This window comes from Ochlerotatus camptorhynchus, unplaced genomic scaffold (genome assembly GCF_037179485.1).
Source record: "Ochlerotatus camptorhynchus isolate MF236.1 unplaced genomic scaffold, CSIRO-AGI_Acam_v1.1 ptg000295l, whole genome shotgun sequence".
In the NCBI taxonomy this organism is placed as follows: Eukaryota; Metazoa; Arthropoda; class Insecta; order Diptera; family Culicidae; genus Ochlerotatus; species Ochlerotatus camptorhynchus.
This window is the reverse complement of record NW_027040784.1, coordinates 1-67,500: the sequence shown is the minus strand read 5'-3', so window position 1 is coordinate 67,500 and position 67,500 is coordinate 1. Positions and strand designations below refer to the sequence as shown.

General features: G+C 39.7%; 2 protein-coding genes across 4 annotated transcripts; one reads left to right on the top strand and one right to left on the bottom strand.

Moving 5' to 3' along the window:
- Positions 1-28,048: 28,048 nt before the first annotated feature.
- Positions 28,049-37,306, bottom strand: Pp2C1 (protein phosphatase 2C). The gene is made up of 3 exons (XM_065228606.1): positions 36,920-37,306; positions 35,985-36,447; positions 28,049-32,427 (listed from the first exon to the last, which is right to left on the bottom strand). The coding sequence occupies exons 1-3, from the start codon at positions 37,215-37,217 to the stop codon at positions 30,420-30,422; spliced, it is 2,769 nt and encodes a 922-aa protein (XP_065084678.1). The 5' UTR covers positions 37,218-37,306; the 3' UTR covers positions 28,049-30,419.
- A 17,076-nt stretch (positions 37,307-54,382) lies between these two features.
- On the top strand, positions 54,383-62,429 carry LOC135706927 (mucin-2-like). Of its 3 annotated transcripts, none has more exons than XM_065228610.1 (10): positions 54,383-54,398; positions 54,479-54,630; positions 54,697-55,158; positions 55,213-55,467; positions 55,528-55,782; positions 59,951-61,019; positions 61,155-61,304; positions 61,590-61,651; positions 61,721-61,977; positions 62,048-62,428. In XM_065228610.1, the coding sequence occupies exons 2-10, from the start codon at positions 54,613-54,615 to the stop codon at positions 62,280-62,282; spliced, it is 2,763 nt and encodes a 920-aa protein (XP_065084682.1). In that variant the 5' UTR covers positions 54,383-54,398; positions 54,479-54,612; the 3' UTR covers positions 62,283-62,428. The 3 variants fall into 3 exon arrangements, with proteins under 3 accessions (XP_065084682.1, XP_065084683.1, XP_065084681.1); XM_065228611.1 differs by lacking the exon at positions 54,383-54,398 and having other exon boundaries at positions 54,407-54,630; positions 59,951-60,270; positions 60,391-61,019; positions 62,048-62,429; XM_065228609.1 differs by lacking the exon at positions 54,383-54,398 and having other exon boundaries at positions 54,407-54,630.
- Positions 62,430-67,500: the final 5,071 nt, after the last annotated feature.

Here is a 67,500-nt window from a genome sequence, read left to right as displayed (position 1 = left end):
TCACAAATCAGTGGCGACTAGCATGTATACGACAATCGAGCCAACGTGGAAGATTTCCATCCTGGGTGACTACTTGACCGGCGCCCAGGACGACGAGTAAACGCGCATGCCATGCAAATTTGAATTTGTTCCATATTACCATAGTAACCTGTACAGAGATGGATTGCTCTTTTGAGACTTTTTCATATATAATGCTTACGTTAAGTCCTATTGAATTTCCGTTGAACAAATCTTAAAATCGATAAGGGGTGTCCCACATCAAATTACATCACGGAAAAACGCTGTAAAAAACTACCCATTGGGTATTTTCTCTTGAAGGTTTGGGTAAAAGTAGTTTAGAGTGTATTTCTATCGTTGTCAGTTTTTCGAAAGTTGGAAAAAATGGCGTCGCCCAAAAAGCAACGTCGCGAATTGATTTTGCGCAAGCACCTGGAAAATCCTTAACTCTCATCGGGACATCAGAAAACAACTCCCTGCAGTCAACGGTGAGTCGTTAGATAAAACGTTACTACGAAACTCTGATCATCAAACGGAAGGAGAAATGCGGTCAGAATGGATCACAAGCGTGTCGAGAAAGCGTTTAAGCGGAATCCCAGTGCTTCGGTAAGGGATGTGGCCAAAAATTCGAATCTGTCCAAGTCTTTCGTTCAATTAATATTTATATAGACAGACTACCTTACCGATCATGGTTAAACATAGTTTATAATCCCTCCTAAACTTTAACTGAAATGGAGTTTGTTTACTTAAATGAACCATGCCCATTTTGTTATGGCAAGTTTGCTATAAGAAATGCTCCTCGTGTTTATTAGCGAAATTCACATCAAAGGCTGATTAATTACGTAGGTAATCAGTTTGGCACGGCCTTTGTGACCAGCATACATATACCTACCGGACGTATGAAACAGGTCAAAAACTGTCCAAATCCGCCCATGAAAAAATTTGTTTTGGATTTCTGTATGGCAAAATAGTGAACTTTTCGTGAACATTAACGGTAAAGAACTCACCAACACTGGGAGACCGTGAGTTCCTGCCCACCTGTCATTTTCCATCTCGCCCGAGGCCGAGATGTTTTTAAGACAGGTGGGCAGGAACTCACGGTCTCCCAGTGTTGGTGAGTTCTTTGCCGTTAATGTTCACGAAAAGTTCACTTTTTTGCCATACAGAAATTCAAAACAAATTTTTTATCTGCGGATTTGGACTGTTTTTGACCTGATTCGTACGACCGAAAGGTGTACGCTGGTCAGAAATGCCGTGCCAAACTGATTTCCTACGCAATTAATCAACCTTTGATGTGAATTTCGCTAATAAACACGAGGAGCATTTCTTATAGCAAACTTGCCATAACAAAATGGGCATGGTTCATTTAAGTAAACAAACTCCATTTCAGTTAAAGTTTAGGAGGGATTATAAACTATGTTTAACCATGATCGGTAAGGTAGTCTGTCTGTCTATATAAATATTAATTGAATGAAAGACTTGGACAGATTCGAATTTTTGGCCACATCCCTTACCGAAGCACTGGGAGCATTTCTTATAGCAAACTTGCCATAACAAAATGGACATGGTTCATTTAAGTAAACAAACTAACACTTCTTCCGACTGTGGCACCTCTCTTACTCTCCTGGGCCCGAGGCTGCCGAAAGTACACAGTTCAAAAAAGTAGTGTAAATTTCTGTTCAGTATGATGCACATAAATGGAGCGTCACATATCATATAAGTTTACATTATATATCATGTAAAGTTCTGACACATTTCATGCAATGTAGCAAATATTATATTTTGAATTTCGCTAATAAACACGAGGAGAATTTCTCATAGCAAAACTTGCCATAACAAAATGGGCAGTGCATTTTAGTAAACAAACTAATACTTCTTCCTTGTGTGTCACCTTTCATTCAGCTCCTAGAGCCTCGGGTTCCTCTTCGGCTGTGTACAGCTGTTGGAAATATTGGAGCATGTGTTGCTCTATGCCATCAGACCGATTTAGAGTTTCCCCTCTCTCGTTCTTCAGCTGAGTTATCGTCGTGCGTTTCCTCCGTCTTTCACCGAGTTGGAAACTAGAGAGTGCTTCTCCCGCGATATAGGTTTCGTTGATGTGCATAAACATTTTGGTGAAGTTTCGTTGCAGCGTCAACATGTGTCCCAACCAAAAATATCCATTAGTAACGTCCCAATAACGCGTTCATCTAGATAACATTGATAAATAGCAGACTTTTAACGATGGGCCCAAATTAGGGACATGTAGGCCGACCAGTGTTGGAAAAGTTCGCGATATTTCATGAAGTTCACCAAGGGAAAAGTTCGCGAGTCATAGTGAGTTTTTGCGAACTTTTCCATCACTGAATCCGACATTACCTACATTTCCCCTATATTGGGACAATATGAGCGTTAAATAAATGCGCCTCAAAAATAATTCAAGTGAACAAAAAAGATTGTTTTAGAAATCAAATTAATTTGATGGAATCATCTTAATTTTACAGAAAATAGATCTCAATAAATAAATTCAGACCAATGCACACGGGAAATCAGTTCGGATCTCTAATTTAGCCATTATTGTATTGAAATTTCTTGGATTTTATTCCAAGGCTAATGGGATTTTCATAATGACAATATGGTGACAGAGGACAGCAGGCAAGAAAAACCCCAAGCGCAATTTCTTAAAATGTCTAATGCTTACTTTTTTTTTTTGCTTTATTAGAGAGATTTTCCCTAATGCTAACATTGGATGGAAGCAGAACAGAAAAGCACAATGCATGATTTGATTTCGAGCACTAGGGTTTTTGATCTTATTTCCGTCCTACTAAGCCAGCCCACTGGCAGGCGCGTAGGCAACATGTTATACCGTGACAACGGGCCCAGCACAGCAAAATAAACGATTTGAGCCCGGGACATGCTGCCTACTGTCAAACGCTGCTGTTGGTATAGGCCTTGTCATTGGCCTGTACTAAGCACAACCCGCGCTTTACCTCTCTTTTCTGAACGAGCTTAAACAAAAAATGGAATATTTCTGTCAAAAATGACTTCTAAATTTATTCACCTTTCCATACGTACTGTTGGATTTGATAAAGAGTTACAAATTGTTGAGATATTGTTTAAAATCTGATACTGCTTCTCAGTGTTGGCAAAATCAGAAATCAATTGATATTTTTCCGCTCTCATGCGCTCGAAATATCACGCGTGATATTGGAACAAAATATTATGCTTGATATTGATTTTACAAGCTCCTTTGATATTGCGAGACTATTCACAACGTGCAAAAATCAAGCTGATAGTTGACTCGACACAAAAATGATTCCGTTGCACATTGTTTTCTTAGAAAGAGATAGTATAGTTTTGTTCACGCCCAAACGCGAACGATAGTCAGTGACCGTCGTAAGCCCCACCCATTTGTTAAATTTCTCTCAACCAACGAACGAGCAAGGCGAAACCAGAAGATGAAGAAGAAGCATTACGATAGTATATAAGCAGCGAAGCTAGTGGCATTAGTATTAGTATGGTTTTAGTTGTCAAATGTATACAACAAGAGAAAATAAATAAGTAAAACTATCTTAGTTTTTTTACAACATCCTCTGATCCGGCATTGTGTTCAACTGAGGAGGAGCAGTACACCGTTTTTAAATACAGTCCACCGCTGGTTGAGTGCTTGCTGTCGACGGGCTTGCGGAATCCCAACCGTCCTTATCAGGGCAAGAAGAGTTTTGTGTTATCCCAAGCGCCTGAGCAGAACACTCATTTTACGAAGACTTCCTGTTTGAGCGGCACCCTTTCCCTTTCCTGTCTTGTCAGGACACGATTAGTTTTGCCGCAAGAGAACTAGGAAGTCCCACCATTCCCTTCATTGGAGTCTGGTACGGCTCCGACATTGGTCCTTCGAGCCGGATCAGAGCAACGTTGTGCGGAGAAACCTACGAGAAGTTTCTGGAGGATGTTGGAAGAAAGCTAGTAGTGAGTAGTGAGAATTGGATAAGTAAAGTGGACAATAAATAAAAAAGATACATTTAAGTGAAAAAGTGAAAGAAAGTGTGTTGTGAAAAGTGAAACGTCATAATGCCTATCGACCACACGCCTAAGAAGCAGTGCTGAGATTTGTCATTGTCATTGACAGACTTTTGCGCGATATTGACAAAATTGTTTTTCACATAGTCAATGATAGACTTGATCCTCAAAAAAATCTTTGTCATAATCTCATTCATTTTTTCGTCAATGACAAAGATTCACCTGGTAACAGAAAGTGTAATTTCTTGCATTCTGAGACACATTATTGTTATCCAAGCGGTTCAGGACGTAGATGCTTATTCACTTTAATGGCTCCATGTAATTGTTTTGCTCAAGCCATTCAATTTCATTTCAAATTTAGCTAATAAACAAATCAGCACATGTTCGTCAGTGACAAAAATGCTACTGACAATTGACATGGTTTGCCTTGACGATGACTGTTAGCTCAAACGAGTGACCAAAGCAGAATTTTGAGTATCACCGTGTATTGTCGAAATTTTGCAGCACTGCTAAGAAGCCCACTGCGGACGCCGAGAAGTTGCAGATGTTTATTCACCAACGTGGTCAAATTAAAGGCAAAGTGACTAAAATAACCAACAACCTTGAAAAGGCTGAAGATGACCCATCGCAAATCAGTGCATCGTTACTCAAAGTGTATGGCAAAAAGTTAGAAATGCATTACACCGAGTACACTGAAGCCCACCGTGAAGTGATTGCCATAACTCCACCGGCAAAAATGGAAGAGCAAGACGACAAGCTAGACGAATTCGACGTTCTGCACACGGAAGCGCTCGATCGCCTAGAGCGTCTGATGGAGTATTTTGCCAAGCCTGCTCCTGTGGTTGCTATTCCTAGTGGAGCAGCCCAAGTAGTCGTGCAGCATCATCCCCTCAAAGCACCGATACCTTCTTTCGATGGTCGTGTGGAGAATTGACCCAAATTCAAAGCCATGTTTGAGGATTTGGTCGTGAAAAGTGGTGATTCCGATGCCGTCAAGCTGCATTATCTTGACAAATCTTTGGTGGGTGACGCAGCTGGTCTCATCAATGCCAAGATGATTCAAGACAACAATTTCCATCAAGTATGGAGACAGCTGAGAGAACAGTTCGAAAACAAGCGTGTCATAGTGGACACCCACGTCGATGGATTGATCCAGTTGAAACCGATGATGAAGAGCAACTTCAAGGATCTGTTGGAGTTAACGAAATCATGTGAGCGTCACGTCGCAGGACTGGAGTACCAGGGTCTGGCAGTGGACGAACTATCCGGGGTCATCATTACGAAGCTATTAACCTCCCGTTTGGACGATCACACCCTACAGCTGTGGGAACGTAAGCAAAAACATGGTGAGTTACCCAAGTACGAGGATACGTTGGTGTTCTTAAAAGGTGAGTGCCAAATTCTTGAGCGTTTCCAACATTCTCGTCATCCTGTTGTGGCGAAAGAGCCTCAGTCCAAACATTCCAATGCAAAACCTGTGTATCAGAAGGCACACACTGTCACGTCCTCTAATTCTTCGAGTCAATGTAAATTTTGTGGTGAAAACCACCGCCATTTTGAGTGTCCCATTTTTACCAAATTGCCTATCGCAGAGCGCATAAACAAGGTGAAGCAATAGAGAATTTGTTTCAACTGCCTCGGACTTGGCCACTGTGCCAAGGATTGTTCTTCCAAGCGTAATTGTTCGAAATGTCACAAGCGACATCACACCCTCCTGCACGAAGAATCCTTCACGAAAACCCTTGAGACCGAAACCCTCCCTGAAAAGGACTCTTCCCAGGACGCTGCTGAAGTCAAAACAGTTCCCAAAATCGTTCCGTCAACAAGTGCCAACACATCCTGTTCCTGCAACCATTCTCAAACCGCGAAGACCGTGATGCTGCTAACTGCTATCGTGAATCTTGAGAGTGCTGATGGTCAGTTAGTTCCTTGCCGGGCAATGATGGATAGTGGCTCCCAAGTATGTTTTTTGTCCGAGACGATCGCCAACCGTTTGAAGATTTCCCGTGAGCCAGTGAACGTGCCAGTTACCGGAATAGGCGGAGCAAAGATCTACGCAAGAGAGAAACTGACAGTGACGATCCAGTCCAGGTGTTCCAATTTCTCCACTGATATGGAATGCCTTGTGGTACCAAGGGTAACCGGTACCATCCCTTCCGTTAAAATAGATGTTTCATCGTGGCCAATTCCTACCGGAGTTCAATTGGCAGATCCTACATTCCACGTGCCTGATAAAATCGACATGCTAATCGGCGCTTCAAAGTTTTTCACGTTGCTGAAGTCTGGTCAGATTCACCTAGCCGATGGTCTTCCTGAGCTCCATGAAACCCATCTCGGTTGGGTCTTCGCTGGAGAGATCAACAACGATGCTGCTGATACCGTAGTGGCCCACCCTGTTTCGCTTGATTCCCTAAGTGAGACGATAAGTCGGTTCTGGGAAGTTGAGGATATTTCACATTCAGTGAAGGAGGAAACAGAGTTAAATATGTGCGAAGAGATTTTCCGTTCAACACATCGTCGGACGTCAACTGGACGTTACATGGTTTCACTCCCCTTCCGAGAAGATATTGCATTGCTTGAGGACAACCGATCCGTTGCACTTCGTCGTTTCCTAATGCTCGAGAGACGGTTCAAGAAGGATCCCACGCTGAAGAAACTGTACTCTGAGTTTATTGCTGAGTACGAAGCATTGGGTCATTGCCATGAAGTCGATGAAGCAAACGATGTTCCTTCTCAAGGTCGTTATTATTTACCACACCACGCAGTGTTACGGCCAACCAGTTCGACGACGAAGCTAAGAGTGGTGTTCGACGCTTCGGCCAAGCCTAGCCCGTCAGCCAAGTCTCTAAACGAGGTACTTCAAGTCGGAGGCGTTGTTCAGAGTGATTTGTTAAGCATTCTTCTTCGTTTTCGCATACCCGTCGTAGTATTCACCGCTGATGTATGTATGTATGTAAGGTAGCCACCATCCCTTCGAAGATCTTGTCTTGTATGCAGCTCCACTTAATAGCAAGATCAATTTGAGCTACCGATCTGAATTCACAATATCGCTGTATGAAGGGCCAAAAACGGTGGGGTGGACCCGTAAGCAGAGGCACTTACGCGAAATCCACGGGAATTTAAGAATCTCCTTCCAACGATACGATCCAACAAATCGAATAACGCAATTCGCAATACTTATTAAGCTTCCTACAGGATGGTTTGTTAAGAAGGGCGCGTCAATCTCCATGAAACTGTTGGAGTAGAATTCACACCATCACAATCGAATCGGTAGGATAAAGAAAATGATAGTGTTTATTCCCTCCTAGACTCCGGTTGTCATACCACTCCAATCGTCCAGTTCCAGGTCAAATGATACCCTGATGCTCCCTCCCAACCCAGTATTTATTTATATATATAGTAAACATATGTAATGGAGAAATGAAATATATCAGAACATTAAAATACGTAATAATGAAAATACATTTATATGGATAAAAAAAAACTGGTATTCCGCAATGAAAATAATAATTATTCTACATACAATATGATGCAGCTCTATGTCTCCTCAGCTCCCAATAAGGAAGAAGTAACCCTGAAATTTCCAGGTTATATTATGCAAATAAATATTTTTAGCTAGAATGATACTTGATATGTTTGTGTTGTGTTATGTTGTGGAAGATCTTGGGATTAAACCCATGATGTTCTGCTCATTAAGCAAAACCGATCCCTCTAAGGTTATCGAGCATCTCAAAACCAAAACACTAGATGGCAAAACATGATTAAGCCCTCACCTGGTATGTAATGAACAACAGAAATACGCGATAATTCATATATTTTCAGCATATGATGCAATATCACAACTGTTGATAAAAGGAACGGATCCCATCTTATTTAAAACCTGGATGACCTGAAATGTGTGTAACCGGGTTAATACTTATTTAAATGTAAATGAAAATGCGTTATAATGCCATGTAAAAAGATACAATAAACACAAGATTTTTACAAAACAGATAATGAACGATTCAGATTTCTTTTCAAGCTGACACTATGCTTCCCTGGAGCCGCTCATAATAGCTAACATTAAGAATTAAGTATAATAAAATGTAATTTACAATAATATTAAATGATGTAAAGTCAATAATGAAAGATATGTAGTACTATAAACACTATACAAATAGGATAACCAATAGCTAGCTTAGCTTAGATTGACTGCACTCCGTGATTGATCAGAATCAGTGAAATTGTACAATGAATCAACTGAATGGGGCTGGGAGTGACCGTCCATTCTCATTGTACAAGTTTCAGTGACTCTATATGTTGTAGATCAATAACGGCGCCGGCCACGTCCTTGCAATCAGGTGGGAGTAGGGAAGGAATATTAGAGTGACCTTTGTTGTTTGTGGGCCGTGTTTACCTCTGCACCCCAACGAAAGACACAGAAAAGGAGATTTTGTTAGTAAGTTGGGTTCGTTGGATCAGGATTCACCTTGATAAGTGATGCGACCATGGTTTTAAATGAATCAGTGTTATCATGCATTATACTTGGATTTGCCCGAAGCCAAAACCAAATGGTGTTTCATTGGGCCTTATTACGGGTGTCACTACACAGTGATAAGCAAGTGATACTCAGAATAAGAGCCGTGATTACCGTACAAATCAAATGGGAATCACTTCACCGTGACGACAAGTGACAACTTTTCACCGTGATGTGACATCCGTAATAAGCCCCATTATAATATAAATCTGAAGACGTTCCATCATCGAAATGCTGAAAATGAACTTAGAGCATGAGCATGAGCAAAATTGATCACCCGCGACTGCCAACACCAAAGAGCTGAAAACCAATTCAAACAAATCAAATCAACAGACAAAACCAGGGTGAAAGCTGTAAGAGTGAATCATTACAGTATAAATCTAGTGATGTTCCGTCATCAAAGAGCTGGAAGAAAACTGAAATAATTAAAATCAATAGATCCAGTCTGAATGAAGGCTGCAAAAAGAGAATAATTATACAGCAATGACCCCATTTTGTCAGCTGGCAAAGTATGTGTATCCTAAACATTCATCTTGAAGGAGGAAGGTATGAAATTACAATTATGTGGAATTATTGAAAAATAACAGTTTGATGCGCGGAGAGATTGACAGGATCGGGTCATAACTGTAATGTGAATATTAGGAAGATTTATCATCATCAAACTATTCTTGAATTGACCTGGAAGAATGCTTGTGAATAATTGTTATACAGATAAATTAAATTGATAAACTAAATGGTTCAAACAACAACTCCGGCCTGTAAAAAAGCTGAAAATAGGGAATCTTTACAATGTGGATCCCCGACGGTCTTCTACTCAGTAAGCAAAAGCGGCAGCCACCAGGCTAGTCGAGCTGCTCAATTTAAATATTGAAACCTTATTTTGTGAAGTTCTTAAGAATACCAATTGAAACACAATGTAAACAAATAAAAGTTAAGAGTCTCATCCGAATCAAATGATTCCAAACGATACGCATTCATAGAAATTAAGTTTAAATAGACAAAAGTAGAAAAATGGAACAATCTCACCAAATCAGTCCAACTGAATCCCTTGCAAGCAGCTATGTCACGCTTGGTGTAGTAGCTCCGATCATAGACCCGCCCTACGGGGATCAATCCTCTGGTCGAATGTAGTCGATTGCTCCATGACGCGAACACGAAGCGACCGCTCACAAAATCATACAACGCGTAAACAAACTGAAATCAAAAACTATCACACGCGACGCCACAAATTTCTGTACCGGGAGCACAAGCGAAGAAAAAAAAACAAACAACGCAGATAGCGACACTTCTTCTGATGCCTGCAAACATGATGCATCACGTTTTCTTTTTCGATTCCAAAACTTCTCGGAAAGCGAGAAAACCACCAATCACACACGTATAACCGTCCGGGAGGCAGAGTGCCAGCGCTAATCTGGCAAAATTAGCGAACGCACGCACAAAACAGAAATAAACTTATACACAACCGTATCCGAACAGGTTCGAAGCTGAACTCGTCGTAGTATTCACCGCTGATATAGCAAAAATGTATCGGCAGATATTGATAGCTTTGGGCCATACTCAATTCCAACGGATTTTTTGGCGGATGGAACCCAACCAACGACTACGAGTTCTGGAGCTGCTAACCGTAACGTACGGAACAGCTTCGGCGCCTTTCCTTGCCACCAGATGCCTGGTTCAGTTGTGCAACGACGAAGGTAACCGATTTCCTCTTGCGTCCAAGATTCTCATTGAAGACTGTTATGTCGATGACATCCTCTCTGGAGCTGACAGTGTAGAAGAAGCTGTAGAAGCACAGCGCCAGCTGCAAGAATTACTCCAACTTGGTGGTTTTCCTATCCACAAGTGGAGCTCAAACTGTCCGGAATTACTGAATCAAATCCCTGAGGAAAATCGAGAGAAGTTAGTGCGCTTGGATTATACTACCACAAGCGAAGTAATCAAGACCTTGGGGCTAACCTGGAGCCCACATTCTGATGAATTCATGTTCGTAACGAAGATTCCAGCCGAAGTGCCTGAAACATACACCAAGCGAAAGGTATTTTCGGAAATTGGGAGGCTATTTGATCCATTGGGTTTAGTCTCTCCCGTCGTTGTGGTAGCAAAGATCTTGATGCAGAAATTGTGGACCGCTGGTTTTTCTTGGGACGAAAATCTTGAAGGAGAACTTCTGCTTTCTTGGTTGAAGTTTCGCGATGCTCTGCCGCAAATGTGTGAGATGAAAATTCCTCGACGTGTCATTCTTTCAAACACCGTTGCTATGGAAATCCACGGGTTTTCTGATGCCTCGATTTCTGCGTACGGTGCAATTGTGTATGTGAGGAATGTTTTTCCTGATGGCAGAGCCGAGTTGCGACTCTTGTGTAGCAAATCAAAGGTCGCCCCAATAGCTGAATTGAGCATTCCTCGGAAGGAGTTGTTAGCGGCCCGACTGTTGTCCCGATTGGTTGTGAAGGTGATTGATTCGATGAAGATGAAATTTGACGATGTTACTCTCTGGTCTGACAGCCAAATAGTACTGGCTTGGCTACGCAAGCCATTAAGCTCACTCCAAGTATTTGTACGGAACCGAGTTGCTGAGATCATCACTGAAACCAAAGGCTACACCTGGAAATATGTCCCTACCAAGGAGAACCCAGCGGATATTGTGTCAAGAGGATCGCTGCCCAAAGTCTTGATATCCAATGAATTGTGGTGGAAGGGTCCCTTTTTCCTACGATCCGCAAACTACGAAACTGAACAACCAAATCAGCTATCGGATGAAAAATTGCCGGAATTGAAATTGACAGCCTTCGTTTCTGCAGCCGCATACAATGCTGATAATCTTCCCGTTTTTGCCAAGTTCAGCTCCTTTCGGAAGCTGCAGAGAGTGATCGCATATGTACGGCGTTTTATCTCAAACTGTAAAATCAAGGACTCGAGTCTTCGTAACTTGAAGTGTCACCTCACAGTTCCTGAATTACGAGGATCGATGGATGTAATCATCAAGGTAGTTCAACATGAAATTTTAGGAGACGAAATAAGCCGTATCGAGAACAAGGAGCCATGTAAAAGAATTGCTTCTCTGAATCCTGTGTACCAGGATGGACTGCTGAGAGTAGGTGGAAGATTGACGAATTCGCCTATATTGACCATGACTAAACATCCGTATATATTGCCGAATCATCCCATTGTCGATCTTCTGATAAGAGCGTACCATCTCGAGAATATGCACGTTGGACCGTCAAGTTTGCTCGTGATAATTCGAGGCAGATTTTGGTTAACAGGAGGTAGATCTGCAGTAAGGAAAATTACGAGGAATTGCGTCACTTGTTTTCATATCAGACCAACGAAGGCAAGTCAGCTAATGGGAAATTTGCCTTCTTGCCGTGTGACTCCTGCTAACCCGTTTGAAGTGACTGGTGTGGATTATGCGGGCCCCGTGTTTGTAAAACAAGGACGACGAAAGCCAATTGTGGAGAAAGCGTATATAGCCGTATTTGTGTGCATGGTAACACGAGCTGTGCACTTGGAATTAGTGTCGGATATGACCACAGATGCGTTCATTGGCGCATTACAACGATTTACGAGCAGAAGGGGACTGCCTCGAGAATTGCACTCTGATAACGGCTCCAACTTCCGAGGAGCAAAGGCGGAACTCAACGAGCTGTACAAACTGTTTCGGTCTCAATCAGCCGTTGGAAAAATCGAGGGTTTTTGTCAACCGAAGGAAATCGCTTGGTTTTTTATTCCACCTGAGGCACCAAACTTTGGTGGTATCTGGGAGGCCGCCGTTAAAAGTGCCAAATACCATTTGAAACGCACCTTGAAGGACACTCATTTGACATTTGAGGAATACGTGACAGTTCTGACACAGGTTGAGGCTATATTGAATTCCCGGCCGCTCTATGCTACCTCACCTGATCCTGATGATCCCGAGGTACTCACTCCTGGTCATTTTTTGATCGGGCGTCCGCTTACTGCCATCACGGAGCCGAGTTACCAAGACATTTCTGTCAATCGTCTTGGCCGTTGGCAATTTTTGCAAAGACTACGGGAAAACTTTTGGAGAAAGTGGAAAAATGATTACCTGCAAACCTTACAACAACGAACCAAGGACCAAATCAAGAAACACAATTTGCAGCCAGGAATGATTGTGCTCCTAGAAGAACAGAATTTGCCACCCATGAACTGGAAACTGGGAAGGATTGTTCGAACCTATCCAGGATCAGATGAATTAGTTCGTACGGTCGACGTTAAGGTTGGTAGCACTGTTTACAAGCGTCCAGCAACAAGGATTGCAGTGCTTCCTATCAAGGACAATAAACAATTGTTGGGTCATCGTTCCGAGAATACTTCTCAGCTCGGGGGAGAATGTTCACGCCCAAACGCGAACGATAGTCAGTGACCGTCGTAAGCCCCACCCATTTGTTAAATTTCTCTCAACCAACGAACGAGCAAGGCGAAGATGAAGAAGAAGCATTACGATAGTATATAAGCAGCGAAGCTAGTGGCATTAGTATTAGTATGGTTTTAGTTGTCAAATGTATACAACAAGAGAAAATAAATAAGTAAAACTATCCTAGTTTTTTTACAACATCCTCTGATCCGGCATTGTGTTCAACTGAGGAGGAGCAGTACACCGTTTTTAAATACAGTCCACCGCTGGTTGAGTGCTTGCTGTCGACGGGCTTGCGGAATCCCAACCGTCCTTATCAGGGCAAGAAGAGTTTTGTGTTATCCCAAGCGCCTGAGCAGAACACTCATTTTACGAAGACTTCCTGTTTGAGCGGCACCCTTTCCCTTTCCTGTCTTGTCAGGACACGATTAGTTTTGCCGCAAGAGAACTAGGAAGTCCCACCATTCCCTTCATTGGAGTCTGGTACGGCTCCGACAAGTTTGCTATCTCTTTTTACTCCTCACCGATGGCAGACACGAAGTGACTGCTGCCAGCCGTTATGGAAGTTTCGACTGCATTCGGGTGTAAAGCAAAAATCATGGAACTCAATCTCACCACAGCTTGTTGAGATTTGCAGCTGGTGAGTTTTGTTAGCTTGATATTCCAAGCTGCGATATCACAGCTTGCAAAATCAACCGCAGTTGTTTGCTTGTTGATTTTTGTCTACGAAAATCAAGCGTGATCTTGGGCGTTGATGAGATTTGATTTTTGATATTTTCCCAACACTGCTGCTTCTTGATTCTAAATTCGTTCTACGAGTTTCAATTCCGTCCAAACGCATTGAAACGCCATTAGATTTTCTTCGTCCTACGGATAAACGTAGAAAAAGGGGATTCAGTAGGAGCGCTTCTTTTGTTTTGAGAACAATGAGCGTAAATATTCATACAATGCGCTCTAACAGGATTTATGTTGTAGCTAATGAACTAACGCATCGGAACAAACCTATTATTGATTTGTGCACGGTAAAATCATTGATATTATTGATCTTTTCTGATCGATAGAACGGAAATGGGCGATTACGACGAAGTAGTGCTCTACCCTACTTTCTTTTTACAAGAGCAATTCATTTTTTTTTACTGGAGGGTAAATGTATATTCCTATTCTACGGGTGCAACCGATAAATTTTACAAACATTTGGAAAAGTTTTGAATGGTACATGAAACTTTATGAAAAGTTATGCGTGATTTCAACTTTTTTTTGTCCTAGAACTGTCACCATTCCATGTATTTCGACCAAGATTCGACAGTGTCACCCCATGAAAAAAAGGAAAGAAAATTGTCAATGCTGATTGTTGAATTGTTGTGACCATCCACGACTGTAAATCTGATAAGAGACGCAAGTTGGCATAGGCGAGGACATAGGTATCATCCTCCGACTCCAGATAATTATATATTTCTTCTTCATGAGTCATGTTTGGTGTAGCAATGTGTCCATTCGAAGTGAAGATGGTTCAGAATGGTGAGGAGGCACACTCTTTACAGGTTCCCTTATGGCATCCGCAGAAAATGCAGTGGCATTTTTTTTGTTGGTTGGAGTTATTCACGAAGGTTTGCAGGTGACTGTAGCAAATAAACGGGCTCATGCTAAAAATTTTGTTGATTTTCTTTGCGCTCCGCTTGGAAGTACCGGATAGTTTTGATTCTTTCTATGTTGTAAAAATAAACCGCCCATTTACACTTCTGACAAGTTGCAACTGAATGATTATAATTGTTTTTAAATAACTGTTTCATGGCCAACTAGTTTTATTGCGCTTACTTATATAGCAATAAAAGTATTTATTTTTGGGTTTTATAAGGGCAATTCATATTGCTTTTTTTATACTTCAAGGCAATCATAAAATCTTTCATACGTGAAAATAGCATAAGCATCAGTTGGTTTTTTTATTAGCTATATAGGGGTTTTGTAGATAGCTATGAGAATGTTCCATGACTTGCATTGAATATGACCGTCATAAAGCTGTAGGTAATGGTTGCAGCTGCAATAAAACCTTTGTAAATTTTGAATTTAGCCAAGCAGCTCTAGATTTGTTACTTGGGAGCACACGTGAGTGCCGACGGTACGTAGATGATCGCAGAGTCCAGCACTGACGTAGATGCGATCCAGCCGGGAAGTCGAATTTGCTGTAATGAACGTGTGGCCAGGTATGCGGGGACACAATTTTTCCCACTCTTTGCGCAGCTGCAGTTGTTGCACTGTTGATTTTAGGGCTGGGCTACCATTAAAACTTGTGGCATCGCATTGACGTAGTACACAGTTAAAGTCTCCTGCAAGAATCACATTCGAAGTGTTGTGGCGGAGGTAATAAGCGACGGTATTATTGAGAAAACGTTTTCTCTCAGCGCTGTATTGGGTCCCACTTGGTGCGTAGATGCTAGCAATTGTGGTGTTGTTTATGCGGAGAGTTACCAGTCGACCGACCGTCCAGGCTCTTCTCAACATGGGAGAAGTGGATGTACTCTTTCAGAGCGATCAACATTACATATAATGTTGTACCCAGGGAGCAAAAGTTGGTTATTCTCCACCTCCTGGAGAAAAACGATATCAATATCTAGAGTGCGGATAAAAGTCCGGAGAGCGTCAAGTTTGGTCTCGTTGGAGATTGTGTTAATATTTATTGTAGAGGTTTTTTTACAGCCATTTTAACACTCTTGGGTCGTGACTTGTCCGGGGGTGAGATTTGAACTCGTGACTTTGGCGTGAGAGGTATGGATGTTAACCACTAAGCCGGGGTCGCCCCCTTGTAGCGGTATTGTAACTGGCGTGCTCCATTGTTTACAAATGAGGGTTTTCAACTAACGCAACAACGTCATTTTTTTGGCAAGAGGACGTTTGGATCGCCTACTGTTGTTTGATGAGATAGGCTCGTCGGTCTCGTTTCCATCGTTGCGTGAATTCTCTCCCGCTTTCGCTTGAGACGATGGTGTTGTCTCAGATCGTAGAGCTTGCTGTGGCTTTCTGAAGGTAAGAATTTGTCGGGTGGATTATTGGAGCGGCAGGCATTTCAGCAATCGGTTGCTCAGTCGGTTTTAGTGGTATTGTTACATTGGATATTATTTTTTTAGGCGGTTCGACCTGGTCCCAAAGGACGTTGAACTTCCCGGGTTTTGATTGTACAGGGTTGTTCATCTTTGCAGCAGCCGCTTGTTTGGCAACGTTTGCATATAACGGCTTTGTCTGATCAGCGGCCAGTTTCTGAATTAGAAGTTTTTTTTTTTATTTTTGATACATGAGGAGCTCATTGCAGTGACGGCATGTTTGTTGTTGGCCAGTGTATGCAACGGCTGTTGATTCTCCCTTGATGGTGACGTCAGAGGGGATATTCTTCTTCACCACCATGCGTGCAACACGGACACCTGTGCCAATGTTGTCAAACATATATTTCGAGTCCCACATCACTTCTCGAATTGACAGAACATCACCCTATTCTGATAGAAAATGTGTAATCTCGTGGTCTGCTACGTCTTCCGATAGATCGTACAGTTTTACCAAAGATGAATACTAAGATGAAACTGTCGGAAGAAAAACTTTTTATTTTAGTGTCCTCTTTCACGGTCCCTTTTATCCAATGAATACCCCCCGTATTCAAGGTTATTTTATGGTTTTGCTGCCCCCTCGGCAGAGATGAAATTTTGCGCTCATTTTTATCAAATCAATCAAACCAAAATGAGAGATGTCCCATTTTTTAATTACTCGATTAACAACTAATCGATTATTTTTTGTTCGCTGTGCTGCCATTTTTCTACCAATGAGAGTGCAGCACATGTTTGAAACGATCGGTGATAATCCTCTGGAGATGTTAATGCTTATATCGGCATGATATAACCGATTACAAATATTTTACTTTTCGGTTCGTTAATCGATTAATCGATTATTCGAATAACAATCGGTCATCACTAGATGAATGTGAAACGTCATTTCAAATATAAGGACCGTACATAAATAATGATACAATTTGAAAGGGACCGGGGCTAATCACAAATTACGTCTTCACGGTAACTGAAATAAACACGAGTGTTCACCGGTTGGTTTTACGTCGACACCTCCGTCCTCCATCCATATTCGAAGAATGTAACTAATGTTGTCCATGACCGAGATGGAAAATGACAGGTGGGCAGGAACTCACGGTCTCCCAGTGTTGGTGAGTTCTTTGCCGGTAATGTTCACGAAAAGTTCACTATTTTGCCACACAGAAACCCAAAATAAAAAAAATTATGGGCGGTTTTGGACAGTTTTTGACCTGTTTTATACGACCGGTAGGTTTTTTTTTTTTTTTAAATCTTTATTTTAGAGATTTTTAGCCTGAGGCTAGTTCATCTCTTCGACCGGTAGGTGTATGCTGGTCACAAATGCCAAACTGATTTCCTACGCAATTAATCAACCTTTGATGTGAATTTCGCTAATAAACACGAGGAGAATTTCTTATAGCAAAACTTGCCATAACAAAATGGGCAGTTCATTTTAGTAAACAAACTAATACTTCTTCCTTGTGTGTCATCTTTCATTCAGCTCCTAGGTCCATGACGATTTCGTGCTTGCCGTTATGTTCATCGACAACTCTCTGTGCCACGGCGAGATCACTACCCTTGACGAAAGCGCAGCCGTGAGTTCTGCTGCACTTAATCCGCTTGACTTCTTCTCGTTTCACACCGAGTTGGTTACCACACGCTATTTCAAAACTACCCAACTACATTGACACCAATCCGATCGACGTTGTCCATTTGTCAACTTGTCACTCCGAACACAGTTTACCCATTTTTGGGTAGGTTCAGTTTTGACGGATCTGGGTGGATCCTACCCAAATTTGGGTAGTTTTGAAATAGCGTGCAATGAAGAGATGAAGCTCTTCATACGTTGGTTTTTAGGCACCTTCGCATAATCGATGCGAAAAGTGTTTTAGCGCCGATTCATGACGAAGCCGGTACCGTGTTGATGAAAAAGAACAAACACGATAGGCCCGACGGTGCCTGTGTAACTACTTCGAACGAGAGAATAAAAAAAAACTTTAGAAAAATAATCTGTGTTCGACTTCCGCTGTCAAGCTCTAGCGAGAACGCGTCTGTTGTGCTCGGAAGTTGAGCGCTAACTTTCCCATTTCACTTGCACATGGAGCATAAGGTTAGCTTTTTCTAAGGCCTTAAGGTTGTTGACTTGAAGTGAACTAAATAAAAATCAATGGAAATCCCGTTGCGTGTATCGCCAGGACGGGATTTAATTTTCATTTTGATTACTTGGACTGGCACAACTCCAAGTAATTTTGCCAGAGCATCTTTGATCTGATCCAGGAATTCACCACTGGCCAGACTTTTCATGACAACCTTGAACGCGCATTTTATGAACGAAAAAAACGTATTTAGCGTTGATACCTCAAGAAACTTTGGAATATTTCAAGAACCATACATCCTATAAAAAGTAATACATATAGCATGAATCAGGACTAATTATTTGACTTATTTGACAGCCTCTGTAAATTTCAGCTCATTTGGCAGGAAAATAATAGACGCATCAAATACGCTAATTTTCGATCGATTTTTTTTTTGAAAATATGTTGGCTGGATGAAGATTAACTTAAATGTGTAATGTTTTAATTTTCTCGAACCTCTTAACGGAATCCCTTCATGGAGAGCTTTTTGAGTGTGTTGATTTATTTCCTTTTAATTCCGTTATAATTGATTATCTTTTGACATATAAGTGTGGTGTGGTGTTGAGTACTTGTTACTGGTGAAGTATACAAGTAGTAGACGAAATACGCGTATCTGTCAAAAGGTAAGCAATTATAACGGAATTTAAAGGAAATAAATCAACACACTCAAAAAGCTCTTCATAAAATTTGTGATTTAATTTTCATGAAAAGGCAATCCACTTCCTTACAATCTAGTCTCAGACGTCATTTCGATAGGTGACTCCTTTTAGTGCTGTGATTTATTGAAAAATATCGAATACGCCCATTCGAAAAAGTAGGCCTGAGTCAAAACGGTCAAATTCCTGCTCAAAAATGATTCATTGTTCCTAGCGACCAAAGAGCTGGAATTAGAGCGTAACATCTTTGGTAAACAATGACTTCTTTTGATGATTTATAGAAAGCTACGGCTCGCAAACGCAAATCAACAACACCATCGGGTAGAGGAAGACTTCCCCTCCCCGTCGGTTATATTGGTTTGCGTGGGCGTGCCTTGAGTTCCTAGAAATCATCGATAGAAGTCATTGTTTACAAAGGCTGTTACGCCCTAATTCCAGCTCTATCTAGAACTGGAACTGGCTCAACGTTTTCAATGTTTTTTGATTGTATAATATGGTAGGTACTTGGTGCCTGTTGACTTCCGGTTCAGTAAAAAGTTTCCGAAGCCTTTATGCACATAAAACATTTACATAATCAGTTATTATGTCTATTACAAAATCAATACATGATTCTGGCATACCAATTTTTTCCGTTTTTGCCTGGAACTGCTCCATATGTAACTCGTTATTGTTGTCAAAAAAGGAACAAGAGATTCGACCCAACGATATAGTTCAGCCCAATAGCTACTTTTGAGTAAAATGCATATTCTCAAATTTACGTGAATTAAACTTAATTTTGGGTAGAATATACTTAAGAGTAGGTAATTTTTTTTGCTGGTGTTAAATGGAAACTACTATATGCGATTTACTCAAATTTGGGTTATTGGGCTGAACCCCGGAATTGAGGGAAAAGTACTTAATTTTGGGTAGTTTTTCATCTCCGTGTACCTACAACGCTTTACTGTTCATTACTCAGCTACGGGAACAGCTTTGTTGAAGCCAGCTGCTTTCAAGATGGTTACACTGAGGCAAATAAACTTAAGAATTAGGCATAAGGCTCGACTTATGAACGACACATATGAATTTCATAAGCGTGACTTATGAATAGTTTTCGTCTAACATGAGGTAACTCTTATACGCCTATAACCATTTAATTTTTTCAAGCGTTGAAAGGCGAGTGGTCAACACACATACTTCGATATCTCAACGTCCATTGTTCGGTTCCAGTCTGCTCCGTTTTATTATTTTTTGTCATCATTTTTTCATAAGGCAAATCAGTGAACTTCATACTGATTTTAGTGGCTAAAATTCATGAACGAATATGTTCTAGGTGATCATGGCTTTCAAGTACCGAACAAAATTCCATACACACTGCTCAGTTTTTTGTTATGATGAATTTTGAAATAAGGGGCTGTTCATAAACTACGTAGACAGTTTTTTAATCCTTGAACCCCTCCCCCCCCATACGTAGAAAATTGCCCATACATTTTTTTTTAAATTTGTATGGGCCGTGGATAACATCTGAATAGCTAAAGAAGCATTGGATGAAATAAATTTTAAATAATACTTCATAAGTTGTCTGAAGACATGTTCTAAATTGGTTAGACGATGATTAATAGAATAATCAATTACTATTATATCATCTATACATAAAAATGCACATTCCGGAGGCAAACCACTCAAGGCTATAGTCATCATTCTCTGGAAACTATTTGGTGATATATTCAAACCAAACGATAAACTATTAAATTCAAAATGTCCCGATGATGTGAAAAAAGCTGTGAACCTCTTGGAATTATCATCGAGTTCAATTTGATGAAAACCCGATGCCAAATCGAGTGTTGAAAAATATTTAGGCCCTCCAAGTTGATCTAAAATTTCATTAATTCTTGGAAGAGGAAATTTGCCAGCAATAACTTTCTTGTTTAGTTGTCTAAACTCAACAACTAAACGGCATTTTTTTATCTCCTGGTTGCCAAAGTTTCTGAGTTCTATTGTTAGTAGAATCAATGTTGAAATTGAAAATGTTGCGATTTTCTAATGGTACGCAGTGATTTGAAAATTTGTTGTTCAACTTTACTTTACAACTCGTTTGTTGTATTTATAAATGTGACTATTGTTTTACTGGAATTTACTATTGTGTTCGCACAGAATACACATGACATCAATTCTCTAGACGGAAAAAGATAATCGCCTTGATTTAAATTCAAGTCAACTTGTCTAAAAACTTCACATCTCTAGATCAGAGTTGTGACGAGCAGAATGTATCGGTTTCGGATACCAAAATGATGGGGGAAGCAATGAAGCAATTGTCTTCTGTTGCTGACTCTATCACTGGTATACGAAACAACGTTGCTGCTCAGATAGACAACGCGTTGAGAATTGGCATGGAAAAAATGCAACAAAATTTGAACGATTCTTTATGTTGCTTTGAAAAATTAATTAGTGAGGAATGGAATACGATGACTAGTTCATGTTTTGAAATTAGTACGGAAATTTTTTTAGCTGCAACGAATGGTGCATCTAGAACGGTTCATTCTGAATCGGACCGAAATCCCAGACGCAAAAAACGAAAATTTCAAAATAGTGACAACGATTCGATTGATGATGTTTTTCAAGAAAATGCGAGTTTTGCGGATGTTGTAAAAAGATCTAGTCATGCAAGTAAAAGTAAAAATATTAGTAACAGTAACAGTAACAGTAATAGTAACAAACAGAGTAATCGTAAGACTCGTCCGGTCATTGTGATCAAACCAAAAGAGTCCAAACAAGCTTGCGAAGATACTCGTAAGTTTTTGAAAACTCAGTTGGATCCAAAAACACACAAAATCAGTAATTTTAGGAATGGTAAAGATGGCTCTATTATTGTTGAGTGTGCAACAGGAGCTAATCTAAATGATGTAAAAACTGGTATTGAAAGCAATCTGGGTGAAAAATATAATGCTGTTGTTTCCACTTCGGTGCCAAGATTGAAAATAGTGGGCATGAGCGATCAGTTTTCCTCCGATGTCTTCATTGACTACTTAAAAAATCAAAATGAAGACATCGCTATAAATGATGTTAAAGTAGTGAACATGTTTGAAAATCCACGCTTCACTTATAACAAGTTTAGTGTTGTAATTGAAGTCGATGTCGATACCTATAAATGTTTGTTATGTGCGAAAAAAGTAAATGTAGGGTTTGATCGGTGCTCGATAGTTCCCGCGATTAATGTGTTGAGATGCTTCAAATGTGGAGAATTTGGGCACAAATGCAAAAATTGTGATAGATGCTCTAGGTGCAACCAACAACACAAAACGTCAGAGTGTACGTCAACTGTATTGAAATGTATTAATTGTTTGAAAACGAATAAAGAACGAAAAATTAACTTGGACGTCAACCATGCCGCATTTAGCTCGGAATGTTTGCTCTATCCAGCTTTCCATGCTCGTTAATGGCGGCCTGTTTGTATGAATAAATGTATCCTTCACTGTGATTTTTGACACTATCTGGATGTTCGGATTTTGATCCCTCCCTTTCTCTCTCCCAGGAACAGAAGAAAATGGAACAACATACGCCCTCCAGTTAGTGTCAAAAAGCACAGTGAAGCATACATTTATTCATACAAACAGGCCGCCATTACCGAGCATGGAAAGCTGGATAAAAGACTTTTTGATCAGAAGAAAAGCAGCTTGCGTTTCAATAAATAGCAGCCAAGTTCCAGGAATGTGAATCAATTCGATTTTTTATACTTGAATATTGCGGCGTTGTCAACAAACTACGTAGCATTACGTCAGATAGTTGAGGAAAAACGTCCTCTTTTAGTTTTATTATCTGAAACTCATACTGTAGAAACTGAAGCTTTTGATCAGTATAGTATTCCGGGATTTATTATTGCTGCTTGTTTATCACATTCTAGACACACTGGCGGTGTTGCTATTTATGTCAAAGAATCAGTTCAATTCAACCTTCGTACCAACGAAGTAATTGATGGCAACTGGTTCTTGGGCATTACAGTTGTACGTGGCATGAAGATGGGTAATTATGGTGTTTTGTATCATTCTCCCAGTTCTAGTGACCAACGTTTTGTTGAAGTTTAAGACAACTGGCTCGAGACATTCCTTGATTCTAGTAAATTAAATATATTGGCTGGTGATTTTAATATTAATTGGCTTGATAACCATAATTCGAATCATTTGAAGCGTTTAGCTGAGTTTTTAATTTTTAAACGGTAAATGAGTATACGCGTATTTCCAGGCACAGTAGAACTTTAATTGACCACGTTTATTCCAATTTTGATTCCATTTGTTCAGTTACGGATACTGATTTGAAAATAACCGATCATGAGACCTTAGTGATTAATGTCTTAGACCATGTTAACGATAACGATAATTTTGTAAAATTGAAGTGCTTGAGGAAATATTCGAAGCAAGCTGTTTCGAATCTTGTTGAGAGAAGCCTGGATTTTCCATTCGCGGCCGGTAACTTAGATGAATCTACAGCTGTTCTTAATAACGCTTTGAAAACGTGTACCAATTAACTAGTTGAGCAAAAGTTTGTTTCTTTGAAAAACTCAAACAGCCGGTACAATTTGGATCTTTTGCGTCTTAAACGGAAAAGGGACAAATGGTACAAAAAGTTTTGTAGATCAAATAATGACACTCATTGGAATAGGTACACAATCGCGCGTAATAAGTATTCACAATCGATAAAGAAAACTCGTTGTGAATATGTTCAAAGGAAGATTGATCAGCATCAAAACAACAGCAAAGAGTTATGGAAAATTTTGAAATCTTTATTAAACCCTAGTAATTGCAAACCGCGGTCCATAACTTTTAATGGCACATTAGAACAGTCAGAACAAGTAATTGCAGCTAAGTTTAATGATTATTTCGTAGACAGTGTTTCATTGATTAATCAATCTATTGAATTGGTCGATGAACCTGACGAAATAAAACAGCCAGTTAATAGTAGTTGTAGATTTGAAGTTTTTCACCCAATTACATTAGATGAACTTAGAGTTATTTGTTTTTCATTAGGAAAATCGGCTGGAGTAGATAATGTTAATGCTAGAGTTATTCAAGATTGCTTTCATGTCATTGGCCACATCTTGCTGGACCTTATTAATGAATCATTACAAACTGGACATGGACTATTCAAAAAGTTGCTAGAACGATTAAAGCCGAAGAGTTTCGTCCCATCAACATGTTGCACACATTAGAGAAAATTTTAGAACTTGTTGTTAAAGGCCAGCTGTTGGAGTATTTAAATAGTAATAGTTTGTTGATACCAGAACAATCGGGATATCGGGAAGGTCATTCTTGTGAAACCGCGTTGAATTTGGTTTTAGCGAAGTAGAAACATAGCTTGGAGTGTAAAGATACGATTGTTGCTGTTTTTTTTTATCTTAAACGCGCTTTTGAAACAATTTCTAGGCCCTTATTATTAAGATCAATCAAGCGCTTTGGAATAACGAGTACTGCATATAAATGGTTTGAAAGCTATTTGTCTGACAGAACTCAACGGACTGTTTTTAATGATTCTGTTTCCAGTCCCGTGGGGAATAACCTTGGAGTGCCCCAGGGAAGTGTATTAGGGCCTCTGTTATTTATTATGTATATTAATGACTTGCGACGTGTTTTACGATTTTGCGACATTAATCTTTTTACAGATGATACTGTGTTATTCATTGCAACTAAGGATATAGATGATGCCGTTTTACACTTGAATGAAGATTTGCGTTCTCTAAGTAGATAGTTGAAATATAAGCAGTTAAAATTGAATACAAGTAAAACTAAATTTATGGTAGTTTCGCAGAATCGAGTAAATGAGAACGTCTCTGTTGTAATTGATGATGAGACTATTGATCGCGTTCGGGAGATTAAATATCTTGGCGTGATTATTGATGACACACTTAAGTTCAACTCTCACATTGACAATGTCATCAAGAAAATTGCCAAGAAGTATGGAATTTTATGTCGACTGAAAAACGATTTAACTATTGCCAGTAAAATACAGCTATACAAATCAATCATCTCTCCTCATCTTGACTTTAGTCCTTCCATTTTATTTCTGGCCAATGCACAGTGGTCCAGAATGCAGATGTAGGTGGAATGATATGTTTTGAGCCTGAAATTGAAACTTTAGACTAAAAGTCTCTTCTACAAAGTTGTTCCTTATAGTTAGGCCCTCATTTTTATGACAATGAATTCTAGGGTGGCTCACAGAATTTAAAAGACACTGCATTTCACACGTTAAAACTGTCTTTTGAACAGTTATTCAATGATTTTTTTTTATGAATTGACAAATTATGTATCTTGACGAAGTTATGTCTAACGGATTATTTTATATGGGTAGCTGTCATAACGACTTTTTAATAATTATTGTAGCACTGCAAAAACTATTTCTGTTCGCCACGAGGGTGATGATGGATTTTTAATATTTGATTTAATAGTAGATTAATTAAAAAAAATGTAGTCTACAAAGGTTTGAGCCTCATTGATAATAGGGGAAATGTAGGTAATGTCGGCCTAAGTGTCCCTAATTTTTGCCCATACATAAATTCAGCAATCGGCTAAATTTTCAATAGCAACCAAAAATATCTATTAGTACCATCCCAATGACGCGTTCATCTAGATACAATTGATAAATAGCAGATTTTTAGCGATGAGCCCAATCTTAGGTCCATAGGCCAACATTAGAAACATTTCCCCTACATTGATACTTCCTTGAAACTTTCCTCTACTACTTGAAATTTGTGATTAATTATCGAGTCATTTGATAATATTATTTTAGTTATTGTTGATCCAAGCGTTTGGGTCGGATGATTATTGTTTATTCCAGTTAATAAACATTTTTCGTTAAGTGGGACTATTTCATTTGGATTGAGATTTGATAATTTTATAACTGAAAGTTCCTCACCTATGTCGATTACCCAAGAGCGTAAAGTGACTATAATTATAGTCACTTTACGCTCTTGGGTTATTTGTGACTTGTCCGGGGTGAGATTTGAACTCGTGACTTTGGCGTGTGAGGTATAACCATAGAGGTAACTCTAAGACCAGAAGGTCCCGAAGAAATGTGCTCAACTTTTTGGCTCAGCTCTGGTACTCTCTTCGGTCCTAAGCTAATCGATTCACCCCTCGAAACATAGGAAAAACCAATAACCCCTCATTTTACCTGTCAAACTTTCATAGCGAATCCAAACAAACATTGCGTAGAACTAGAATTTCGACTAGAATGGGATACGTTAATCGTTTGCTTGGGACCAATAGGCTAGTCAAGTAGTGAGCCAATTTAAAATCGTTAGTTTCGTATTGATTGTTGGTATAACTGGGTTAGCGCAATGTGGAAATAGGATACTTTTTGCATGTTCTACAGTTCTGGCTCCAAGCGGTGTTTTTTTTTCGCCAGGAAGGCAGCTCCCACACCTGGATCGACCCATCAACTCATGAACCGGGGACCAAAGGCTTTACTTCCCTTACTTATGCCTCAGAACATCCCGGCGGCGCCGACTGGGATTCAACCCAGGCCTGCTGAGGTGAGAGGTAATCACGCTTACCACTACACCTCAAGCGCTGTTGTACCACTAAGTGTTGAAGTTTATCACTAAGTCTTGAAGTTTATTGCTTTGTATGGATAATTGGAACTGTCCGTAGATACGGGCTAATATGTTGTAACGATTTCAAGTGTTGCTGTGATTTCTCAGTTCACACTGGATGACAAATCTAGGATGGATCCATGGAGTTGATGTTCTGATGGGAAGTTGGATTTAACGAATGTGTTAAAAAATGTACGATGCGTGGGAAAATTTGCTTACAGTCCTAAGTAACATTGATTGATTCTCTTCGTCGACGGTCGACGGCACATAACGGTTTATTGTTGTGTTTGTCGTATTAGATTCTAGATAAAAGCTTCTTTTATCGATCTGCTTACTGAAAATGCCTGAGAATGTCTTAACATGGCCGTGAGGATACAAAAAGAAAGTCGATGAAGAGAATCTGTCAATGTTACTTAGGACCAAGTGCAATGTTCAGCTTGATTTGTTGAAAGACTATTGATAAATGACAGTGAGTAGACGGCACCACCCACCGCGCAAATCGGGGATTCCTGTATTGTTGTCTTACAACAAGTTTCAACAAAAACAAAAAAGCAGGTACGGGGACAACTCTATTATTTACGTACATTCACAACCAATACCAATAGCATCATTTATCATCATTTTCAACGGCGCCGGTGGTGTAGTGGTAAGCGTGATTACCTCTCAACCCAGCAGGCCTGGGTTCAATCCCAGTCGGCGCCGCCGGGATGTTCTGAGGCATAACATCTCTGATCACGCCTTCCTTCGGATGGGAAGTAAAGCCGTTGGTCCCCGGTTCATGAGTTGATGGGTCGATAGGTAGGGTCCAGGTGTGGGAGCGACGGAAAAAACAAACCAAAGGAAAAAAAATTATCATTTACTATAATGTGCAAGTTAAGGGAAATTTTTTAAAATATATTATACAGTGAGGTAGATGTAGTTTAGAATTTGTTCGGTAAAATAGCTAAATTGAAACAAAGCTCAATAGTAAAATAATTAGAATATCTAGGGAGGTAACCAAAATTAATCAACTTGCCAACATAGGCTATCACATTTATTTTTGTGGCACTCTTTAAATGATATTAAGCATTTTTTCTCGGTTCGGTTGTCTCGCACGGCTCTCGGAATTCGCGCGGTTTTCGTAGCTTACATAATTTAGATATTTCGTTCGAAACGGATTTGCTTATTCAATCGGTTTACTACGCGGATGTATCTACGTCACAGCATTTTTTCCATAACTATCTTGAAACAATACATACGGAATCCAGTGTTCTGATTCAAAGCAGACCAGAACTCTCAGTAACGAATTCTAAATAAATCATTCAAATTTTAAACTATTTCCAGCTTACACATTCCATATAATTTTGTAGCATCGTGGCCATCTCAATCCAAAAAAACATCCAACCACCTACCTCAATCTAATCATTATCCCTTCCCATGGCGATCATGTAGCCTGCATGTGGCGAGTCAGCCATTACCCCTCCTTTACTATCGGCCTTGGATTGACTTGCGCCCCACCCTGCGCTGCATAATGAAAAAATGAAATGAAGTTAAGAGAAAAACTATAAAATATATTATACAGTGAGCGGTAGATGGCAACCTATTCTGAACCAAAGGGAAAGTTAGCAGGTTGTTTAGATATCCAATTATTTTGTTGGTTTCAAACCGCGTGTATCTCCCTGGTTCCATAATTGTGGGGTGATTGCATACCAAACCTGGACATTGTACAGAATTTTCGAGAACAAGAAAGTAACACAACAGCTTATTTTTTTTTTAAATAGGCTTTATTTTCTCTCAAAAATATACACTAAATTGTCTAGTTTTAAATATAATATTAAATTATCTGCACGTTTTCAACTTTTGTTTTCGAAAGTTTCACAATCTACGCAAATCTATTTCTTTTTCTGCGGTCAAAGCTAAATTATAAAGCGCACCTAAAAAACACACTTCCTAATCTATCCATAAACTCATAACAGTCCCATTTGAATAGGAAATCAAGTAAAGATATGACTGTTATGCTTTTATGGACAATAATGCCCTACCTACTAACTCTTTCACACTGTTGTAAAATGTAAATTAAATTATGTAAGATTACACAGATCTACATTTATGCTACTTACGCCACATACTATAAACTCGATTTTTACGACATATATATATTCTCAACAAGATAGTGCAGTTTGATATTGTAATGTAGTAATATAAACATCAATGACGCGAAATAGTCATTACAATCGTTTTCCTTCAGGCACTTTTCAATGTTCACTTATGTACAAGGTTGCAAATACTCATTTCAGCTAAAATAATGTTTTTCGGTATAATAAAACCAAAAGATGGTATGATGGCATGTTTAACTTGTAACTTACAAGAAGAGGTTACAAAGTATGCGTTTGAAACATAAAACCTGTAAATTTTGCTTTCTATGAGTCACAATCAGCGATTTTCTTATCGCTGAGTGAGTGAGTGAGTGAGTGAGTGAGTTTGTGAAAAATCGCTGATTGTGACTCTCATGAAGTGAAATAAACAGGTTTAATATGTCAAACACATTCTTTGCAACCTCTTCTTGTATCCTACCAATTCAAAATTTGATCATGGCATCTAATTATTTCATAATTTAGAAGAACATTGTTTAAGCTGAAATGAGTATTTGCAACCTTGCTTATGTACACTTTGATCGAAAATGTTTTCTATGCATACTTATATACATAACCTGTAACCTATTTTTTTTTTTTATCCTGGAATATACCAATAATAGTCCTGATTGCAGCAAATAGTAATTTTCAAACACGATCAAACAATAATAGTACCTATTATCGGGATTGAGTAGTGAACCCAGGACAGACGATAAATTTCGGTCGCGGTTCACTAAAATTAATATATTATTCATGAATCCAATGTGTATTCAACTAACAAAAGTTCAACAACTAACTTGACAAAGAAATTATAACTGCGGTTTTTCAAAACACGGTTTAGGTTAAATGTTCTAATTTCTTCGTCACGCTGGTTCTTGAACATTTATCAGTAAATGATGAAAAAATCTCACATTTAACTGAACCGCGATAAAAACTGTCCGGTGCAGCCTCGGTTCCCTACCCAAGTCTGCCTATTATTAGGGTACGAATTATTTACAACACTTCAAACTAATCCTGCACTGCTAGGTAGTTTTCTGTACAAAAACACGTTGTCACAAACTTCCACCAATAAATATAAACTGTGGGTGCAATTTGGGTAACAATTAAAATTAGGCGAGCATATGCGATCAACCAGAAGTTCCCTGCCATTAAGTCGTTATTTTCAATGGTTGCTTTAAATAGTTGGGTTGTTAACCAGAGGTTATGAGGTTAGAATGGAACCTTTGCTAAATGTAGAGAACTGAGAGTACTGGATGTATTGATAACAATTCTATGTGATTAAAACCCACACATGTTTGGGTTGGACATTTTTCGACTTCCCTGGGCATATAGTACCTATAACTGTGCTTACCAAACAAGGCTCCTTTCTTCATTAAATATTCGAAGAAGGAAATATTTTCACAAATAGTGCCTTACAATAAATTCTATGCGAAAGAACGAGCAGCAATTTCTCAAAAGAAGAAATTCCACGGATTCTAAAAATGTTGGGACTTATTTTTTTTTTATCTTTTTTAATGACTGTTTTTGGAAAATGGTCATTAAATTTAGCAATAATTAATGCAGTGGAAATAAATTTACCAATCTAAGGATCGTACTCCATGAAAAGTTAACAACACTGGCAATAGCAACAACAACAACAACAATGTTAGTCATGGGTTTCGTAAAAATCGGAAATCATCCAAACTTTTATGTAAGTTGTCAGAAGATGTATCCAAGAATGGTGGCTTTGAAGCTTTCGAACCAAAACATTTTAAACCTGAGGCACTATCCTGTTAAACATTTCGTGGATAGAGGACGGTCTTCCTTATTTCCCCTAACTAAAAGTCAATTTTACAGTTCCCTGTCAGTATCAGGGGAAGGAATCACGACGAGCTCAAGGTTAGGAACTTCTGGTACACCCACACAGAGATGCCGGGTGAAAAATATTACATGATAGTTACACTTCACAGCCTCTACGTCTCGGCTTCATCGTCGGCGTTCTTTGGGTCAATGCTGTGTCTGAATCTACTAGTGACGCTTTACCCGTTTTGCATCCAGAGCTACCTTTCGCAGTAGCATCTTACGTTTCGGTAGTTTTCGTTCCGTGACCAGTGTAACGGATCGCTTCGGAACGCTCGGTTGGCTAGTGGAACTTATCAAAGTAATAGATTCCACTGCTCGCCGAGAGAACCTTTGGGAAGGTTTGCCAGCTTTCATTTGATCTGCCGACCGCAAAACTCGCCTTTCTTCGGGTTTTCCTACATCACTTTCTGCTTTACTCTTCACATCGATGTTTTTATTGTTGATATTGTTATTATTGTTGCTAACTGTTCCGCTGTTGGCATCAGCTAAACTACACCGGATCGATTTCTTCACCTTTTTGAAACTAAGGAATTTTTTCACCTTTGATTGTTTTGGCAAAAAATTGCCAAATTTGCTACGCATGTTTCTGCTTGCTGCTGCGGTAGAAAGGTTTTCCTGTTGAGCTCTCGTTCGATGCGGTCTTTGGCTGCTTCGTGTCTCGTAAACAATCTTTACAATATTCTTGATGGTTTTCCGTACCTTCTTTGCTTTTCCAACACGAGCAGAACTTCTTTTGTCCATCGTGTTCGATGGCGATCTTGAGGTAGACGAAGATGCTTTTGCTTCGTCACCACTTAAACAGCTATCACTATCCGACTGAAGGGAAGTATCCTGCGCTGGGGAGAGCGCGCTCAAGTTAGATGACGATATTTCGTTGATTTGAATGTCCTCAACATCGGATTTACTGTCCCCCTTTGATGCGTTTATCACAGACGGCCGTTCATCAATCGATTCGGGTACGGTCTCTTCGGTATCGTTTTCATTATTATTAATTGTTAACTCTACTACCCCAAGAGTTTCCTGTATGGTATCTGAATCTTGACGATTGCTGTCCAGTTCCTCTTCAGGATACAAATATTCCTCAGAGTCTTTGGGATAGTTATTTTCCGACAGATCATGTGCCGTATATTGCTGGCTACCGTAACTACAACCTGCTGGTTCGTGGGGATGTGAGTGATGGTAATCATACCGTTCCATTTGATAAGTCGCATGTTCGTGGTGGTGGTGGTGCTGATGTTGCTGGAAAGAATGGTGAGGATATTGGGAGCTAAACGGTGTTTGATGACCGGCGGTGTGAGAAGGCAGGTGCGGTGATTGATAATCGTGAAAGTTCTCGATTATTGCCACATTTCCTGTACACTCCATGTGCAAGTATCCAACCGCTGAGGTGGACGCCGTTGAGGTAGATGCTTCCATCATTTCCGATTGCAGCCGTTCTGATTTGGTTTGCAGATTCGTTAGCAAGTACGTTTCTTCGGCTGAATCTTGTTGATTACGTTCTTGTCCTTCAGCCGGGTACTGTAGGTTTTCTTCGTGTAGAACGTTATGCTGTTGTGACTGGTGCTGCAGGTGATGGTGTTGATGGTGATGCTGATGATGAACACTATAATGTTGTGCGCTAGGCGTATAGTTCGTATACGAATGATCATTACTGAGACTGCTGTTCAGAAAGGTATTGTAAGATTCAGCGAAGCTGTCAGTATAAGCCATGTCTTGATAGGACGCAGACGGCGTTGAATCCAGATAATGCTGCTGATGTTGTACATTGGCTTGCACGACTTGAGACGCATCCTGACAGGTAACTTGAGAAAGATCAACCAACTCTCTCGTTGTATGATCATACAATGTGACGTTCAATTTATCCAACGTTTGGGTGTTCGTTATCTTATGATCAATGGGCTGTATCGATGTTCTCATAGATCGCAGTACGTCTCGTTTAGGAGGACCTGGTGGATCTAACATTATAATGACCACCGATGTATTGTCTGCTTTCATATTGCTTTTGCTCCACCGTTCTAGTGCTTCGTTCACCAGTAATTTGCTGGGATTTTTCCAATCACATCCACCTTCCAGTGCTATGCGGATGTTTTCCATTTCTGCGGCATGTACAATTTCTACAGCGTGCTTAGGTGATAGGACATTCCACAGACCATCCGTTCCGAAGATCAAACATCTGCAAAGAGCAAAAAATATGAATTAGGCACATAAGTTTTATCAAGAAAACAAACAAACAATTGATTTGTTTAAACTTTATTAAGGAGATTTTTAGGCAACCGGCTTTCATCTTCAGAAATTTTTGTGTGAATTATTAGTTAGGTGGGCATAATTCTGTAATTTATAGAAGGGGTAAGAGGGGCATAGTGAGCATCCCGTGCACCAGCTTATACTTTCGGTTGGTGGTAAGATCAATATCATAATGATATTGAACCTACTACCAGTTGATTTGTTTCATGCAGCTGGAGATCCAGAGCCAAACTGCGGGATGCTCACTCTGCCCCTCCTCCTCCTACTACCTGATAAAATCAATACAGAGATACAGGAACCTGATTAACAATTGCTGTGGGACAAAATGCGCATACTGAATCGTTGTATAAATAAAGGGAAAGTGGGGCAGTTACGTCATAGAGAAAATATGGCCACCCTAGTCAAATTCAGCTTATTGTTTATATTTTACAATAATATTTTGTAGGGGTAAGTCTCTGCTGAAACTATTGATTGATTTAATTTTAGTCTGAAATTTTACTATTATCTAGCGCGAATATTTTAAAAAGTGATACGCACTAGCTGAAAATGTCAAAAATCTTGTATGATTTCTGCATCAGAAAATAAGATTTATAGATATTTCATAATAAATAACAGGAAATCGTCTTTCAACAAGTACATACAAATGGACATTGGATTCTAGATTAATAAGATGTTTTCTAGTTTTCCATAAAAAAAACTACACTTGATACTACCCTTACATTACCGAAGCGATAATGTGATAAAGATGGTCCGATCCAATAGTACGCGAGATTGTGTCATAGTGTGTTTGTTTTACGACGATGATTCTATTAGCGATTTTTTAATATTCAGTTCCAACCTGGATCGGATATCAAGATCGACTCTGCTTGTTTTATGACAAACGTCAGTTTGATCGTTTGTTTTTAAAACCTACCTCAGGTGGAGGTTTGCACTGACAAAAAGTTCGGTTTCACACTGGGTTGGAACTGGTTTCAACCCCGATAATAAACAAATTCGCTATATGACTCAAATTCGGTATGTGTGTTATTAGCGCTCAGTCTTGTCTCACACACTCAAAGGGCAATGTTTTCACCAAACTTTATGTGTCGTACAATGGATTTTGTCAGTATTTGAAAATGGCCACTTCCTCGAGGTTGGATCCGAATGTGACCAATGTAGTCTGGGACACTCGATATGTCTCATTTCGATTTGGAAAGGATCTTGTTTTCTAATTCGAGTTTGTTTTTTAAATTCTGATGTAGTTTGGTGTGAGTTTTGGTGCTTTTCAGAAACTGGCCGCTTTCCAGGAGGTTGCCGGATCATGTTCAGATGTGACCAATAGTGTCTTGGGAACTCGATTTGGCTGTCATTCATTTTATTTTTGACTCCGCATATGATATGAGGTGTCGCATGATGGGGTTTGTTCATGTCAGAAACTAACCACTTCCCTGGGTGTACCCGCAACATGTCCGGATATGATCAATGCACTTATTGTTAACTGCTCGTGTGATTTGAGAAGTAGCATGATGGGTTTCACGTTTTAAGTAACCTCCATTCTCGTAACCCATACTCACCGGTCATGTTCCAGCCATACCTCCGGAGCCAATTGACCGATTCCAAAAATATTGGAAGTTATATGGGACCATGATACCTTTTATTTTTATACCTTTATCAGCAATGGCAAATCATTTACATTCATTTCGTGCATTCATTTACATTCATTTTCCCATCAACAGAACTAGTTGCCGAGAAACATGACTTAGTTCCCAAAATCCGTGTTTATCGGATCTTGTTCCGGCCATATCTCCAGAACCAGTAAACCGATTCCAAAAATAGATGTTACATAAGTGATTGCCGAGAAACACGAATCACAAAACAGACACACACATACATTTTCCGATCTTGTCGCGCTGAGTCGATTGGTATATAACACTCGGCCCTCCAAGTCTCGGATCGAAAGGTATGTGTATCCTTCTTTATAGTGATAAAAATACAGGAACATGGGCTATGGACGACTGCAGACTGCGTTGGATCCGGTGACGAAAGGTTTCGTACCGACTTCAATCGTATTGGATCATGTAACCCGTAGTTTGTAGCACGGGGTCCGAGCCGAGATGAAAAAAATCCTTGATCGAAGAACTCGTTCAAATTCACCCAAAATTCAGGAAGAATCGGTTTCACTTATTAGTACTTTTGCTGCAAACACTGTCAGGATATTGTCCGCCTGCATACAAGAATGTGAAGACCCAGGATTTGACAATGATTCTCATAGGGTCGAAGATTCACTGGATCATTCCAAGGAATATAACCAAGAGCATTACGAACGAATTTCCTTTGAACAGATTCAATCCTCGCTATTTGTACTTATTGATACGGACAGCATACTACTACACCGAATTCTAAAAGCGAATTTGTTTATTATCCAGGTTGCAAACCAGTTCCAACCCGTGCGAACACGAGCTTATTGTCAGTGCGAACCTCAACACGAGCCAAGTTAACACTGACGTTTGAAAGGCAACAAGCAGACCCAATCTTGATACCCGATCCAGGTTGGAACTGAATAAAAAAAAATCACTATAAGATTGCTCGCACTTGAGAGTAGTATAGAGCTTTTAGGAGGGTAGGATCCCAAAACTCGTTAGAGATCTTGAAGATGAATCCGAGCTGCCTGTTAGCTTTGGCATGATGTCCGAGTGACGTAGCTTAAATGCCAAAGCAGAGTTTTTTTTTTTCATTATTTGCATTATTTGCTTCGAAACTGTTGATCAGGTGCTGCAACCGCAAACAGTGAAGACCGCACAACCGTCGGACGATCAACAATCAATTGGAAGTATCAGACCAATTTCGTTAATAAAAATCGTAAACAGCAACGGTCCCAAGTTGCTGCATTGAGGAACGCCTGACTTGTTTGAAGAAATAGTGCGTTTGATCTAAGCCAATTTTCTCATAAAGCTCTCGATTGGTTAAAAACAAATTAAACCAACGAATGAAACCTTGAGAATCGCCGAGCTTTTCGAGTTGTTCAAGCAGGGGGCATGATTAATCCAGCCGAAAGCAGCCTCAAGACGTCCATATTCCGTAGGCATAGGAAGATGAAAGAAGCGAGGTTTGTTGAGACCAGGCCAGTGACAAGGCCTATACCATCAGCAGCGTTTGACAGTAGGTAGCATGTCCCGGGCTCAAATCGTTTATTTTGCTGTTCTGGGCCCGCTGTCACGAAACATGTTGCCTACGCGCCTGCCACTGGGCTGGTTGAGACAGAAGGCTTGAGGTGGAAACCATGTAGGACAGGAGAAATGTTGTAAAAATTGTTTTTGCTGTGTAGCAGCCGAAATATAAGAGGGTGTTTTTTGGTCGCCATGGACATTTTACCCCATTTCGTATCATATATGATAGTTTTCATGCCATTCTCCAGCTCCACTATATGAACAAGTATTTGACATTTTTTTGTATTAGCTGTGGCGTCTTACCCTATTGTCATGTATATTGGGTTACCATTGTTCTTACCTGTATCTCTTAGGATCTATCTCAACGACGGATACATCCGGATTCGGACTGACAATAAACTCATCTACGGCCGAATTGTAGCTCCACAAATCCCCCAAACTCCGTGCCACTGCGAGGAACGGAATTTCGTCAATAGGAGTGCTTCTACGCACTGGGCCCTTGTGTCCGATTCGCGGTCGATTCCAAACAACGCGCGGAACCCCAGACTTGGTGACTACTTTTCCACCGCAGCTCATGATACGCATCTTTTCTGCGTACGCTTCCGGTTTGTGATCTTCCGTCAAGGGCATCGCATTCCACGTACAAGACTCTCCTGTATGAGCTTCCTTGTCTTTCTGGTAGCCAAGAACGATTCCGGAGTCCCCGACATGTCCTATGTATATTTTACCTCTCCGGATGAACGCGATACTTGCCGTAGTACCAGCTGTACTAGGTAAACCGGATGAGGTTTTCGGCCATTTGTCTGAAATGTTGAAAAGAATTTTAAGATTACCTTCAATAAATACGTAATATAGGTACGTGCATATACAAGCAGCAGCAAAATAAACACTTTAAACGTCAATAAACGAGGTGCGTGTGTAGTAGTGGCATCGTACAAAAAGTAGAAAGTTTCCACTGAAGCTTTAGCAGAAGCAGGAAGCCTTTCGAAGTATCGTTCCAAAACATGAAAAATCATGTTGGATCAAAATATTTAGTAACTTTTATGAATTTCAACACCGTTTTGACCATCTACCCCCGTTGAGTGCTTGCATGTGACACATTTTCCCACGATAACCCGCAGCATCATGCTATTGATAGTGTTTGTAAACGCTGCCCTCAATAAGTACAGGGCAGCGAGCAAAAGAAAATGTCGAACTGAACTGTCGTTCCCCTTTCCTCCCGCGCGCACTATGATTCGCTCATCTAATTGACCGATTACACTGGTTCTGGTTTACCTTGCTCGCGCCACATAGAATAGTGGGTCTGAATGTACCCATCCCGGATCGCTTTTAGCACATCTTCGTCGTTTTCGGACCAGAACAGCTTTTGGCTCACGATGGTTTTCATCAGATGCTCCCTTGCGTAGAGTGACGCTTCTGCACCGCCATGGCCATCATAGATCCCGAAAAAGGCGTACTCCAAACTTTGATCATTCTCCGTCTGTTGGTAGGCGACGGAGAAGAAATCCTCTTGATATTTTCGACCACCGATAGAGGTGTGCCCCGTTACACGTAAATTTATCCCGATAGACATGGGAAATAGACTATTTTGCTCACAGTAACATTAAACACAGAAAACACTCCTGACAGACAATCGAATTTTGATAGACACGAAAAAGCTTACGAAACGAATGACACGAAAAATGAATGGTGCCCTCATACAGCGACAAGGTATTTATATGTAGGTGATCACACACACAGTGATAAGTTGTGCTCATGAACGGGATCCAGTCGATTTTTATCGGCACTTCTCTTTAATAAGCGCCAATGCTTCATACTCTTAGCTACGATTACCTAAACTTATCGGTAAATAGTTATCGGTATTTTTACCGATAAAAATGAGTGTATCCCATTAGGCATAAATACGTTAGGCATACGGACGTTAGGCATACGGACGTTAGGCATAATGGACGTTAGGCATAAAGTCATTAGGCATAATGGACGTTAGGCATAATATACGTTAGGCATTAAATACCTTGCTGCTGTGCAACTCTAGAAACCTGCTTAACCTGTAAACCTGTAAACAATGCTCAAATTAGGCTTAGCGTTGAATAAAAAATGATACAAGTTAAACAAACATAGTTTATTTAATAGGCACAGTTTGGAATCCATTATTTATCATATCATAAGTGACGTAGCTACATATTTACTTAGATCCAAGATTAGTAGCGATAGTGGTTGAGTAATCTGACAATGAAAACTCAGCATAGTTTTGAACTATCAATGTTCGTGAAATCAATCGCATCTAGAAATAAAAAAAATCACACATTTGTTGTAATATATTCTTACACACATATTACAAAAGTCAAAGAAGAAAAGGTTTTCCTCAAAGAACAGCTCATGAAATAAAGAATGGTGAATTCTGTGATATTTCATTCAATAACAAAAAAAACAGCCAAGGTTGAATAAAATATGATGCCAAAGAACAGCTCATGAAATGAAGAATGGTTAATTCTGTGGTTTTTCATTCAATAACAAAAAAACATACCTACTGCTTCCAGGATTTCCTGCCATACTTTTCGATACAACGATTCTGTTTTTGTTGTCATCAGAATGAAAACTAGCGGAACCGTCTACTGATGTGAGGGAGCGATACTTCCATGAACAGTGACGAGTTGCCGAAACAAACAAGGAACTGTGGCAAACGTACCATCTGTAACCCAATACTTTGCCTGTCCAAGACGTCGTTCATGAGTTCCAAAAATTAAGGCTCTTTCATTATTGTCACCGAAGTCAGCAATCAATAGACGGTCTCCATTATCATCCTTCTGGAATTCATCCGGTAGATTATGCCTAACGTCCATTATGCCTAACGTCCTTTATGCCCAACGTCCATTATGCCTATCGTACATTATGCCTAACGTCCGTATGCCTAACGTCCGTATGCCTAACGTACGTATGCCTAACGTCCGTATGCCTAACGACTGTATGCCTAACGTCGTGCACCCGATAAAAATCGTTACTTTTTACTTTAAATTGGCTATTTTTTACTATAAATTAGGTAATATTTAACGTTAATTGAACGGCGCCGGTGGTGTAGTGGTAGGCGTGATTACCTCTCATCCCAGCAGGCCTGGGTTCAATCCCAGTCGGCGCCGCCGGGATGTTCTGAGGCATAACATCTCTGATCACGCCTTCCTTCGGATGGGAAGTAAAGCCGTTGGTCCCCGGTTCATGAGTTGATGGGTCGATAGGTAGGGTCCAGGTGTGGGAGCTGCCTTCCTGGCACGTCGGTAGCCTCAGTTATGCCTCAGAACATCCCGGCAGCGTCGACTGGGATTGAACCCAGGCCTGCTGGGGTGAGAGGTAATCACGCTTACCACTACACCTCCGGTGCCGCTACTTCTTTTTGTTGATGGCATTTCTTTTTTTCAATAAAATAATATTGTATTCGAGCAATCTTTATTTTACCATTGACACAAATAAGAAAATTCCGAAGTTAATAAAAAACCATGCGCACTAGACTGATGCAAAATTTGACTTTTTCGCTCCACAGTGCTTAAATGGTTTCAAATCGGGTCCTGATTAGCCTCCCAAAGTTACAACTCATTTGGTTAGAAACAGACTTCGCACAAGCCATTTGAAGTTTACTTGTAAATTACTATGGGAAATCTCAACTTTTTGTTCATTGTCTTCTAGTCTTTTTTCATATTGAGCTGCGAAACAGTTCGATAACAAATTTTATAGAAAATTTTCTCAGCTACAACTTTGCTGAAGATCGTTTCTATGTAAAACGAGACAGGAAAAAGTTATTAATTATTTAAAAGATTGGTAAACTTATGACATGATCAAGCAGCTGCTCTGTAGGCAACACTGTATTTTGCAGTGTGACATAGTAGCCATGAGTTTTGTGTCCTATTCAACGCCCCAGAAACACCAATGTTGCCTGCTGAGCAGTTGATTGAGCATGATCATAAGACATCAGCGCATTGAACCATTGATAACTTTCGATCCTTGCATTTAATCAAAATGTGGTCTTCAGCAAAGTTGTAGCTGGGAAAATTTCCTACAAGAACAGTTGAAATTTTTTGAAGCAGACCGATATGGTGAATTATTAGATAGACATGAACAAAAATCTTGGTTTTACCATAGTAATTCCCATACAAACTTCAAATGGTTTGTGCGATCTCAGTTTCTCACACAAATGGGTTCAAATTTTGAGAGGCTAGTCAGGATCCGATTTGGAATCGTTTAAGTAATGTGGAGCGAAAATTTCAAAATTTGCATCACTCTAATGCGCACCCATTATATTCAAGAAATTATTACTTTTTACACATTTTGCTGTACAAACCGTTCCTGAAAAATGTGTAAAAATACACTTCTTTTGACGTTTGCTGGGATTACACATAAATGTGAGAGGTAACTCTAAGACTAGTAGGTCCCGAAGAAACGTGCTCAACTTTTTGGCTCAGCTCTGGTACCATAGAGGTAACTCTAAGACCACTGGGTCCCGAAGAAAATCATTATTATTTTTGGCTCACTCAGTACCAGAACAACGGTCCCAAGCAGTCCCAAGCTATTTCACTCACCCCTGCATGTTCTGCATGAATCCACACCCCTGATGTTATCTGTCAAACTTTCATAGCGAATCAAAATAAACATAGTGTAGTAATAGAATTTCAACTAGAATAGGGTACGTTAATCGTTTGCTTGGGACCAATAGGCTACTAAAGTGGTGAGCCAATTTAAAATCGTTAGTTTCGTATTGATTGTTGCTGGTACTATCTTCGGTCCCAAGCTAATCGATTCACTCCTCGAAACATAGGAAAATCCCCTGGAAAATCCACTAACCCCTCATTTTATCTGTCAAACTTTTATAGCGAATCAAAAAAAAATGTTGTGTAGTGCTAGAATGTTTCCTAGAATAGGGTACGTTAATCGATTTGCTTGGGACCAAGAGGCTAGTCAAGTAGTGAGCCAATTTAAAATCGCTCCGCTCCGTCTTCTCCGTCTCCGAGCGGCTCAAAAATTTTGGTGACGCACCTGCTAATGCAATTTTTCAGTGTACCACATGGCAACACCACTACTACCAACAATCAATACGAAACTAACGATTTTAAATTGGCTCACTGCTTGACTACCCTAATAAAAATTGTATGGTTAATTTGCTTAACGACGTGTTCTGGGTATCATCCAAACCATTTGTGGAATAGTTCAATGATTTGGGTTGTCGTTCGTTTATGGTTATTTTTTATTAGGGTAGCCTATTGGTCCCAAGCAAACGGTTAACGTATCCCATTCTAGTCGAAATTCTAGTACTACGCAATGTTTGTTTTGATTCGCTATGAAAGTTTGACAGATAAAATGAGGGGTTATTGGTTTTTCCTATGTTTCGAGGGGTGAATCGATTAGCTTGGGATCGAAGAGAGTACCAGAGCTGAGCCAAAAAGTTGAGCACGTTATTACGGGACCTTCTAGTCTTAGAGTTACCTCTATGCTACTATCAACAATCAATACGAAACTAACGATTTGAAATTGGCACACTACTTGACTAGCCTATTGGTCCCAAGTAAACGATTAACGTACCCAATTCTATTCGAAATTCTACTACTACACAATGTTTGTTTTGATTCACTATGAAAGTTCTTTGACATAAAAGATGAGACGTAAACAAACATGTAATGTAAAATTAAATGCTCCGAGACAGAAAAGTTCGTTACTCGACGAAAAATACGTTTTATTGAGTTGAATTTCACGTCTATTATGACACAATTTTATGTCAAAATTGACGCTCGTATACACTGTAACATGCAAGTACCCATTAATGGGTATAAAAGTACCCATTATAAGTAAGTATATGAAGCTGTCAAATAATGGGTAATTGAATATTTTTGAAAATGGGTTCTTTTGTACCCATCTTTTTGACCTCTTCGGGGAAGAAAAATGAGTATTATTTTACCCATTATTGGGTGAAAATTATCTTAATCAATAGTGAATATTGTCTAACACAAAGCATATTACGAGGGCTTAAAAATTGATTTTCTATGCCATCTATGCCTAGTAAAATGAGTATTGAAATGTAAGTATTTATTTGAAATATATCTAGGTGGTGTACATTATGAAATTCAGATAAAATTTAATGATTTTTATTGTTAATTTCAGATCCACAAGGAAGTGGCCGTGAACAAAGTGTTCCAGGAAGGGATGACATGAAGAAACGTCCGACAAAAGCAACACATTGCACAGCAGGGACAGTGGATGCCAAGTTATTATTATCAAAATAAATAAATAAAAAACAAGTTATTAATGCTAATGTTTCCGCCATTTCAATGAAATATGCGAAAAATCAAATTAAAATTAATTTCTAAATAGCTCAATTATCGAAAATGTATACTTTTTACCCATTTTCTAAATCTTTTCATTTCTAAAAAATGGGTAAAAAGTACCCGATGAATTGACGTACAAGCTCTTTACCCATTATTGGGTAAAGACGTTTTACCCATTTTATGAGTTTACCTAGTTTACTTCGAAATAGGTACTTTTTCACCCATTAATGGGTACTTGCCAGTCACAGTGTATGTCAGGCTCAGAGCACCTAAATTTACATGATTTTTTCTAAGTGTGTTATTCAACTTCAACTCTATATCTGAGCTTTCAAAATCTTCTGTACACACTTAGAAATTTTTAAAGAAATCTGTAATATTTTACCGAAATCTCAACAGCTGAACGTTCGGTAAACAGTTTCGCAGATTTCCTGTCATGTTTCACAATTATCTGTGAATTTTTCACAGGTATCTGTGAATAATTACAGGAAAACTGTAAAATTGTTTACCGAACGTTCAGCTGTTGAGATTTCGGCAAAATTTTACAGAAATCTGTTAAATAATCTTAGTGTGTAGGTATTCAAACTCACCTTTCCAATGTTTTTTTTTTTGCATCAAGGAGTGCGTGTTTTTTTTGCAAACAAAATTAGCTGGATGAATTAGAAAGAATGGGTCCAAAGTACACACAACATAAAAAGTAACAAATAAATAAAGCCCAAGATTGAAAGGGTGTTTAGCCAAATTTGAGGACGATGAAATTAAAATCGCTTGATTTTAAATAAAAACAAATTTTTGGGATAGTGAAATACCATTTTGTTTATCATTTTTTTCAAGAATTCAATGATAACATTTGATTCAACATAATCAACAACAACATAAAAAGAGTTCGGCGATTTTATTTTCTCCTTTGGTAATTTAGGCGTTTTGTTTTTTTAAATGCTTTATAAAAAAGTTTAAATGAGTAAAAAATCGATATCAACTTTGAAAAATCGATTCTGTCAAACATCGAACAGAAAAAGATCGGATGAAAAAAATCGATTTTTCGAGGCAAAAAAATCGATTCTGTAAAAATTGCATCGACATCGCCCATTCCTAGATCCAGCTTCAAACTCCCCGCCGGGATCCAGCTTATGACTCCCTACCGGGATTCGGCTTCGGGCAGGTGCACTGTCCTAAAAAACATAATTACATTACATTATATTAATTCGAATTAACTTACCTGAAAAACATCCAATCACCACCAAAACTCGCGACGAACACTATAGCGGCACTTTCCCGGTCTAATTCGTCAAAAAACTCAAAAAAACCAAACTTTTCCCACTGCACTCAAAAATATTACAAAGCGAATATAGATTAAATTTATTGATTTATATGATTTTATGATTTTTCAAAATTTATACATTGGTTCGATTAAAATTTTCGTCAAAATTATACTAAGTCCGAATAACGGAGTGGAATTCGATCAGTGTTTACTAAAATGACAGGAAAAAGAACATCTGGATTCCCTTCGGAGCTTCTTGCTGGTGAAGAGCTTTATCCCGGCGGATTTCTACTGCGCCTGTGATCTGCTGGGCAGCATAAAAATTGTAAGTATTTTTTAAATAATATTCATAAACAATAAACTAATTTAAAAAGCTTCCTGAGACAATTTTAATTTTTATTTGAAAACAATAATATTTACCATCAATAAAATAGAGAAGCGAAAAATACATTCTCTCGAATAAACCGTATCTATGCTTTGAAAGTATATTTCGATTTTATACTATGGCACGCATAAACCATTTTTATACTAAGTTTGCATTCTCTCCCTTTATACCGAGGGGGACGACTCTATCTACGATGCAGAAAAGATTGTGTTTTGCTGTGGTTGGCTGCACGCAAGCTGAGTAGATAGAAAGAAGATTGATGACGATTCTGAAGATTTCCTGTGAAAATATGATGCGCGATGCAAGCTAATGCGCGAAATGAAAGAAGATTTTTCGTAGATGGATTTGCTAGTGTGAGATTTTTCGAGCATCTAGAATTGAGATTTAGATGTGCCGTCCCCCTCGCTTTATACCGACCTTTGCGTCGGTACGGAGTACACTGAACCAATATGACATATTCCTGTTATGTGGAAATCTTATAAATTTGCGCTATAAGATAATCCATTGAAAATTATATGATTGAAATTGTGCCAGGTAAATTCTATATGAATATCTGATACATTTACAATGCTGATAATTTGGTAACTTTTATATGATCGTCGTATGATAAATGAAAATCGATCAAATTATAATAATTAACTGAAATGGATTTGAAACCCATAAGCATAAGCTACACTTTTCACCACAATATAATATATGTGTCATAAATCAATCGAAGTAAAGTTTGTGTGAAAATCACATGAAATTTACTTCTTCTTTTGACACATATATTTAATCGATTTCTAAAAATAAATCGAAAAATAAACATCAGGCAGTGGGAGCTTTCACAGTTGTGCCTTTTTTTATTGTAGCTGATTTGGGATTCGATCAAGGACTGTTGAGGTGTGATGCTTTCGGTTTCTGCGCTCGATTTCACTGGGCCACGGCTGACTTCAAGATTGAGCTCGTTCAAATAGCATGAAGTAAGAACAGCTCTCCCGACATGGAATGCAGTGCAACGTTATGCTTGTTTTGCTAGAGTGAAGACAAATAGCACTGACAAATTTATGTTCCGTTTCGGTGGTGTGGTTTGTTCAAATCTTTCTTAATGCACCTGTGTGCAATAAATCAACGACTAAATTATATAAGTTGATGTAACTGGTTCATGAAGTTCGAGTACTAGGGCTGGAATCTGAATTAGCCGTGTAGAAGGCTTACAATTAGAATCATAGCAAAGTAAATATTGCAGTAGAATCATTTTTTTTTTCAATCTCAATACATTCTTTTCCGGAAACAAACAAAGATTATTCAATACAGTATCATTGTTGTTAGTAGTATTTAGTTCAACTAATCATTTTAATGAGTGTACGACAACATCGTTGAAAATTGTTTCAATAATTTATAAAGAACAATCATGTAAGATGTATTTTATTGGGAGCGATATTCAGTCCAGAAAAACATGCAAAAACAAACGTTTGCTGTTGGATTTCTTAAAAGGCATATCTATATGACTATTAAATGATTGTGATGGATCTGTTTACAATCTTTAAACCTCAAAAATCACAGGAAGCTATTCCAATGAGATATACATGTTTTCCTATACTGCAAAGTTAAATGACAGTCCAATAGTTTCTTCATGTCTGTTTACACGCGACATATCAACAAACGTCAAAAATCATTAAAAGCAACTCCAATAAAATATACATCATTATCTTATAAGATATACATTTTAGTGAGCAATATTCATCATGAAAACAGGTATATTTTACTGGATTTTCTCATAGAGCAAACTTATATGATTTTCCATTAGTTTCTAGATGTCTGTTCCCACCCATGACATATCAACAGTTTTTCACCATGAAATATATCAAACAATATTCATATACTTATTACCTATCGCTAACCACGTTCGAAGCAAAGTATTATCAAGTACTAAGTATGTGAAATTACGATAGAAATCATTCCATATCGCAGTCATAGCTTTTAAGTGATAATCCAATGGAATCTATCAATCATCACATAGAATGAATAAATCTGCTGACATTGCTATGTTATAAGATGGATCCAATAAACGGTACATGTCGATTTGTTTCAGTGTAGAAATACTCAGAGGGAGAGATAGGCGGAGAAAACAAAATGCAATTCGGCAGCAGGGATTTGTTCCTAAATTATCTTGCAACCCTTGCTAGAAGCTAACATTTCACATGACTTGTTTATTGTTTATTGTTTGTTGAAAAATTCAACTGACAATTACTGTCTAAATGAATAAAACTTAAACTAAATAGTTACGGTCAACGGTACGGAAAAGGCCAAGTAGCCGATGACGAAACACGTCAGCTGATATATTGAAGTCGAACATATAAAAAAAGTTGTTGAATTACCGGCTGATTGCTCGAATTGGCTCGTGTTGTGTATAATTCCGGCTCCGTGGTTCCAAAAACAGAAAGTCGCGTTGACGAATTTGTATTTGTATTGTTGTTGTATTTTTGATTCGATTTAGGTGCAAAATAATAATTGATTGCATCGCAATATTTTGCACATTTCTTGGTGCCATTCGTTAACCGGCGAAGATCAATTAATCAATAGAGTTAAGGCCCAAGCGCAATGACAGCGGAAGCGGAACGGCAGCGGTAGCGGAGAAGCCCGATCTGAGTAAGCCTACTTGTCGGATTGAAAACTAGTTAGAATCAAATCGACTTCGGTTAGGCATCTTGATGTCATTTGTGACAACTGTCAAACTTTCCGTTTCCGTTCCGCTTCCGCCCACATTGCGTTTGGGCCTTTAGAATATTGTTTTTGATTCCAAAAACAAGTTGAATTTGAGAAGCATAAAGGTGATTGAATTTCTGTTCGATTGCAATACTCTCAAATTTATTCTAGTAAGAATAAGAAAAATTCTACTTGGAATGTTCGATTGACTCAGATTCAGAGATAGAAATTCTCACTCAGCTGCACGATAAGCATTTCCTCACTCAAGCTACTTTTCGGTGAGTTGTGAACCGTTCAAATTTTCATCTCTCCTTTTTCATCGATAATTCATTATCCTCTCTCATACATAATCCGAAAATATCTCTCTTCAAAACCCAACGAAAATACTTTATCATCACCCATTTGGCTCTGAAAACTACCATGAGCGAAAAAAATACCACCCCAAATTGTTCGGCTCCCAAATTGTTGAGGCTTGGGAATTCACCGTCTCTTTTGTTCTTCCGCTGATTAAATGGTTTACGGAGTGTGAAATCATACTGTGTCATCCATTTAAACAGCGGCAGAACGAAAGGGACAATGATTTCACATAGCCTTACCTGTTTGCATTTCATTGGTTTCGACCAGTCCGGCAGATTTTTTTATTATTTCATTTTTATACCTTCTGTCAAATCATAAGGGTCATCCATAAATGACGATTCAATTTTCTTACCAATTTTAGACCTTCTCCTACCCTTCTTGGTGTTTTTTTTTCTATACCCTATACATGGTCCGTTACAAATGTTGAAACCACCTCTCCATTACTCCTCAGATTCCACGTAATTTATGGATGTGCCCTAACTGTTGTTTTGGTTCTTAATTTCGGATCATCGTTTGCGTGCGGAAAGTGAATTTTCAGGTGTATGAAAGAAGTGAAAAATCATTATCGGCATCAAGAATTCACTGAAAAAGAAACGATTTATCTGCCGCTCATGCTCTCCGAAAAAAATAAATCGCTGTTGCTTTTCTCTCGAAAACTGCTGTGAGCGTATAATATTCTCTCGCTTCTCACATTCTCATCTATTTCTCCTAGCAGGTGAAAAATTACGTTTCTCTTCTCAAGTAGGCGAAAATTTCGAACTCTGCTCAGATTATTGTCGGATTTCTCGCCTCTCTTCATTTGGTTCGCTGTTTTCGATCCACTCGTTACTACAATAATTGTCTGAAAACTGATCCTATTTTCTATTTTTTACAACGGCTTGCTGAGATCTCAGAAATATTTTTTTTAGCATTTGCTTCGAAATTGAAAAGCATTCTAACCAATTTATTTTCGACTTTTCAAAAGGGAGTAAACTTAAATCTTTTACATATTTTTAATTTGCTATATAATCTACTAGAACTGCATTGGTATTTCTCACTTTATTTTGTTATTTGTTTGCTGATTATTATTATTTATATATTTATTATTATTTGTATTTATATTTATATATAATTATTTATAGATGTATACTTTTTTATTATTATTTGTATTTGAATTCTATTGTGATCGTAGCAACCTACACACTAATCCAGCATTTAGTTGTTCGGTATTTTTTTGTACTGGGCTTAAACGGTAAAACGAAGGATTTACTGAAAATTCAGTTTAAATCAGGTAAATAACCGATGTTCTGTAAAACACAAACTGAACTTCGGTATCGTTTGATGCAAAATACTGTACACAGAATATTTATTTACTGAGAAAGTCGTTATTTTCCAAATTTTCGTGATTTCACGAAAAGTCAGTAAAAATAATTACTGTGCACAAAGTAGTCTTTATTTTTTTTACCGACTGGTCAGCAGAATAGCCACCTTGTTTTACCGACCACGAATTGTAAAACTCTAAACTGTCAATTTTATTCCCGCCGCCATTTTAGCTTCAGTAAAATCCGGGAGCAAGTGTTTAATCGCGCGGTTTTGTTAAAACTTGAATTATATCATGACGGAACTGAGAAAGCTCGACAGCGAAATTGAAGTACTATTTCGTTAGTACCAACAATTATTATTTACTCTTTTTGCAGTTCCTTGATCTCCAACAAATTTTGATTAACAAAATGGATGTTTGCATTGTTTGCTTTCACTGTCGACGCGCTATTCCGGGGTACGTCAAGGGATTAAGTCGTCATATTAATTGGCATATTATAAACGGTGAATTGCACCAGGATTCATGCTTTTATGACTGCAAATTCACTACTTTTAAATTAACTGGGTAACACGGTATAATAATGAACCAAATAACTGTCTTTTCAGTTAAATTGCAGCAAAATAAACAAAAAGAAACTACTGGGTTTTCCAGTATACGCAACTCGAACCAATTACTGAATGAACAGTTATTTTTGACAGATTGACTTTACGGACAGTTCGGTAATGCAAATTATTTCTGTGATGACTACTGGGCGATCCGCAATTCAAAAACCCAGTAAAATTTTACTGACTCCAGTAATCTAAAGTTAGTGTGTAGTAATTCGCGTCGCTATATGCACTTGTTATTAGTTGCTAAGTTTCTGAATAAATTTTTCATTCCACTGTTCAACGTCAACCGATAAAGACGTGTTTCAATTACTCTCTACAATTGGTTATGGGCCCAGGATACCTAACCGGAAGACTCTAAAATTGCAAGACCAGAAGAAGTATGTCCACAGGCGGAAGTTTAGGATCCGGACAGCAAGGTCAAGGAGATGGAGGCGCCAACGGAAACGGCAGGACTGAAGCTGGAAGCGTTCGAGCCACCAGAAGTTCCGTGGCACTGCCAGCCATTGACAAGCTAAGAGGCCGGGAGAACTACACGACGTGGGCATTTGCGATGCGGATGATCCTAATCCGTGAAGGAAGCTGGTCTGCCATCGACGGAGACGGAGAAGGTGTTACTGAGGATTTGAAGTTGCAGGCTCTGGCTACGATTTGCTTAAGCCTCGAGAGCTACAATTACAGTCTGGCGCAGGATGCGGTTACAGCAAAGGAAGCCTGGACGAAGCTGCAATCTGCATTCCAGGACAGTGGACTAACCAGGGAGATTGGACTGCTCAGAAAATTTACGTTGGTACGGCTGATCAACTGTGCTAGCGTTGAGGCGTACGTGGACGAATTAATGAGCACAAGCCACAAGCTTGCATCCGTGGGCTTTAAGGTGGACGATTCCTGGCTCGCGGCGATGTTGCTGATGGGTCTTCCTGATCAGTACGAGCCCATGATAATGGGACTCGAAGCCTCTGGAGCGGCTTTGACAGCGGATGCAGTGAAATCCAAAATTCTACAGGACGTTAAGCTGGATCGTGGTCCGGTCAGCAGCGGCGCGGAAGGTGCCCTGTACAGTAAAGCGAACCGGAAGAAGCCAAGTGAATCCAAGGACGGTAGCAAAGGCGAAAAGTTATGTTACACCTGCAAGAAGCCGGGTCATTTTGCTGCCAAGTGTCCGGAGAAGCAGCAGCAAGCGAAGGCGAGCAAACACAAGGATCTCTGTTCCATTTTTGCCATGGGAGACGTCAGCACCAGTGAATGGTATTTCGATTCGGGTGCCACTTGCCACATGGCACGGCCGGATCAGAAATTTCTCGATCAAGTCAAGATGGACCACAACGTCGGAACGGCGAACAATGCCACTATGAAGGTCGTAGCGAAGGGTTCAGTCGTGTTGGACAGCAACGATGGTCGAATCGATGTCAGCGGTGTTCTGAAGATTCCCGACCTAGCCACCAACTTGTTATCCGTAAGTACGATCTGCAAAAAGGGCAAAACTGTTATTTTCACCAAAGACAGATGCGAAGTTCGGGACGAAGACGGTGATCTGGTTGTCACCGGCCTCTGCAGAGTCAATTGGCCAGAGAAGTCGTTTTTGGCAAGCGGCATGGAGCTCTGGCATCGACGTCTGGGGCATCTTCACGAAGGTGGTTTGAAGAAGCTCAAGCGAATCGCCAACGGAATAGATTTCCAAGATGGGTCGTTAGAAGGATGTGTTGCCTGTCTGGAGGGCAAGCATACGAGGCGTTCATTCCCAAGCAGCGAGTCAAGAGCTGAAGAACTGTTGGAGTTGGTACACTCCGACCTCTGCGGACCAGTGGAGATTTCGTCGTTGGGTGGAAGCCGTTATTTCATGACGTTCCTGGACGATGCAAGCAAGCGGGTGGTGGTTTACTTCTTGAAGCAGAAAAATCAAGCACTCGAAGCGTTCAAGTCGTTCAAGGCCAAAGCGGAAAGACAGACGGGCAAGAAGCTAAAAATCTTGCGTTCAGACAACGGAAAGGAGTACGTGAATGCAGATTTCCGGAAGGTGTTGGAGTCCGATGGGATTCGACATCAAACCACGTGCCAGTATACGCCTGAGCAGAACGGGGCGGCAGAACGCATGAACCGCACGCTGGTTGAAAAGGCGCGGTGCATGCTCAACTATGCGAAGCTGGGAAAAGAGTTTTGGGCAGAAGCTATTTTGACCGCGGCTCACGTGGTGAATCGATGTCCTACTCGTTCCCTGGAAGAGAAAACGCCGGAAGAGGCGTGGACCGGAAAGAAGCCGAATTTGAAGCACCTCAAGATTTTTGGCTCGAGCGTGATGACTCTGGTACCGAAAGCGAAAAGGAAGAAGTTTGATCCCAAATCTGAGAAAGGCATTTTCGTCGGCTATTGTGAAGACACGAAAGGTTACCGGGTGTATGATCCAGAGAATGACCGTTTCCACGTTAGCCGAGATGTCATGGTACTGGAAGAAGGCGTCGCTATCTGTATGGCAGAACAACGAGTGCAGCCGGTGGAGTTAATGGAGCTTTGTTCGGATGAAATCCATGATCGTCCTGAGTCCGGTGCAGCTGATACTCCTGAAGATGGTCAACACGCTGTGCTTCCTCTAGGCGAACAACCGAATGGCATCGTCGTACCTGGTGCAGCCGGGCCTGCTGTTGTTATCGATCAACCGGGTGGCAATCCTGGTGAAACCGAAACAACGGAGGAAGACATCGTCGTTGTCGACAGTTCGTCCAGTGAGGCAGACAAATTCGAGGATGCCTGTGCCGATTTTGCGCTCCCACCGCAACTGATTAGACCAGCTGAGTTGCAGCAAGGGTTAAGGCGCAGCGGTCGGGAGCGCCGTAATCCAGGCAAGTATAATGACTTTATTAGTTACGGTTCCTTTTCTGGTGGTGTTCATTACCCTCAGTTATCCTTCAACACGACGAGCGACGATGATACGATGGATGATCCGACGAGCTACGATGAGGTTCTGCGGCGGCCGGACCGAGATCATTGGATTGCGGCTATGCTTGAGGAAATTGCATCCCTCAGCGAGAATAGCACGTGGGTGCTCACCGATCTGCCTGAAGGGCGGAAAGCGATTCGGAACAAGTGGGTGTACCGAACGAAGCGAGGTCTCGACGGAACCATCCAGAGGTACAAGGCCCGCCTCGTGGTGAAGGGCTGCTCTCAACGACCTGGTCTGGACTACGACGAGGTGTACTCCCCGGTCGTGCGGTACGCGACCGTCCGGTATCTGATGGCACTGGCGGTGCGGTACAACTTGGATATTGACCAAATGGACGCGGTCACTGCATTCCTGCAGAGCGAGCTGAAGGACGAGGAGATCTACATGCTCCAGCCAGAAGGGTTCGATGCGTCGAATGGAAAGGTGTGCAGACTGAAGAAGGCCCTCTACGGTCTTAAGCAGTCCAGCCGCGTATGGAACGCGCAGTTGTTTGTGGTGCTGCAGGAGTTCGGACTGAAACGGTCGAGCGTGGATCCCTGTTTGTACTGGTGCATCCGTGGAGGAAAGATGATGTTTGTGACTATCTACGTCGACGATCTCTTGATTTTCACAAACGATCGGAAGCAAAAGAAGAAGCTGAAGGCCCATCTGCACAAGCGGTTCCAAATGAAAGACCTCGGGGAGGCGCAACAATGTCTTGGCATCAGAATCACGAGGAAGCGTGAAGAAGGCAAGCTGTGGTTGGATCAACAAGCCTACATCGAAGACATCGTCAATCGCTTCGGTATGGCCGATGCCCACCCAGTTGCAACACCAGCAGATCCAAGCATCAAGTTGGACAAGTCGATGGCACCGAAGACGAAATCTGAAATGGAAGAAATGAAGTCAGTGCCATACAAGGAAGCAGTCAGGTGTTTGTCGTTTGCAGCTCAAGTCACCCGACCGGATATTGCTTTTGCCGTTAACGTTGTGAGCCAGTACAGTGCCAACCCTGGCCGTCCTCACTGGGAAGCGGTGAAGAGGATAATCCGGTACCTGAAAGGTACAATAACCAAGAAGCTAGAGTACTCGACAAGCGGTCCAGCGGACATAGTTGGGTACAGCGATGCCGATTGGGGAGGAGATGCGGACGACCGGAAATCCACAACCGGTTATGTGTTCATGATGCAGGGAGGTGCGATCTCGTGGAACGTCAAGAAGCAGCCTACCGTAGCCCTTTCGTCCTGTGAAGCGGAATACATGGCCATGTCTCGCACGATCCAGGAAGCTATGTGGTGGAGTAATCTGCAGTCGCAGTTTTGCGAGGCCAAACCGATTTCCGTGTGCTGCGATAATCAATCGGCAATCAGCATCGCCAACAACGGTTCGTATAACCCCCGGACCAAGCACGTCAGTATACGGTACCATTTCATGCATGATAGCCTGCAGCATGGTGTCGTCCAACTGAGCTACAGGTCGACAACGGAACAGCCAGCCGATGGGTTCACGAAGCCGATGACCGTTCAGAAGCAGCAGAAGTTTCGGAAGCTAACTGGCGTCGCGGATTAGGGAGGAGTATTGTGATCGTAGCAACCTAGTAATTCGCGTCGCTATATGCACTTGTTATTAGTTGCTAAGATTCTGAATAAATTTTTCATTCAACTGTTCAACGTCAACCGATAAAGACGTGTTTCAATTACTCTCTACAATTAATTCATATTTAATTATTTATATATTTCTCTCGTGCCTACAATTATGACAGTTCATTTGGCTCAAAACATTCTCTCCGCCCATCTCTCCCTCTGAGTATTTCTAGTACACGGACAGAAAATTGTTTGCATTGAACCAAAAAAAACTTTATTTGTATTTACACAAACAATTCCGGTTGAAATTATATTGCATTTTATTGTTTCGATAATATTTATTCAAATAAATTCAAAATAAGATTCTTTTTGTTTTCATAAGCCACTCTTCAACTACAACTATTGTAAAAATAACAATATTCTATTATCAAGCCAGCAATAGTTAATTTTAATTTAACATTTATTTGTTGTGTCAATTCCCCGGGCCATAAATGCAAAAATAATTACCAACCATTCCCTCGTGAAAACCCAGACAAAAATGTTAACAATAACAAAAAATTTCTCGTTTCATTCAGCTCTAGAGGCAAGTAAGTATGCTGCTGTTGCAAAATATAAACAGTTTTTCTATTTTTCCTTGATTTTTTCCGTCAATCTTATTTTCAGTACTGAGTACCAATGCTCCCAACGCCAGGAAGGCCGCTCCCACACCTGGACCCTACCTATCGACCCATCAACTCATGAACCGGAGAGATTTTATGCCTCAGAAAGTTTTTTTTTTTAATTTCATTGTAATTCTGTTGGTAACAAATAGAAAACAAAACCTAAAAATAATCGCAAATTATTAAAAATTGAATCAATAAACATATTTTTATTTCTACTGCGTATATTTTCAGGCTTAATAAAATAAATATGATTGAATCAACAAGAAATCTCTTTTAAAAACAAACATATTTTTTGTTGACCCAGCTGCCAAATTTGACAGCTTACGTCAAAACCATAAAAGCTCTTGTAAATTCGAAAAGATTTTCTTTTTGATTTAACAATCCATGGGTTTTTTAATCAAAGATACTGGATTGTTGAAATAATAATGATTTCATTTTGCAGCCAAAACAAAATGAAATTCTTATTAAATTTACGTCAAATATTATTAGGTTTAAATTATTTTTTTCTGCGTGTACGGAGAGTTGCGATTTAGCGTAACTTTTATAATATTTAGATTTCAATATTTTTTGAGTGTACTTCAAAACTTGTTGGAAATCCCTTGCCGATCAACGGAGCACGTTCACGACTTTCAACAATTGACAGTCTCGTAAAAGTTAAAAGCCTCTCCAAAAGCTTATAAACAAAGTGTGAATGGTGTGAATATTCTTCATTTTATTTTGTGTTCTAGCTTGTTTAATAAACAATTAATAGTATGCTAACGAATAATAATATAGTTTACCCCATCAGGAATCCTTCAACCATGGATAACTTGTAATTAGGTGTGGAAAATATCGGAAGGAATTAGCAGCCCGTACTGTGAAGAAACTTCATCTGTTGGCTTCTTTCTGCATCTTTTGGGGTCAAGAAAATGTCATCCAACTCCAAGGTAATTGTTATTATAATATTTAATGCTTATCTTTAATGCCACTACTAAATTTATGCAATAATCTAGGAGTTCCCCTACGAGTTATTTCGCCAAATGCATAATGATCTCCAAACACAGATGATGAAAATAACTCAATTATCACAAGCGGAAGCTGCGGCATCTAGCGTGGTGAACGCTAACCCAACCACCCCGCCTCGACAAAATCCGTCAATGTATGCTAATTCTTATGCAGGTAAACCTGCCAGTTCCTTTACCGCTGTTCCGCAGCAGCCAGCTAGACAGCAAGTGACGGAAAAGAAAACATTCGAGCAAGCTTATCGCGAAGCAATAGAGCGCCTCAATGCAGCTGCCGGCAATAGAACCAATTCTCAACAACAAACACTACCACAACAACAACGTTCGCGTGTGCAGTACAGTAAAAGTTGCCCTCGCCAACCATCTCCTCCTAGAAGTGTGATCAATTCCAATCGTTTTACTGTGGAACCGTCAGTCTCCGTTTATGCTCCGTCGACGCCAGGATCGTCTGATGTAAGAATAGTTTTTATGGATTTGGAATACGATCACATTTATTTTGTCTTACAGAGTCAATATAAAACAACCATCTACAATATCAACACGATAAATTTAGCAGGATTGGTTAAAAGTCAGCAGAATACGAACGATGGCCGAAGTGCAGTTGGTCGATCTGCCGTATCGACCTCCGTGGGGTCTACTCCAAGTGCGCCCCAATCTCAATCAGTTGAGCGTATTATGGACGAAAGCCACAGGTATAGAGAAACTTTTGCAAATGCCTACGCGAGACATTTACTAGAAATGACCAGAACTGCTGTACAGAAGGTAAATTCGAGATTTTTTTTTGCTTGAATTTAAATTTAACAAAATTATATCGATTAATAGAAAACTGCTCAACCACAGAAACCAGCACAAGGTGGCCAGTACTCATCAAGCGCTAACCAGTCACCAATATCGTCTCAAATAGAGCCAGGCAGTGGACATCTGGCAAAGCCGCTTCCTGAAGCAGATTTGCCATCAAAAAAGCCCAGAAAGTCGCCAGCGGCTAATCCTTTGATCCTGAACGGAAAGGATGGTGCAGCATTGACCTTTGCCGAGATGCTTTCCAATAGTGAGCGAAAGCCGAATGGAAATGTTCTGGTAAGTTGTGCTGATTAAGTACAGGTTTTTGGCTGTTCTCGCAATATTTATACCAATCTTTACTGTGCTATTATGATGATCACTAAATAGACACATTAAAAAGTAGGATCACGTTTGTTATTACCGGAGACAACATATCAAGAAGCGACGGATACAGTAGCGCTGCACCATATCAAATTTTGATGCGTTTCTAATGATGACGCTCTATCTGTCGCTTCTTGATATGTTGTCTTCGGTATTGCCAAAGACAACACATCAAGAAGACTGGCAACTTTGCCAGAATCCAAGCGACATATACAGTAGCGCTGCACTTGAGCGAAGGTGGAAGCAACACATAGAAAAAGGAGCAAATACACATACCTTTCTTCTGAATGTGTTATCTTTGCTATCAAATTCGTTCGAAACATTTACCTTTGAGCGGCAGATGACGTAATTGTACCTGTTTCATAACGGTCGTCTTTGGTATTACTCTAATAAAAGGTTTGAATATTTGCTGATGTCGGTATAAATAGGGAACACCGGGGCTGGTAAATGTAAATGGCAGCATTGTCGTTTTGGTTTTTGCTGTATAGTACACCAAAAATGTAAGCGCCAACAAGTGCGATACATTGACAACTCAACATCATTTCAGGCATAACATTTGATAACGGCACAAAAGCATTTGTAAACAAACTTTCTAAGGCCCTTTACACGCGAACCAAAGTACGCCCACGCAAACCAATACCACTTGCGGAAAGGCGATAGTTATGATAGTTAAATGATATCCGATGATGTTGTTGGTTTGCGTGGGCTTACTTTGGTTCGCGTGTAAAGGGCCTTAGAAAGTTTGTTTACAAATGCTTTTGTGCCGTTATCAAATGTTATTTAAGTAAAGTAAGGATTGTTGTGACTCCAAAATGTTTACTAGTTTGACTCTGAAACAAAGCTTCAGTTGCAGTTCGATGAACGATGTCTCCTTTAAAAATGTTACACATTTTTGTTAATCTATCACGGAGTTGGTACAAACTTGCACACAAGTTCACATTTGAATGTTGGACGCAAGTTTAAAGATATGAAATGAACATCACAGAAATCATCAGAGGGAGGGATGAGGAGAGATTGCTTTTGACGTCGGGATAGACTGGTTGTCCTTCGGGCCCGGGATGCAATGAATAAAGAAAGAGATAGTAATGAATTGCAAATATACCACAGATGATTAATAAACAACGGAATTAGGGCCAGTGAAATTTGAGTCCTTCCATATTTTGGAACAACTGTTTGGACATTCAAAGTGTTTTTATGTTACTTCATACGCGAAATTAGCGATTTTCAGAGTTGGTTGGAAATGCTAACATGAAGCTTTAGTGTGATAATTTATTAGCTAGAGAATGATCTTTAGAAGAGGGTAGGTGTATAGTTCCGTTAGAGTACGGCAGTATGAAAGTTGAATAGAAGTTGAAAATGAGCGGCGACAGTTTTTAAAAGTCAGGCGCACATCTTTTGCCTAACCCGTACGATGTACGCGGAGACTTGAAGTATGTCTTCAAGTCTACAGGTAAAAGATGTGCGTCCTCCTTTTGCTCATAACTGACTGCGGCTGTGGAATAGTTCTAGCGACGTTTCATCACTACCTAAAGCCCCACGTTTACGAGAGCATTTCCAGTTGATGGTGTGCTATAATGCAATTCTTCTTTACCCAACTATTGTGTTGCTCCTCTCGTCATGACCAACGTGGTCATCTCAGAGAGAAAGCAGTAGGGTGGTTGCCAGTCTTCTTGATATGTTGTCTTCGATCAAAGTAAAAAGTACTTGAAACACGTTAAATTTTTGATTACAAGCACAAGTGTAGATAGTTAATAAAGCATGGGTTATGATTGATTTGGTAGATTAGAGATTTCAATTATTTATTAAATTAGGCTAATGAGATACCTATCATAATCATTTGAACTTAAATAAGAAAATTCAGACAGTCTAATGACATTAAATAGATTAACAAAAGAGTTAGGATGCAGGGAATTGTAGAATAAATCTGCCTATTTAGCGCAATAAGAAAACGCAAGCAGACCAAAAGCATTAAGCAGATTAACAAGGAGAGGAATACTTTAATAAATAAGTAAAATTAGAGGTATGTGACAATTAATAACTTAATCTTTTGTAGATATTGTTTTCCCCTGAGTTTATTGTACTCGATTACTATATTATTCTCTCGGTACATATGCGGTTAAAGCATTTGAGTTAACTTATTTATTTTTGTTCAAGTACTTATATTTCAGGCGTAACATTTGATAACGGCACAAAAGCATTTGTTAACAAACTTTCTAAGGCCCTTTACATGCTAACCAAAGTACGCCCACACAAACCAATACCACTTTCGGAAAGGTGAGAGTTGCCTCTATCGGTTCGCGTGTTAAGGGCCTTAAAAAGTTTGTTTACAAAACGGCTCACGACGAGCAACTCAATCCGATCAGCGGTTGCGGGCAGCCTTGATGGCTAGCTTTTTGGGGGGAGCCTTTTGTTGTATAGTGGAGAACACCACCACTCACCACACGCGGTGAGACCGGATGGAATTCAATTTTGAAATCTGTGTTAGGGAAAGCACTTTTCGCAAGCAATCGGTGACCATTTTAATTATGATAGCAACAGTTGCACATTCGTACAATTTTCAATAGTGACATTTTGAAAAATGACAAATCGTTAATTTTAACAGGTTCGTAGAAAAATTTCCTATCGATTTGCGTATTTAGAATTAAAACCCATCATTTCTGGATCAAAATCAGACCACTTTCATGCCGGGACCGACATTGGATTCTGAAACACTGCCAATGTTGCCTTAAAAATATATGGTATGTTAGATTTTAAAATATGGGAACTGACATCCGATTGATGACCTTGACAAATGTATATATGTATGTATGTACGAAACCATTATCCTAGCTTGGGTCTTGCCCTGCATGCGGTTCCACTCAACAGCAAGATCAATTTTCGTAATCATTATGAATTCAACATACTGCTGTATGAAGGGCCAAAAGGGTTGGGCGGGCCCGTAAGCAGAGACACCGCGGGAATAAGAGAATCTCCTTCCAACAATATGATTCAGCAAAATGAACTACGAAATTTTTCAATACATATTATGCTTTCCACGGGATGGTTTGTTTGAGAAGAGCGCGTCAAATTCATTGCAACTGTTGGAGTAAAATGGCAGTACATATTTCCTCCTGGACTCCGGCTGGCACTCCACTCCATTGTCCAGTTACAACTTTAATGATAAAAGTTAAAAATGTAATGTGTATAAAATATATACTGAAATACAATACATGATAATAAATAAGTATGACAAATTAAAAACAACTCAGATTTTAGTCTTGACAAATGTCCAAAAAATACTCTTTATCAAATTTATGGTGGTCCTGAAAAGGACCGTTTTGTCATGATGGTTGAGTAATGCTGAGCTATTAGGGTGTTCAACATGGATGAGGCTGGCGAGCTGTAAGTTGTTTTGAACGAGGGTAACGCGCTTGGCATAGATGGGCCACAGCGATTAACGAAGATGGATCCAGATCAGTAGTAGCGGTGAGGCTTCTTCCTCCTTCTTCGATGAATGGACGCTCATGTGCGCTGCAGTTCGCTGCTTGCGGGCAACCTTTCGTTGTGTACAATGTTCAACGCTACGCGCCGATGCTGCTGCTGCTGCTGCTGACGACCGACCAAACACCACCACACACGGTGATTGAATAAGCACCGTTCAGGGAGACAGGATCCAATTAGATTTTGAAATCTGTGTTAGGGAATGCGCTGTTTGCAGGCAATCGGGGATAATTTTGATCATTATTGCAACAGTTGGATATGTGTGTAATTTTCAGTAGTGACCTATTGAAAATGAATAAAGTGTTCAATTAAGCAGATTTGTAATCGATTGGCTTGTTTAGAATTAAAATCCATCCACTATTGACAGGGTTATATGTGGTCAAAACCTGACCACTTTTCGTAATGCGGTTAATTTTGGTTTTTTGAAATTGCTCCCCAAATATGTGCCAAAAGACGTACTGCCGTTATACGCATAAATGTCCCATGTTCTATGCAATCATTATGCACCGTGGCTTAAGCTTATAACGACCGCGTAATCCTACGTAAAAAAAATTACCAGCCCGCAGTGAATCATAAAATAATGCCCTCTATTTTTTACTTTCAGCTAACAATTGACCGAAAAGCAACGCCCGGAACCAACAATCCAAACTTACCGTCGCTTGATGCTATGATGGCAGCACACTCGAGCAAATCGAAACACGCTTCTTCGTCATCACTAGAGAAAAAACCAATAGAGTCGCGTTTGAAGCCATCCAGCATTAAGATAAACCACGATGAGTTCTATCGACAAATTCAAAACAAAATAGTACAACACACGCAAAAACTCTCGACCCCGTCGAGCCTGCCAGCACAGCAACGGGTCGTTAGTGGTGCTACATCTAAAGTTGTACCACCAAGACAGCAAACGGTGATCGTTTCTACCAGGTCAGTTCCGGTGCCCAACATTGGGAATCGACCAGATTTGACTGTAATTGTAAATAAACCTAAAATATCTTCACCTGCCCCCTCTCATGTATACGGGAAACCTACAATATCGACTTCAAGCTCCACGTCATCCACTGGTCAAAGTGTATCACCATCAACAAGTCATTCATATTCAATGGGTTTATGTACGCCTAAGCGAAATCAAGACTCCGCGATTGCTAGTTTAGTCGAACCGCCCCCAGCTCATTCAACTACTCCAAAATCTTCATTCGTATCACCGCAAACTTCCATCCCAGTTAAACCCTTGACTCCCAGTCCTTTACCGGTTAAAGAAACTATGAACTATGGCGCAAAAAATCTCAACAGTATTACACCGAAATTCAGTAAGCCAGCTTCAGTTACTGCAGCCGATGGAGTCCTAAATTTGGATACAAAAATACCAACTCCACCGTCATCTGCATCTCAAAACAACACACCGAATATTGGATTCGATGACTACAGTTTACAGTCCTCGACACAATACCGTACTACTGGCAATCGGTCATCCATTCTGTTCAACAGCTCACAAAAGGTGGTCAAAATTGAAAAACGTGTCAATTACGATGCTTATGCTAATGCTAAAGCTAGCAATTCGGATAGTGGGACATCTAAATACCAGCACAATGTGGTCTGGAAAGAGCAACCGTCGATTAAGTCCGAAGAACATCTCAACGGATCCGGAAAGATTTTCGAACAAAAGAAAACTTTACGTAAGTTGGTTGAATTATGAATGGCAAGATCAATGCTGCTAAAATTGGTTGTTATAATGTTTCTATTCAAATTTATAACTGTATTGATCGGCCTTATTGGCATGTTTTGTTTTCTAACTTGTATCACTTCCATAGTGGAACTATTGCAAATTGCCAACATGCAACAGGTGTCATCTAATCCACAAGGTCAGACAAAGGGTGTATCATTCGTAGGTAGGATTGCTGCAACAGCTGGCAACGTAACAACAGCGGGAGCCTTGCAAACGAATCACATGAATCAGACCAGTAAGTTGTCTACCTACATACTCATAAAACAGGTCTTTGCTTTTTTAAATTTGAAGAACCACGCCTAGTGAAATTCCGTAATGTTGTTTTCAATATACTACCGGTGGACTATTCCATTTGTATATGAAATTTCATAAATATAACATGGGACAATTATGTGTCCACCGGTATACATATTGATAAAATTAATAATAATCGCAGTATGCAATGAATTTAATTTGAATGTCACTCTGTATTTTGCGGTCAAACACTGTTGCATGTTTTATCTTTTAATATTTTTTTTAGACCAAGATCTTTTCAAATATCGAATGACCAGTAAAAGTTCATCCAAAGAGAAACACAGGAAGGTAAAGCATTTCTCCCCTTAACGACCACTAAGCTGGGCAAGAATTCTCAAATTTCTGCTCTGTTTTTAGCTTATTGACCCGTTGGCTATTAAACCGGATCCTGACAGGCCTCCGGTGAAACGTAAGGACCCAGCTAAGCGACTCGACTTAGTCAGACGGAAGAAACCGAAGCTGGCCCGTTCTACAGATCCCTATCTGCAACATGGACCGTGCTATGAGGTAGCTCCCCGATTATCGCGTTGTAGAGAGTGTGGACGCTCTGCTGCAGCACGATCGAGGGATGCGGCTAACATATTTTGCCGTTTCATTGCCTTCCGAAAACTGAAGTAAAGATCATCTATGAAGGTTTGTATGCCACCAGTGCTAATGTGTTTTTTCCTCTTTCTCTCTTTACAGGTACAATGATCATGGACAGATGGAAGTAGCTGGTTTCGCTGACCCGAATCTAGATGCTCAGAAGGCTGATACCAGCTTATGGGATGCCAATTTAACCAAGGTGCCCATTGACTTGTCCGTAGAAAAGTCTAAGTTCTTGCTCGGACAAGTCGGATACAAATTCTGTGAACTATTTCATCAGGAGAAGGAAGCTTACTTTGAGCATATGTCAGAAGGTAATAGTTGTGATTTTTAATAAGCCTGTACATATTACATAATGTGAAATGGTTTTGGCTTAAGTCAGTGCTGTCTACTGAGATCGGTTGCCTCAGAAGTGGGACCTAGTCCTAACAAAGAGTTAATTCACCAGGATTTCGTTTACAATTCTATTTACGTACCTCCTTTACTATCTTTATACAATACGTTTCTATCATGTTTTTTTTAAATTCATTTACTTATCAATCTCAATTGTGGAAGCTTTTCGGAGCCATTATTATTCATTATGATTTTTACAATGTTTCTTAACCCGAGCAAAGTCTGAGATCAAATTGAAATCTAAATTTGATGTTGTGATCTCGCTGATAATGATTGCTCAGGTTGCTGTCGTTTTGGTCGTTTTAACGGTTAATGTATGTGTGTGTGTCATCCTCTATCCCTCACCCAGCCGGGGGCGTTGGACAAGTAGAACTGCGAATAATTTGATCAAATCTCATGCTCCGTAATGGTGCCCTTTATGTTGTGAAGACTAGTACTTCAAAAAGGGTAACTTTTGAGGCAAGACAGGGTGTCCTCAACAAGTTAAGGGAACAGGATGCACTAGATGTCCACAACAGGTACAGCAAAACATCACATAGACGCCCTTATTCACACTAACTACTCAGGGGATAGAAGGTCAAGAAGAGCCACCGCCGCTAAATAAAGCTTGAACCGGGTACCTGGGACTCCCACGATATACCCGCGGCAATGGTCAGCGGACGATGCCCTGTGCGTATTTAGTATGTAATATGTTTTATTTGGATACACAAAATGTGTGAAGCCATGCGTCATCTAAACCATAATTTGCATTACAACAAATACACTTGTCAACAATCTTCAACTGGAACGTACTCACCAAATCACTTCACCCGGGAGCGCATTCCCGATGATTGCACGCATATTTTTCTCTCCACTCCAACCACACAGCAACCAAATATCTCTTTTCTTCACTTTTCTTTTTCAAGACACTTGGTCGTTTTAACGGTTAATATATCAAAATTGAGAGCAAAATCTTCCTGTGACATAAAATTGAAAACTATTTCTGCTATCAGTGAGAGCAAACTGAAAACTCAATTTGATATCAATTTTTCATGTTGATAACAAAACAAGTATTCAATTTGATGTTATGCTAAGGCAATGAAAACAAACCCGCAACAACATATTTATGAAGAGCAAATGTACAGCAAAATGAAAACAAAATTTGTCAATTGCGTAAACTGAAATCAAATTAAGATTTCAGTTTGATGTTGATGTCAAAACTTGATTTCAATTTGCTGTCATTTTGATGTTGGACTTTGCTCGGGATATTTTTGAAAAAGAAATGTACAGCAAAATTAAATCAAAACTTGTTATCAAATTTGTCAATTGCGTAAACTGAAATCAAATTATGGTTTCAGTTTGATGTTGATATCAAAATTTGATTTCTATTTGCTTTCATTTTGATGCTAGTCTTTGCTCAGGTAAAGTTAGTAGAAAAAGGGGGCCGAATACTCGCGGCTTACTCAGGTTACGGCTACGGGATTCAATTTAATAACAAGGAGAGGATAAAGAAAAAGGTACACAAGGATGCAATTGATATGTTTATCTACATCTCCGTTTTATTGCTGATACGACGATTGACCCAATTGGGAGACTACTGCAGTGACGGGTAAAATAGTTCTGCACAGAAATTCAAAACAACCCAAAATTAAGTTCTTTTCACTCATCTCCCATGTTCCGTACGATAAGCCAAATTTGGGTAAACCGGCTCAAAGTAGTTTGCATTTAAGCACGGCAAAAAAAATTACCCATCGCTAAGTTATTTTCAATTTTTTCTACCCAAAATTAAGTTCAATTAACTCAAATTTGGGTATATCGCATATTACTCAATTTTGGCTTCTCGTAGGGAACTAGACGGTTGAGTCGAATCTTTCGTTCTATTTTTGACAACAATAGCGAGAGAAAATGAAACGGGCAGAGGTCAAATAACTCAAATTTGAGTTCAAAAAACCCAAGCGGTGGGTAGTTTTGTTTTTCTGTGTGGATCTCTCTTGAGAAGACTTATGATTGGTTGCCAAAATTCAACGATACACAAAAAGTAGCTAGACACAAGACAGGACAGACACTTCGATTGCTACAGGAGCAGTTCCACGCCTACTGACGAATCGATTTTATTTTTCCCTCTCCGAATTCCATGAAACTTCGCATAATTGTTCTCTAAAAGCAATGAACCAAGTTTGTGCTGGAATTCGGTCTTTTTACTCACGCCTTAATTCTCAAAATGCCATATTCGATATTTTTCAATAAATCATAGCATGAAAACGACTCATCTAATCGAAATGACGCCTGAGTCAAAGTTGTACGAAACTGGATTGCTTGTTCAGAAAAAAGGAGGGAATATCACCACTAGTTCCTGATATCTCCAAGATAATTTGAGGGTTTTCCTAGGCTATTGCACGATATTCCTAGGTCCACCTAACGAAATGACTTCCCACGCTAACATAAACTGGAAAAACGTCCGGGAAGAAGGAGTGACAGTTCTTTAAAAAAGATCGCTTGAGTTTTCTACCTGGTGTTTGCAGCTTTCTACCCCAATGGGTCTGGGTTCAATCCCAGCCGAGGTCGGTGGGATTTTTCTGAGGCATAAAAATCGACCGTCCGTCTCACCTCTAATGGCTCGATTCCCAGGAGACGGCAACGCTCCTCGTACGGTGGCAAGTTCGTTGGGTCACGCCAGTTGAGGAAACGAAGAGCATATCTCACAAACTTGCGTTGAACGGATTCAATTCTAGTGATCCAGCTAGCATGGAAAGGGCACCAAACAACTGAACTTGACTCCAATAAGGATCGCACAAGCGAGCAGTAAAGTGACCTGAGACATAGCGGGTCACGAAACTCGTCGGCAATTTTGAAAATAAAGCCCAATTGTCGATTAGCTCTGGATATGATGTCATTGTAGTGGATTCTGAAAGTGAGTCTGCAGTCCAAGGTAACGCCGAGATCCTTTATGTGCTCTACACGAGCAAGACAGCGTCCGTAGAGAACATAGTCAAACATGATTGGTTCAATTTTTCGGTGATATGAAATAATGTTACATTTTTCTATGCTTAGACTCATCAAATTTCTTGAGCACCAGTCAGCAAAATTAATGTTGAGAGAAGCCTGGATTTTCCATTCGCGGCCGGTAACTTAGATAAATCTACAGCTGTTCTTAATAACGCTTTGAAAACGTATACCAATCAACTAGTTGAGCAAAAGTTTGTTTCTTTGAAGAACAGCTGGTACAATTTGGATCTTTTGCATCTTAAACGGAAAAGGAATAAATGGTACAAAAAGTTTTGTAGATCTAATAATGACAATCATTGGACTAGGTACACAATCGCGCGTAATAAGTATTCACAATCGATAAAGAAAACTCGTTGTGAATATGTTCAAAGGAAGATTGATCAGCATCAAAACAACAGCAAAGAGTTATGGAAAATTTTGAAATCTTTATTAAACCCTAGTAATTGCAAACCGCGGTCCATAACTTTTAATGGCACATTAGAACAGTCAGAACAAGTAATTGCAGCTAAGTTTAATGATTATTTCGTAGACAGTGTTTCATTGATTAATCAATCCATTGAATTGGTCGATGAACCTGACGAAATAAAACAGCCAGTTAATAGTAGTTGTAGATTTGAAGTTTTTCACCCAATTACATTAGATGAACTTAGAGTAATTTGTTTTTCATTAGGAAAATCGGCTGGAGTAGATAATGTTAATGCTAGAGTTATTCAAGATTGCTTTCATGTCATTGGCCACATCTTTCTGGACCTTATTAATAAATCATTGCATAATGGACATGTGCCACAAATTTCGAAGGAATCATTAGTGGTTCCTATTCAAAAAGTTGCTGGAACGATTAAAGCCGAAGAGTTTCGTCCCATCAACATGTTGCACACATTAGAGAAAATTTTAGAACTTGTTGTTAAAGGCCAGCTGTTGGAGTATTTGAATAGCAACTCTTTGTTGATACCAGAACAATCGGGATATCGGGAAGGTCATTCTTGTGAAACTGCATTGAATTTGGTGTTAGCAAAGTGGAAAGACAACTTGGAACGTAAAGATACGATTGTTGCTGTGTTTTTGGATCTGGAACGCGGTTTTGAAACAATTTCTAGGCCCTTACTGTTAAGTACAATCAAGCGCTTTGGAATTACGAGTACTGCATATAAATGGTTTGAAAGCTATTTGTCTGACAGAACTGAACGGACTATTTTTAATGATTCTGTTTCCAGTCCCGTGGGGAACAACCTTGGAGTGCCCCAGGGAAGTGTATTAGGGCCCCTGTTATTTATTATGTATATTAATGACTTGCGACGTGTTTTACGGTTTTGCGACATTAATCTTTTTGCAGATGATACTGTGTTATTCATTGCAGCTAAGGATTTAGAAGTTGTCGTCTCACACTTGAATGAAGATTTGCAGTATCTAAGTAGATGGTTGAAGTGTAAGCAGTTAAAATTGAATACAAGTAAAACTAAATTTATGGTAATTTCGCGGAATCGATTAAATGAGAACGTCTTTGTTGTAATTGATGATGAGACGATTGCGTTCAGGAGATTAAATATCTTGGCGTGATTATTGATGACAAACTTAAGTTCAACTCTCACATTGACAATGTCATCAAGAAAATTGCCAAGAAGTATGGAATTCTATGTCGATTGAAAAACGATTTAACTATTGCCAGTAAAATACAGCTATACAAATCAATCATCTCTCCTCATCTAGACTTTTGCCCATCCATTTTATTTCTGTCCAATGAAACACAAATATCGAGATTACAGCGCTTGCAGAATAAAATAATGCGTTTGATTTTGAAATGTAATAGATTCACTTCCTCAACTTTGATGCTAGACGCCTTATAATGGTTGTCGGTGAAGCAAAGAATTGTTTATTTGACTATGGTGTTCATTTTTAAAGTTGAACGGTTTACTGCCTCGATATTTGTGCGATCGAATTGAAAGAGGAAGTGACTATCATAGATATAATACTAGACACGCGGATGAAATAAGAACACCACATTTCTTGACTTGTGCTTCACAGAATTCATTATTTTTTAAAGGAATAAATGTTTTCAATTCGATGCCTAGACACATTGAACGTGCAACAACATTAGCAGAATTTAAGAGACATTGCATTTCACACGTTAAAACTGTCTTTTGAACGGTTATCCAGTGATTTTTTTTATCAATTGA

Coding starts and splice junctions, on each gene's coding strand:
- Pp2C1 (XM_065228606.1), bottom strand. CDS start 37,217: ATGTCTATCGGGATAAATTTACGTGTAACGGGGCACACCTCTATCGGT. Junction 36,448..36,919: donor TTCTATGTGGCGCGAGCAAG/GTAAACCAGAAC, acceptor TCAACATTTCAG/ACAAATGGCCGAAAACCTCA. Junction 32,428..35,984: donor ATAGATCCTAAGAGATACAG/GTAAGAACAATG, acceptor TGCTCTTTGCAG/ATGTTTGATCTTCGGAACGG.
- LOC135706927 (XM_065228610.1), top strand. Junction 55,783..59,950: donor AGCCGAATGGAAATGTTCTG/GTAAGTTGTGCT, acceptor TTTTACTTTCAG/CTAACAATTGACCGAAAAGC. Junction 61,652..61,720: donor CCAAAGAGAAACACAGGAAG/GTAAAGCATTTC, acceptor CTCTGTTTTTAG/CTTATTGACCCGTTGGCTAT.